At 41.1% G+C, this 72089-nt stretch overlaps 1 protein-coding gene across 1 annotated transcript; it reads left to right on the forward strand.

The window, feature by feature from the left end:
• Positions 1-15477: 15477 nt before the first annotated feature.
• Positions 15478-35082, forward strand: USP38 (ubiquitin specific peptidase 38). The gene is made up of 10 exons (XM_010226345.2): positions 15478-16177; positions 17176-17311; positions 21297-21426; positions 21681-21782; positions 24558-24716; positions 26298-26491; positions 27138-27231; positions 28068-28174; positions 29989-31339; positions 33971-35082. The coding sequence occupies exons 1-10, from the start codon at positions 15493-15495 to the stop codon at positions 34130-34132; spliced, it is 3120 nt and encodes a 1039-aa protein (XP_010224647.2). The 5' UTR covers positions 15478-15492; the 3' UTR covers positions 34133-35082.
• The last annotated feature ends 37007 nt before the right edge of the window (positions 35083-72089 follow it).

Raw genomic sequence — 72089 nt, forward strand, 5'->3', positions numbered from 1 at the left:
TTTACAGAGCTTTGCTAAGTCCTGTATTTCAGACTAATCTCAAGGGAGGAGGAAAAAACTTTAATGACCATGCAGATGATGCTAAGGTCCCCCAGTATTGCCTGGGGAATGATATTGCTGTCAACTGAAGGAAAACTATCTGCCCCTTGTGAAACCCCTTCCTCAGAGGGGCTTTCTCAGAGCTCACGTGGTGGCTGATGTTGGCCGCTGCTATTAAATAGTAATAAAAACAGTTGTATCTGCAAACTTTCTGTGATGAAAGGTTCATCAGAGGAGAGTGGCCACCATTTCTAGCAGCACTCTTGCAGGCAGGCACCCAGGCAGCCAAACAACAAAATGTGTGGCGGAACAAAGATGGCTGACAATGGAAAATTTCCAGGTGGGTTGTTTTCCCCAAGAGGAATTAAGATGACCCCTGTGCCTGGGCATAGGGTCAGAAGAGAAAGCTTTGGCTATGCTAGTTCTGCCAGTTTACCTGAGCAGAAGGCACAACTATATCAAGAAGCCCTGGATGGCCTGGGAAGTGCTCTCCTGCATCCTTACAGAGAACAAATTATTCCTGAACATGGTCAGGGACTTAGGCTGTTTATCCCGCACTGCACTGTGAGTGCTCAACCCCAGCCTGCAAGAGCCTAGTATTACTGTTTCCATCATTCTTTTCTCCTGCTTCCTAACACTTCCATGACAGACCTAGTTCATTTCAAGAAGTCAGCCAAACTGCAATAGTTCTCAGTTACAGTCAGATTTTGTACACCAAAACTCTTCAAAGCCACATCTTTAATATGAAGACAAATTTGATTTTCTGTATGCAATCTTCCCCTGTTTTATTAGGAGCGATAAAGGGCAGTCAATTTATACTGCCAATCTGAATAAGCAGGTTGTTTCATAAGTTTCCTCTGGAAAAAAAGGCATGGGTCTTTTTGTGATGGTTATTTGCTTTTTAAGTGTCCCTGTGACTTTCAAGCCTCAGCTCCCTGGAGTGATTTTGTCATGGCAGCACGGGAGCTGCCAGGTCCCTGGGGCCAGTGTTGGGCAGGGCTCCTGGAGGTGGCAAAGCCAGGATCCGGATAACTGCCCTGTGAGGTGCCAGGGCAGCCTGGGACAACCCCAGCTACTGTGGGACAGGGATGGGCCAAGGCTGAGCCAGGCAGACCATGGTTGTGCTCAGGGACTGACAGCACAGGGCTGGACTGAAGTGAGGAGGCCCTACCGCTGCCCTAAACTGTATTAATGCCCTCAAGGCCCTGAAAGTTTTGAACATAGTACTCACTGAAGTTTGAAATCAATGAATGAAGTTGTGCATCATAAATTTGTCACTGTGTTTCCAATGTTATTTTTTTCCTACAAAGCTATCATGGGGACAAGCTGCTACTGTCCTTCCTGTGAATCAGTCCATCTCTCTGAGTCAGCTACTGCCCAGTTAGTAAAGACTAATTGGGATATAAAATTCCCTCAGAGCTCTTTCGTCACAGTCAACCCATCCAGATTTTCAGTGCCAAGGCATATTTTGTTATATTGTCTTCTTTCTCTACAGAGGAAAAAGAAGAAAAACCCTCTCTTTCTACTTGGGGGAATGAGCTATGGAGAAAACTTATTCCAAATTCAAACCAGCACAGGAAAAAGCTCAGTCTGCTAAATGAAATGTCATTAGTGCTTCAGATGAACACATTCATCAGCAAAGGCATGTTCCTGACAGTTGCTTGCATACTAGAAAAGCAAGGGGAACTGAAGAGACAGATATGAAAAATAGTGTTTTTTCTACAGCTTTGTAATAGCAGCAACAAGAAGACTTCTGATCACAGAGCTTAGGTTAAAATTGGCCTTACCGCAGATCTTTGATAATTACCATAAAAGCCATTAAGTTTACAAATAGTGGCACTGTGGTACCTCTCATTTTGCAACATAAAATTACATGCCTGGGATGATGTTATTTTTCCACTGGAGCCCACCTGCAACCAAAAATCACGGATTCCTTGACCCTCTCTGCGAAGCCTCAGCCACACGTGAGAGCACAGTGCTTAGGAGCGGGTGCCTGCTGCACATCAGTGCTGCGGCGGGGTGAAAGGAGCTTAGGAAGCTGAATTTCTGTGTGTGAGGAGGCAGACAACAGCCAGTGTATCCTCAGGTAAAAGGTTGATATATAATTGGCTTGTGTCTAAAATTATTCTTCTTCAGATAGCTGGACAAGTATGTGTGTTATTAAGAAGCTTTATGAATACATTAAACCCTTGAAAAAAATACATTAATACTATTTACAACACATGTAGTGATGTGGTCTCATTATTTTAAAGCAACAGTGCTAAAAATTCTGCTAAAATTTTATGACTATTAAAATTTCTAATTCCCACACTACATCTGAGTTAAATTATCATGAATCTCAGGAACTCACAAAATTAACTGGAAGAATTCACAGCATCAAAATGTGTTTTACATGTCTAGACACATCTGACTATCATTGTGCCCTTCAGAGATTGATATATATTCCCAGCATGTAAAATTTTACATAGCATTATCATTAAATGTGGTCCAATTTCAGCTAACCAACCGGGGAGTAATGACTAGGATGAATCTGATAATTTATTTGAGTTTTCGAGATTAAGCATGTTAATGACTTTATGCAAGTAAGATAAGGTATTTCAACAACAGCATTAGAGGGCTCTTTGAACAAGAAACATTTGCTTTGTTAAATATATTTCTGAACAGTATTTTCAGTATCATAAATAAATAAGGTAAAATAACAAATAAAAGGGGAGGTTTTAGTTGGATGGAGCTTGTCTAATTCATACTGAGTATTTTAAGATTAAATAGAATTCCTACTTAGCTAAAAGTAATTAGGATTACTAAATTAATAGTAAAGGCGCAATCTTAGAATCTGCAGAATTACAAATTTGTCACATTAATGGGAAAGTCTGTGAACATTCAAGGAAAAAGCCGACCTAAATCTGCTTCCTGTGAAGATGGTATAAATTTTGCCTGGGATCAGTGTGAACAAGACTGGTCCTACTGAATATACTGAAATAGAAAGTCAGGTTATTACTACTGTTTCTCTGTTTTGCACTGGAAGCCAGGATAGTTGGATTCTTAATTGTTTTCCCCCAAAGAAAAAAAAGATGGTTTTGTCATTACTGTTATACTTGTTTGGAATCTGTTGAGGAAGCAGGTTATTTCTGTTGCTCCACATTCAGCAATGAGATTGTCTCATTAAGAATGATATTGATTTAATCCAGCTGAAACTGACTATCTTGTCACCAGATGGGGAGCCAAGGGCACTAAACACAGAGCAGCAACATAGGTTTGTGTGCTCTTGGCAAATGTGTGTGTCCCTTAGCCACACTTGATGGGGTAGCTAGACTCGGGTAGACTTTGGGCCTTGTCATAGGCATAGTCTTTAGCACCTTCTGTCATCAGCACCTCACCAGGGGTGCACTGTCCTTTCAGTAGTGTCTAGTTTGGAAATGGGCTTTACAGAGTGTGGGAGTTAGTGGAAGGCAAAGCACAAGGAGATCTCAATTGCCTTCCTTGCTCTCTGGTTGGACCCACACCAGCTGCCAGGAGCACAAGGCACAGCCTGCAGTAAGCTGAGCGTTTAGCTGCGGACCCTGGGGGGCTCAGCGCAGACGTGCTGCGGGCAGGCTGAACAGGCAGGTACAGAACTGGATCCTGCTCCATCTGCCCAGCCCAGGATCCACCATGTTAGTTACTGTAAGCTCTTGCCAGGAGGGCTTTCTCATTATCTAGATATATATGACTTACAAAGCATGCCAGAAAGACCACCTTACATAATCTTCTGTTTCATATGAAGAACTAAGGCTCTGAGAGCTTGAATATTATGCTAATTGCTTCACAAAATGAGAATTGAATGTACATTTCCCGCCTACAATGAGCTTTTGCCCCACACGTAATGTAATGTTCAGGGAGGACAATGTAAACCAGCAGTTAGGTTATGAATACTTTATCCAGAAAGCCTCCTAGTTACACTACCAGGCACTCTGCTGTTAGTAATGCTTCCAGAGGGTCTGCAACACTGCCCTGCACCACTCGCCTGTGGTAGCCGTTGCCACTTAGAGGATATATTGTTGGCTGAACGGACATGAAAGGAGTTGTGCCCATGCCCTACACACTGTCCTTCCTCAGTTTTAATTAATGCTAATTGCTGCTTTCCAAAGGCGAGAGTAAGTTGGTGAATCTTCTGAATCTCTTCTTTCTTTAAATCTCACCTGTACCACTTAAGATAATCAACATTCCTATATGCTTTTTCATATGCCACTGTCACCATTTCTTAAATATGTAACTAGCTACCCATGCCCATTTTCTACTTCCAGTAACACTTCTTTCTCCCTCATTACTAGTTCAAAACATCCACATGTTTTACAATGCCTCATTAAATTCAATTTCTCATTATTTCTACTATGCTAGCAAGTGTGCCACTGACATTATAATGGCTATTTTTTTCCTACTTTACCTATTCAAATAAAGGAAAAATCAGTCTCATTTCATTCTTTCCAGATGAATCCTAAGTCCTTTTATTTCAACACCCTTATTTACACTTATTTCCAATATTACACTATTTCTTTGTAACAAAACATCTTTTCATAGTGCTTCCTTTGCAATTATACCATAATGACATAAGCCTGCACAGAATGGAAAACTGAGAACAAGACTTGGGTGATCTTCTTTGGCTGATATTAGTCCATTTCCAACCCATCCTGAGGCTCTTCTTAGCACTGCAGAGGCAAAGAACCCCCCTGTGTGGGGTTCCCTATTAAACATGTTGTTCAGATAATATTTACTTATTTTTTTCCTACTGTCAATTGTTGGTGTGTTATTTTGCTCTGTTGGAAATGTTTGCTGAGGAACAAGCCATGTTCTAGTATGTGCTGTGTAGGTACAACATGAAGAGTGTAGTCCAGTTCTTGATCACTTCAAGTGTAAACATAAGCCAAGAAAGAACAGATACTGAACAGAGAAAGCATGGAGGTAAAAATGAGAAAATGAAGGCCAGTGAAAAAAAGGAATAATCACAGAAGACCAACGGCAGTTCTTTGGTAGGTATCACATCAGGGAGCAGATGTCATCATAGAGTGTGATAAAGAGAGAATGAGGTGGTTTTGTAGATATATTTATGAGGAAATATGAGATGAATCAGGAAAAACTTCATAATGTTTATGGGGTGTTTTCAAAAGCACAGAAAACATTGCAGAACCTGCACCCTATTTACTTTTAGCAGGATGGCTATTCAGAAAGCACTCTGAAAGTGCATGATGTAATTTCTTGTTCTCCAAATCCACTTTGAAAATATAGCCCAATTGAATATAAACAAATAAACAAGATCCAATTGCTTTATAACATAACGTCAAACATAATTCTCTGAGGGTCACAGGCGCTATAAAATCATTTTGTGGCCTTTGGTAAATCATTTGGATTCTTTGCAGGAATCTCACTATCACAAGCAAGTTGCAAGCCACAATTAATCTTTTTCAAGGGTTCTGTGGAAATGACCAAGGATTAAAGTTGGCCTTTTACCTTCAAAAGCATTGGCATTTGTAGGCTGTTGGTAGAAAGCTCACAAGCACCAGCCAAAGCCTGTTCACGCAAGGACGTCAGGTCTGGCAGCACTGCTCAGATGCAGGCACGCCAGGTGCCTTTGAATGCCACCTTACCAGGGAAGGCTGCAGGACAAGAGGACACCAATCGACCTTGCTTCAGTTGGGCAGAGGGGAAGCAAAGGAAATTTGCCTAATGCTGACAGGAAGCAAGAATTAGAGGCCTCTTTGAATAAGACTTTGCCTTAGGAGAGAAAGGTGGTTTGGCAATCCCTTCGAATCCACATTGATATACTATGAGAGAAAGATACTTCTGCACTAGCAGAAATACAGAGGCACACCAGGTAAATAGAAGCAACAAGCAGAAGGTGTGAGAAAGAGCGAGGACACTGTTACTGTTACAGCAATAATAAGCAGTGTGTTAGGAACCAAATGGAACAAACAAAAAACTTACATCAGAACTGAAGTTCTTACTGGCCAGGAGCTGAATTACAATGTGACTAGTTTAAGGTTATTAGAATTAAAAAGTGTCTTTGAGTCTTCTAATAGACACCAAAACCCATGAGCTTCCTAAGCATGATAATTGTTGAGAAACTGAAATGGTAATTCTTTCTCTCAGAAAGAACATTCCATGTAATCTTTAGGTGTCTAATTTATATTAAAATAAATGCAGAAATCAAAAACAATTTATAACCACTTAAAAAACCTTCATTTTTCTCTCCACTATCCCGGTTTTCCTACAGTAGTTTCTGAGATGATAAACCTTCTGTAATTCTCTAGTCACCTTTATATCATTCCGGAAGAATAAGATAATCACACATTCATATTAAAACTGTAGGGGGGAAAAAAAAAAAAAAAAAGGTTTCCTCCTCCTTTTTTTCCTTTTTATTTGGCATGTTCTATTTCAAGCTGTGAATGCAGTTTTTTACAAGATGGGGCTAGATGTGACTCCTCTTTTTTAAACGTTTTCGGTCACCAATAATGAGTTTTCCTTTTTTCATATGGTATAAAACATGAAGCAAAGAATTTCATATTTAGCAAAGAAAATTATTTTTCTATATATATTTCTATATGCATTCATGCAAGGTTTGACATGCACTGTTTCGTTCCAAAAGATAACTGTCCCAGAAAAACGAAGGCTTTAAAATCAGGGCGCAAAAGTCAATGTCATGTCAGCCTAAATAAGCTCTACAAGCTTAGTTTATTTGTCTAATCACACGTTATTTATAACATTGAACATTTGTTTCCACACCGCATTGCTCAAAGCGTTTTCTTTCCAACCAATTTCCATACACACAGAGCATCAGAAAAAGACTGTACTTCTGTGATTAAAAGAAATCTCATACTGAAACTGGAACTGATTGAGACTGTGCCCAACTGTTCAAAGAACCAATTATCTTACACATTAACCTAAGTGCCCCTCAGCAGCTACCGTAAGTGAAGTACATGTCAGAACCTAGTTTAAGATGAAGACAAAATACCACCACTGTTGAATTATCACAGGCTCCATCTGCGCTGAAACCTAAAATGGAATCCAAATAAAAATGTGTTTGCACAATTGCATGTTTCAGAGTACATTTCTGACCCTGCCCCATTTTGCATACCCCATAGCTCTTTTTTTCATATATCTTGAGTAAGCTTTAGGTAAATTAAATATTCATGGTGATGAATTTTTCTACCAAAGAATTCAGCTATTCAAACAAACAAACAAACAAAAAGCTACAACTCCTTTTGTTGTTATGTATTTGAATTAATGCACGCAACCCTGCACAAACTGTCAAAATAAGAATCGTCTGGCTTATTTTGGAAGTTTTTCACAGCTTCCAAATCAAAACAATCTGAATTAGACCTATTACTAAGAATTCTTTTAGGGGTTCCAATATTGGAACTGAGTTCAAAAAAAAAAGGGGGGAGAGGGAGGTGGAATTAAAAAATGAAAAGGATCTAGTAGGTAAGTAAAATAGCTGCTGTGCTCTTCCCAAAACTCTTCCCAAAATCACTTAACTGCATTGACATTTCTGGCAGAAGATAGAAACTAACTGCATATTCTGATTACCAGTGTGACTATACTATGTCTTAGGGCTAAATTCCTCCTTGTGATCTGCTCACTTGAGTGTGAAATCCTCAAGGATGTTAGTACAAGATCAACACAATGCACTTGTTATGCTGCCACTGATTTTGGAGAATCTATGCTAGTGGGTCTGCACCTGACTTCTGTTTCATTTGAAATGCTTCTATATTTGCATAAAATACTATCTATTTTCTTTCCTTCATCATTATTCAGAGCTACTCCCTTCCTCATCTCACAGTACTTCATCAGTGAGAGCTATTTTGTATACACATTGTGCACGATCTCCATAGTGCTCTGAGACTTCTTGAGCTCAAAGTCAAATAGCTTTTCCCAGGAAGCAAGGCTTATGTGGTCATGTTCATGTATCCACCCTCCTTTCGCTCTTTATAAGCTTAACAGTAAAAGGGCTGGTTTCAGCCATATTTCATGGGTGGTAGAGATTTCAGAAATACAATGTTTTTACAGTTTTCATGAAAATCAGTGGGTGCACAGAAGAAAGTGACTTTAGTAGCAATTTCACAGTCTATTAAGGAGCAAATATATCCACGAGAGAGGGAATGCGAAACGATGGAAAGGCAGGGTTTGCCTGGAGCCTACAAGACCTCCATCAAAAAACTAACCAAGGCTGAGACAAATGGAGAGAATACCAAGTTTCTTCCATTCCTCTGTCAGCACTTGGTGGTTGACTGCAACAGGGCTTTCTGTCACTTCATGATTTTCTTACTCTGAAAGACAATCTGGCCTGATCAAAAAGACTTTTTTTCAGGTAGCAAAGGATGTTCTTCCCTGACAGCAGAACACAATGCAGAGATACTTAAGTTAGCAGCAGCCAAATCCCAAAGTCAAAAGCAGCAATAGCACAGCTGTGCATGTTTTATTAATAATATAGCATCATTTATTATTTGATTCAAGGAGAACACATTCCTGCTCAGGCTGGACAATTTCCACCATGGGTATCTCCACCATGCAACACAGATTAGATATGGTTCCAATGATGACAGTGAATGAAAGAAACCTCTATCAGACACTTCTGACAGTCTGTTTACTAAATAATTTAGAGTATCATGAGTATAACTAAGAAAATATCAAATCAGGACTCACTAGCACTGACACTCTCTGAAAAATAAATTAAACAGTGTAACACTTCATAACTGTAAGCAACTAGCTGCCAGGAAAGAGTCAAGAGTCAGAAGGTACCTGATAACTAGTCTGAAGGTGTCTGATAACTAGTTTAGAACCACTTGACATTTTAAATGTATCCAGTTAGCAAAGAAGAGGCTAAAGGTGAAACTGTACGATAGACATTTGGCGTTTGCTTTAAGATCCAAGAAATGTACTTTAAACAGCAAATAAAAAAAGACACTGAAAAAAGTGTACAACTGATTTACAACTGAAGACTCTATCTTCAAATATTGATTGTTTAACTGACAAAAAGAAAAAAAAATATTATGACCTGAAATAAATCTTTTAAGACCCTGGGGAGACCTATGACTAATTTTTGGCAAATTAATTAGAACAAAGGACATCATTCAATCCAGGAAATGCAAGCAGAATAAGCAGTAGCAATGACAGTGGTACAGATGTAAGAGAAAATTCGGACTATACAATATACAATACACAAAAAAAAACTAAGATAAGAAAAACACCTAGGCATCAGTTAGAGATAACAAAAATGATGTATAGATCTCACATATATTGTAGCAAACATAAGGCAAAACAAGATACAAAGCAGGATACCAGGCACAGTGGAGTACTTCACTTAGCACGAGTTTTCAAGTGTCAGCAGGAAGGACCCAGGTTAATGATGATCACAGTTAACATGACTATCTTAGGAATTTTTCATTCTTCATAGTAGCTGCTAAAGACTGCCTGAAAGATGTGGATTTGTTCTTAAAGGGAATGTGTATTTGGCCCTCAGTTCAAATGTCACCCATAAAATACATGCCCCTAAGATTTGACAGCATGAACACCTTTGATACTTAGTAAGTGCCAATTCTCGGATAAATTGCATTCCTTTAGGAGTATCCTTTACAATACACATGGATAGTATATGAAGAAGGAGACAGCAGAAACCCATAAGACTGCAAGGTGATTTCACAGCATCATAGCATCACAGAATGGTTAGGGTTGGATTTCCACTGCCAATATGAAGAAACTGCAGCAAAAATGGGAATTTATGGTATAATTTACTCAGACACTGTAAGTGTCAGTTAATGGCACTGACTCTGTCTCCTGTTTCACTAGAAACTGGTGGAAGAAACAACCTTTTTTAACTTAAACTAAACTGGCTACTTTAAAAATGAATGCCATCATACTTTCACAAATTAGAAAATAAATATATTTGGAGGCATGTGCAAGGGATGAGTGTCTCACTAAAACTTTAGAAATACCACATAATGACAAACTTTGCAATTCAATTGTGCATAATGTGCAGTGAAGCACAATGCTTAACATTTTCTTCATCGAGCAAATCCTTTTGCTCTAGAGAAAGGTGTGACATCTGACACATCTCTCAGGGCAAATTCAATGGTGTTCACATTGTTCTCTGCCATGGCCTTATAGCTAACTCTTCCACAGTTCATATTCTGTCTAATTTCTGAATCACAACTGACTTTGCAGCCAATCTGTTTTTATTAGTTTCTGACAGATATTTAGGCTGATGTATAATTCTATTCCTATAAAAAGGCTATTTCCTCTACAGGTATCTGAATTTTATCAAATGTATCATTTATCAAATGATGTTCCTGATAAAGGCATTGCTTTTCTTTTTTTAACAGCAGTCTGCTTGAAAGAGATGATCACTATTACAGTTTTGGTTTTTAATTCCTGAAAATAGTATGTACTGTTCCATATAAATTCATATATAATGCCACATTTTCATATGAACACACTCAAGTTGCATCTGTATTGCAAATGTATTCATGTAAAGCAGGCATTTACACAAGCAAAATAGATAAAGGCCTGCATGTATTTAAGACATTTTGGCATAACTTAGTTCGATTCTCCATATTTAAAAATGTAGCCTTATGTATCCTAAATATAACGCAGTTTATTATGACTTTAAAACCTGGGACATTTGTTGTGAAGGCTTTGTGCAGTACAGGAGGAGAAATAGATATGGAGCCCCAAGAATTCCACTTTGACGATCAGGGTTGTGAAAAGCAGTGCACACGTTATAGGTGAAACATGAGCTGCAGGTAGTTACTCTGTTTCTGGGTAATTGCTGTCAGTATCTGGGTATATCAAGCCTTTCTGACCTCTGTGGCACTTCCCTGAAGTAATTCTAAATTTCACAAAGACATAAGCAAAGAACAGAGAGAGCCTAACACAAAGCTAAGCTTCCAATTGCCCTAATATCAGTCCAATCACTACTGTTTCACTATGACTAGCATATTCACCTTCTTCAGAGCATTCAACAATACAAATATCAGTAAGAATAACATATATAACAGTAAGCAACTTTATTCCTATTCCCTATGCAGTTTCTTGCTGGATCAGCGCTGAGCAACTGCCTGGGTCTCTCCCACCTTTGCTGGACTGCAGCTTCTCATCACAGTCTTTTAAGTCAGTTGCTCCCCTGAAACTAGGGATGTAACTTGTTTTCAAGGCTTCTAAATAACAACCTCAACCTCTTCAAGTATCTTGCTGTTATGACAGAGCAAATCTTACACAGAATTAGCAATAAAGCCATGTTCAATCTGATTTTGCTCCTTGACGTGGTAAAAATATATTATACATATGCAAAACTGAATCATGACAGATTGCATCCACAGCAGAGAAATCAACTCTCACAAATCAGAGCTATTCTCCTCAAAAATAAATAATTGCATTGGAATAACAGGTTTTACCATTAGTAAACCACTGAAACCACATGCTGGGATGTGTTGATTACTGGGTAAATACACCCATCCCTTGTTGCTTATTGGATGAATAAACCTTTGAGACATGTGACAGTATGCAGCTAGAATCTGATGACACAACATTTAGAAATTTTTGATCAACACTCTGAAAATTAAAATAATTAATACTTGGTAATCATTAGCTAATTGAGTCTTATAGTGCTCTCAAGTACCTAAGCATTACTGTTTATACTCCACAGATACTGACCCTGCATTTAGGTATGTATCACACAGCCAGAAGGAGCTGATACCAGAGCCATAGGCCATGTTCAGAAGTTCCTGACTCATAGTGCAGTTTCATGTTACAGTTTAATCCATGTAACAGCTCCCTGACAAGGGAGGCCTATTCCCTATGTCATCCATGCTCATGCAGCTTGTCCTGCCCTAGGTTTGACAATCATGCAACTACACAGCCAAGCCACATTATGCTCAGTATGAAACACCCTGAACCTCGTGCATATATATGAGGATCCTTCTTCTCAGAAAGACTGAATTCACTGCACATGCAGTGTGGGTATCTGTGTACACACCCTTGCTCAGAACACATGCTGCCTAGAAAGCAGTTACCTCACACTTACGTTGTAAAATGCCTGTAAACTGACAGGATTTCTTTAATCCAGCATTATTAGTAAAAAGTTTCTTGTCTGCTTTGCTTTCTTTAAGCTTTTTGAGTTGTTAAAGTGATGCTACCATGGCTAACCTTCAACTGCTGTTTGTACTGTTTCACAGTGAGAGTAATAGAGTTCACATTTGTCAATAACCATTGTTTTTCATGAAACATGATAGCTTTTTCTTGCTCTTTCAGGGAAAACATTTTAAAATATATTTTATTCACTGAAGTATTGACTTTTCTTTCATTTTGACATAATTATATATATATGTATATATATGTTAAATTTCACTAAAAACAGAAGAACAGTCTGCATTCCAAAAGTTAGCTCCTAACTAACTACTGATAAAATTGTATGCCTACTAGTAAGGTTACAGTCAGGCTCATCCCCTCAGCTCTGGTATTCTTAGCTCTGAGGTCACAGTCACAGTCAGTGACTCAGCCAGTCAGCGCAATTCTTAAACATTTTGTTTTCCATGTTCCTTCTATTGCTTGAGATAAGCTTATTAAAGAAGTATAGTTGGTCATCTGGATGCAAGCAGAATACCATCTCCACGATCTTGTGTTAGAGATAACATGCCAACTCTACTACAAATACCAATTCTAGTTTTCCTGTGCCTATAGTTTTTCAGACCTTTCTATGGCTTTCTTTGGAGAAATTGCTTAATCTACAGAGCAATCACTGTCAGTGGGCTGCCAAGTATAACTTTCCTGGGTTATTGGGATGGCTGCAGCTCTTATTCTGCATACTCTGTATTTTCATGTATCTGCAACCCATGCACACGTCTCCAACATTTCAGGAGGCTGTTTTATCTCTAACCCTCTTCCTCTTTTCTCTTTTTCACCTTGTATATCACCCATGAGCTTGTCATGCCATCTGCCTTTCTCTATTTCTCCTTTTGTTGCCCTCTCTCATATACTCTGACGTATCTGAACCTCTTTGGGGTTTCTGACACCTCTGTTCTCCCACCATTATTCATATGATCATCTCCCCTCATAAGGTTTCTTCCTTGTACAATACTCTTACATATATCTCTAGCATTTTAATTTCAGGCCTTCCTCTCTTACCTTCAACTTTCTGTCTGGACTCCGGATTGGACTCCTTCCCATCCTGGTTTCAGAAGATACCATGAGTAGTTCTGAAAGAAAAAAAAAATCCTGGTAGAGATCATGAAAGACAAAGTATTATGCTCCACAGCTATCCAATCCAGCACCTTCTTCAGGAATAATTTTATTGCTATTAATTATAAAGTCCTTTTGAAAAAAAAATTAGATAAAAATATTTTAGATACCATTCCAGTAGAGTAGACTTTACAACGATAATTTAGATAATTGCGGCAACAGTCTCTGAACTTTGTTAATGCCTCATAAAAAGCCCTTGGTCAAAAAAATTTACACTGGACTGGCATGACTTTACAAACCCTTTTTATTTTTCTTTCATAGTGATTTCTAGAACTTAATGCATGTGAGAAGCAAACAAAAAATATGGAGCGAAATTAAGGCAGTCTGAGCACTTCTACTGGTCATTCGAAATCTTTTATAAATGGCATGCTCAGTTTTCAAGTTAATGCTGAAATTCCGAGTTTCAACTTCTGTTTTTTTAACAACTGTATTACCTTATAGATGTCACTGTACAGTATGGAGGTATGTTTTGTAATCTTTATGATAAAAACATCTCTTGCCAACCTAAACTCCAGCTTAGATTCTGTACCTGTTACATAACAAATATTAGGAGGGATTAATTACGCTCATTTTTCATACTCTCCTGATGCCGAATTAAGGGTATTACTCATCCACATAGCATGAAGTTGTTTGCACTGAGTAACAGAGAACCAAAGAGAAAACTTTGCTAGCATGTTCAGCTATGGGAGTACTGAGCTGTCCAAAAGAATTTTCTTATAACACAGAAGTAGACTTTGGTTTCTGGAATGCTTACTGTTGATGGCAGTTTCCACTTCAGGTTTTGTGAATTTTGTTGTCACCTAGTTCTCAAGAGAAAATGTTCACAGTCCTTTGAGATTGTAGACCTCTTTCTTTTGTGGCTAGAAGCTTATCCTGGTATGACAACCCAAGGTGTACTAACAGAATTTAAATGCTGACCTCTGTATGAAAATGAGCAATCAGCAGGCTGAAACTGGAATGGGGACACTTTCATAGGATGCATACATCATGCTGACAAGATAAAACAACAGTCAATTACTAATTTTAACCTGTATAAAAAAGAAAATACATTTCTAAGGAAGTGGTCCTGACTGAAGTACAAAAATGAAGCAATTAGAAGCACGAATGAGTGATGAACACGAACATTTTTGACAGCGTTTTTAAATGCTGCATTAAGTCAAGGTGGACTTGTAGAACCTGCAAATATCTTGATGAAAGTTTAAGTTCCACAGAGAACAGCTTTGATTCTGTAGAAAGTGCATGTTTATGGTGAGAAATCAGTTTAAGGTGCCTCACTTGATGTCCATATTACCATAAAGCTTATGAAAAAAGTGTTTTCAACGTCATGTTTAGAGAAGGCGGAGCGATGGCAGCGCACAGAAAAGCGGTCGCCGTGCTCCTTCTGCAGGCGTTCGGGAACACGGCAGCCGCGCGGGAACCCGAGGCACGAAGGAAGGCCGCGTGGAGAGTGTGTGTCATCACGCAGAGACAGCGAGTGCAAAGCACGTGCAATCGCAAGGCCGCGTAACTAGCGGCGAGCTGAGATCTCAGATACGCGGCAGAGGAAGTAAAACGAGTAAGGGCGAACTCAAAATGGGATACCCCGCCTTTTACCTGGGCGCCCCGCCAAGGGCCAGTAAAGCCGCGACCCAGGCGCCTACGCGGAGAAAACGGAACGCGGCGACACCCAGAGCCACGAGCCGAGGCCGCGGGCCGCCGCGCGCCTCCGCCACAGCGCGCCGCCCGCCACGGCGCGCCCCGCCCCGCCCCGGGGCCACCCGGCACCGCCCCAACGGCCGCCCCAACGGCCGCCCCAACGGCCGCCCCAACGGCCGCCCCAACGGCCGCCCCAACGGCCGCCCCAACGGCCGCCCCAACGGCCGCCCCCTCCCGCTCGCTCCCCATTGGCCGCTGCGGTGGCGGATACGCGGTGGGCGGGCGCATGCGCCTTGCCCGCCCCCTGCTCCCCTCAGCGGCGGCCGTTGACGGCCTGTCCCGGCCGGCGGCGCTTCCGGGCCGGCGCTCCATGGTTGCCGAGGGGGCCGCGGCGCTGCCGTAGCGGCCGCAGCGGGGCGCGGGGCCGGCATAGAGCGCCAGGCCGGGGGGCGACGCGCGGCGAGGCGGCCCCCGCCGCGGCCTGCTCGGCTGCCCGCGCGGGGCCGGGGCCGGGGCCGGGGCCGGCGCGGCGCGGCCCATGCGCCGGGCGCCATGGACAAGATCCTGGAGGGACTGGTGAGCTCGTCGCACCCGCTGCCACTGAAGCGGGTCATCGTGCGGCGGGTGGTGGAGTCGGCCGAGACGCCACTGAGCCAGGCGCAGTGCCATGCCATGTTCGCGCTCAGCACACGCCTCGTGCTGCAGGGCCCTGATGCCTTCCAGCAGCAGGTGGGGCGGCAGGTGCTTGAAGCCTATGGGCGCCACCACCGCACCGAGTTCGAGGCCTTCTTCGACCGCACGCTCGTGCTGGGCCTGCTGCAACACGGCTATGGGCAGCTCAGTGCGCGTGACCCCGCCATCCTGGACTACATCCAGGCCGGGCTGCGCCTCATCATGAGCTGCCCCTCGGTGCTGGAGCTCTTTGAGGTGCTGCAGGTGGAGGCGCTGCGGCTGGTGTGCGAGCGGCCTGCACCAGCGCTCTGCGCCCGTCTCTGCCAGCTGCTGGGTGACTTCCCGCAGTGCCTGCCCCACGGCAGGAAGCTCTCGCTTGCCTTCTGCCAGCAGCTCGTGCGCAGCATGGCCCACTTCCAGAGCCAGGGCAGCCGCGAAGCCGAGCTGCGCCTCTACGTCTCGCAGGTGACCCAGGTGAGCGTGCTGCTGCGCAGCGTCTGGAAGGCCAAGCCCGACACGCTGCTGCCCTCCCTGCAGGAGCTCTTCGCTGTCATCTCTGCTGCCGGTGAGCACTGGACAGGACAAGACCAAACAGGGAGCTGGGTAGTGGTGGCTCACAGAAAGAGCCCTTGCTGTGGGGTACCAAGAACTTGGCTTTGCGCCACCTGTAGCCATTGCTCTCTGTGGCTGTGTGCTGCCGCTTGTTGACAGTTGAGTAAGCAAAGCAGTGGATTATTTTGTAGTAAAAAGGCAGTGTGGGTATAGTGGTTTATTTAGGATTTGTTAAATGTTTCTGGGAGGTCTTCATGTTGTGATCCGGTCAGTGGTATTTGGGAGCCGTGTTTTGGAGTCTCACTAGGAAAGGGAAAACTCTTTCAGTGTCCGTGTTCGTCCCTTCTTGCCCCCCGCAGAAGTATAGTTTAGACCTCAGCACTGCCCAGTCAGTGAAGCTGAGTGTATGTGCATCACTACGTAAGACTCGTGTATTGTAGGAACAATCTACCTTCTGAGTCGTTTAGATGAGATTATGAACTGGTCATTCCTGACCTTAAAAATCCATGAGTTACTGTAGTAGTTCCCAGTTGAGAACTGGCTTTGCAGTTGAAAGGCCTAGGAAACTTAAGGCAAGATACGCCTCGATATGCTTCAGTATTAACTGGTGCGGTTAGTGGACAGGCTTGAGATAAGACGTTGTAAATACCAGCTGCAGTGGATCTCTATTCTTTAGAGTAAAATACAACTAACAGTTGTGTAAAAGTGTATTTTAGTTATCCTTAGAGTGAAAAATGCTTCTCAATCCTTTGGGAGGTAGAGGAGGAAGTTGGCAGCCTGTCACTTCCTCACACGGGTATTAGACCAATAAAAAGAGCTTGTAATTCAGTGGTCCTGGCGCTTAATCCATTTAAACCTTTTTATTTTATGCTAGTAGATGCTGAGAGACTGTTATCTATAGAATAAACCCATTGTTTCAAAACCTCACAATGAAGTTCTAGGATGGGAAACAATGTAGCTGTTACTCTGGCACTTTCTTTTTGTTTTGTAAAGCATATGGTGTTATTACAGATACTTCATTTGAACCTTCCGTTGCACTGGCAAGTCTTGTACAGCATATACCATTACAGATGATTACAGTACTCATCAGGAGCCTTACTACAGATCCAAATGTGAAAGATGCGAGTATGACTCAAGCTCTGTGCAGGTACTGTTTTTGGAAAGTCTTTTTTTTAATTAAATGTTTGATACGTTAGGTTAACATATATTTCTGATGCCACAGCTGTTATTGGCCAGGTTTCAGGTTAGGGTTACTGCCTTCACTGCTGATGTGGCTTCTTTCTGATGCTTTGCTAGGCCAGAATGAAGAAGGGGGTTCAACAGAAATGTAGCGGAAACCAGCTGGGTTCCGTTTAGATGCCACCCTAGGTTTAGATCCCCCACTTTAAGGTATCTTCCACAAACTAGGAAACTTCACTGCGTTTATGATTATGCTGAGACCCAAAGCTGCTTTCAGAAAATCATCTCCTCTGAAGAGAGTTAATTTGCTCTATTTTTGAAGGTTTTTTTTGAACTGCATTCACGTGAGTGTAATTAGGGGAAATGTCCTGTTTTGGTACTGAAAACACCAATTTTATTTACATGAAATTGTAAACCTGAATTTCATTTGAAAATATAATATTAATACTTTTCTTTAATTGTAGCATATTATGTAGAAACTTTAGAAGACTCTGCTTGCCTGAGCATACCTCAGCTAAGTTTGTGTGCCCCGTCTAAAATTGAAAACTGGGAAATCAGAACCATTTTTGTATACTAATAACCTGCTCATAACACGCTTGTGGTTAAAGTCTTGTTGTAGTATAATTTTAATATTTATGTTGTATTACCTGTTTCAGCACAGTATCATGATATTATTGTAGTTTCGGAAGGGTTTCTCTGTATGCCTCTACTTAGAGACGTAAAGCAGAACTGAGCTGTGGGTATAATAGGAGCGGCTATTTTCAAGTGAAAGCTGCTGCTTATTATTAGCTGCGTGGTGGTTTTTCCCTCTTGTTTTGGAAAGAGCTATGCTGTCTATGTGCCTTAGATCATTCAGCCTTTGAAGTGATATGTGATTTCAAGACCTTCTAGTTGTTCTGTGGAACTAATGTTTTAGTTACCCCTTGTTATTTTTGTTTGTAGATATTCTCTTGTCCGTACTGCATTCAGTTTCTTTGCTGTTCTTTCTACCTCTGGCTGCCTTTGCAATAACTTCTCGTTCTATTCTGGCTTTATTGTCATTAAGATGACAATGCCACTGGAAAGTCTGGATTGCCAAATAACAATGTTGTCATCAGGTTTGCATCATCCCCACAAGATGCAGAGTTCCAGGTATCACGAGGCTTCCCATTAGGAGTCATCAGAGCTTTGAAAATTGCAAATTAGAGGCCTAGTTACTCAGTTCCTAAGGATAACTCTCATGATATTGTAGAGCCTGTCTAAAATTGGATACAGATGAGGAAATCACTGTTTAATAAATGGAATCTGTTCAGTAGGGGATTACATTATCCGCAGGGTTGGTGTGAGAAAGGTGCTTGGTTTTGGCAATTTTGAGCTATTGCTGGATGGCTCAGCTGTCTCATAAAACCTTACCTGAAGCATCAGTGAAGAAAAGCAGAAAACTGTTGACTTTCCTGAATCTTATGACTACTTTAGAGGTCTTGGAGGGAGAGGTTTATCTACCTCTTCATATTCTGACCAGTATAGTCATGCTTCTTTGCATCCTTTTCAGTAAGGGAAACAGAAAAGTGTGCTAAGAGAAACTGCAAACTGTGACCAGGCCCTTTCCCCTGCAGATATAGATTTAAAATCATGTAGAAGATGTTACTTTTTTTTTTTTGTGAGTAGGGGATAGAAGAGATAATAGTGCTTTTTTGTGTGAGAGGTTTGTACCTGGGCTGTTAAGGTTGTTGCCTGACATGACTGGGAACTTCTGCAGAAGTTGTCCAAGAAAGCACAGATACAGTTCTGTTCTATACAGAGATATTAGGAATGTTGCCCTAGGTTAGGCACACAGCAGATCTGTTCATCCTAGGGTGAAATGAAATTGCAGGTTCTCTCAAGGTCTTCAAGGTTGTCTGAATCTAGTCAAACACAAAAGTGTCCATTTTTTAACATGGTGCATAATGATGATGTGCCTTACTGAAAATGCATGTTGATGGCAACAGACTAGGAGCTGAGTAAATAACTTGAAATGCAGAAAGTATATACTAACTGAAATGGATCCCAGTCTTCATCTGCCAGTGTTCAGATTTTAGGCTTCTTCGGACAGTCTTGAGCAGGCCTGCAGATTGACTTCTCTTTCCTCTGCTGGCTTTTGTTTCTGATTTTAAGAGAATCAGCTGTGCTTTTAAGAGCAGAAATGGATTCAAGTATCCGAATTACATATGGCTATCAATGGTATAGAGAAGGAAGTGTAAGTTTCTCTTTACCATGTTAAACATACTGAAATTATAGCTGTTATCCTATTAGTGACTATGGTGAGTAGTTCGATAGATAACTAAGCTGAAAACAGGTTACACTGAATAGCATATTATGTGACAAGGACAGTGGGATCCAAGAGTGAACCAGAGGGAACCCTACTGTTTTTGATATTATTATTTTTTCCCTTTTAATAAAGCTTATTGAAAGGGTGCTCATCATAAACACGTTTGACTTGAATATTTTGAGGAAGCAGCAGTTTGTGTAAATTCAGAGCAGTGATTACTTGATGGCATGTTTCCTTCCAATTTCTCTCTGAAACTGATCTTTTCTGGCTGTGTAGATGATGGAAACCATCTTATACTAAACAGTAGGAGTTTTAAGGCCTTATACAATTTGATATTGATTTTCATGTTGGTGGTTTGTTACATGTCTTCGTTTACTATACCTTGGTATTGCAAGGAAGGAAGGAAAGCACTTTGTGCTCCTTCACAATGTAATGCTGATGATACACGATTGCTCTTGTGAGAAAGAAGCCGTGAAGTTGCATGGTGATGTTAGCTTTCTCCTACAGTTGCAAACTGAAGAGCTGTCCACTTCAAGTAGTTTGATTCTATTTCTACTTGTTCCTTTTTGCCTGTGATAGCTGAAAACACAGTACTAAGTGTAAAGGCTGCGTGTGTACAGTGTGTGGCAAGCTGTGTTTGTACAGCGTCTGTGTTTGTCAGGGCACGTCACATTCTACTAAATAGGGTAGAAGCCTGTTAAATGAGCATATTAATACAATAGTGACCATTTTATTAGACTGTTTACTTATGACCTCCTTAGCTATGTGCTATCACTTAGCCTGGTTATGAGCATTTTATGGAAGTAAAGGAATATGCTTCCAACTTCCCCTTTTGATTGAATCATAACAGAACATAGGCTGAAAAGGGCTGCTGGGATTGAACTGGTACCACGTTTGAAGTCAGACACATTGCTCAGGGTGTCCAGTCAAGTTTTTGAGATGCCACAGCTTTACTGATAAACTGTTTTGATGTCTGACAACCCTTGTGATGGGGTGGTGGTGGAATCCTCTCCCTTTATATATGATATTTCACCTGGCTTGAAGGAGGGGATCTTGAGGACAACTAAAGAAAATCCTAGTTATTGTTTAGTAAAATTATTGGAAAAAAAAAATCAAGAAGCCTAAGTTCTTGTTTCCACTGGCACTGCATTGTGATACCGTGTGTTTCTTAGATTTGCTTTACCTGACCTGCCTGTCTGGCTTAATTATCAATTGAAGTTATTTGCTAATTCAGCATAGAAGGGCTTTCTTTACAATCCTTTTTCTTCTGTTGTTCATCTCTTTCTCAGAACTACACTTTGTTTTGTCTTGAGTTGTAAGGTTTTGCTAGAAATCAGAAATGTGTTAACATCTGGAAAATATGGGTTACTGTTCTTGGATGGTAAGAATAACCTGATATTTAATTATGTATGCTTACATACTTTTTTTTTCTATTTATTTTCAATGTATTAAATATATAGTTATTAATTATATAGTCAAGTGAGTGCGATATAATCAGAATTACCTTATTGCTTTTCGAACATCCTTGTATTACTACTTGTGAATGTCTATGTAAGTAGTTTCACTATTTGGATAGTATAGGATGTATGTATAGGATACTTTTTTGTTGAGATCAAGATAAATGGTGTATTTTATATATTTTTTTCTTTTTTTTTTAATCTTTCAGGATGATTGACTGGTTGTCCTGGCCTCTGGCTCAGCATGTGGAAACATGGGTGATTGCACTGCTGAAAGGACTAGCTGCAGTCCAGAAATTTACCATCCTCATTGATGTCACCCTGCTCAAGATTGAATTGGTATGTCCTAAAAGAGTATTTGAGGTGGGAAGAGGGATTTTCAACAATCATGCAATTGCATGGACTCTTGTATTATGATATATTTACCTTAATATCTAGCATAGGAGAGTCCAGTATCATATAGCTTTCAATTTTATGTAATGGTTCTGTCCATTTCAAATGGATCTAGATTGGGAATCTGTTTACATTCTTATAGGAATTTAACTTTCTAGACTTACTGTGTGTTTTTTATTTTTGTTTGTTTTGTTTTTAAGGTCTTTAATCGACTTTGGTTTCCTCTAGTGAGACCTGGTGCCCTTGCTGTCCTTTCCCACATGTTACTTAGTTTCCAGCATTCTCCAGAGGCTTTTCATTTGGTAAGTTACTAATAAATCATTTTCAGTTCTCTGAAGTGTAATTCATATAGAATTTCTAAAGTGGTTGTAAAGAAATAAAATTGATGAACTTAGATTTCGCATTTGTTTCAAGGTTCCAGAATCAGATTTCTTTTGTTCAGACCTTTAGGTTTTCTCACTTTTAGGTCCAGTCATTTAACCTGTAACTTGAAGAGCCTTGTGGTTCTTGGTATGTCTGTACTTGTAGCAGTAGTGCCTGGTCGTCAACCACATACCTCTGGAAAGCCATTTTAGGTGGTGTGAAGTCTATAAATGAATTTGGGCTGTAGCTGGAATTTCAAGCAAAACTAGTCAAGGAAAGCTTAGAGATTACGTGTTACCCAGTCCTCCTGGAGGCAAAGGATTGCTTCGTTTTAAGAATGCTACCCTTTTTGTGTTTTGATGTACAAATTGGCAAACTCAGGGGTGCCATTTTTTATGGCCACTTTAGAAAGTGCAGTTCTGGGTGCTGAATACTTTGAGATTCAAAATGCAGATAGCAGATATACTAGGGTATGATGGTGATAGTGTAAAAGTAGTACAGCAAGATATGTGACGCCTTCTCTGTTCTCAAACTCAATGTCTAGCTTTAGGCTGCCTGTAGGTGGAATACAGGTCTTTAAGACCTTGAAATCTCAAATCATTTACTTTGATTAACGTCAGAATAGTTGCCTTGTATCTGATTTCAGCTTCTCCGATCTTGGCCTAGGATGGAAAACTGAATGACAAAGAAAATAGCCAAGTAGCCTTGAATATGCTCAAAAAGTAAATATTTTACATGTTTTCTGTCTTCTATCCCTGAGAGAGACAAAACATTCATGTGAAAAATTTCAAGTATGAGATCAACAGGGTATTTATTCCAGAGATAGGCATTTGCTTTCACAAGGAAAAAATCCATGATAAGCTACATGCAGTGTTGCCCAAACATCTGTGTTCAAAGCTTCACCATATCAACATGACGATGTTCCCACTGTTTTAAACGAATTACTACTTTACTGTCTGTTTGGGGAACTCCTGCTTTAACTTAGTTGCCAACCTCTCATATTTTTGTGTGCTTAAGCTACTTGTGTATTTTGCTATAATAAATAGTCTAAATGTAAAACTGGTAAATAGATATTTGGTAATGTAACCAAATTTATTTTGCAATTTATCTGAGTCATCTTCATTCCTTATGCTTGGGTATTTACATGAGCGACTCTATTACAAAACCAAGACATTCTCTCTTGTGCTTGTGATGTATAAGTACCCAGTGTGATATGTTAGAGTCCTGTGCAACTCTAAATTCTTTTGAAGTACGGAATTTTGGTTTGACCTCAGCCAAAAGCAGTATTTCTGGAAATAAACGAAGTATAACTTTCTCTTTTATGTAACTTTATGTACTCTGTAAGTAAGAATTTCATTCTTAATTTGAGAGAGCTGACAACCTGTACTTTTTTTACTCTTCCTCTATACTGTCTGTGTGCAAAATTACCATGTTTTACCTCTAATTTATACAGATTTAACTCCTGCAACTCAGTAGGTCAGGTGAAAATGAACTTGTGTACTTACTTTTGTAAAATGAGGAGAATTTTAAATCGCAGTTTTCACTCTTGGCTTTGTAATGCATTGAACATTTGAAAATCTTTTAATTTTTAAACAACAGAGATTGTGCTAACCAAAAGCACAGAGTTTATTCCTCTTGGATAGAAAAATAATCCATAATACCTGCAGAAAAACTGATGCTTGAAAAAGTAGCGTGAGTATATTGCACCTGGCTCCTATACTTGTGTTTCTGAAGTGTAGTGTACAATTCTTGTAGTTGGCATAAGTTTCTATAATTATGATATTTTTATTTCTGTTTTATAGTTCATGTCCATATTGCAGAACAGTTTGTGGGCTAAGATATGATGAGAAATGGTTCCACCCATTTCCTCCAGAGTTCATCCTTCTTAGTCACTTAGAAACTGGAAAAGGTGTCTGAAGTTATTCTGATCCGCACTAAGTCCCTGCTCTTACGGCTTGCATGAAAGTAACTCTCTATTGGTTATTTTTTAAGACTGATACAGCAAGTCTTATACTCAAAACTACAAAATTCTATTCTAAATAAACACTATGTTTAAAGTGGAGCAGTGGAAGAGGTGAGGGTCAATATTACTGTTTTAAATCATGCATCGTGGTTTGGACTAATCCCCAGATGGGAGATGGGTTGGCATTCCCGGTGGTGGGTTTTTTGTTGTTGTGTTTTTGTTGTTGTTGTTTGTTTGTTTGTTTTTTTCCCCTTGGAGAACTACCATGCAGGACAGTAGTTTTCTCACTAGGTGGAGCTGTGAGACAGTGCCCATCTTGTGAACTGGAGTAGGGTGATTATGTTTGTTTTGGATCTGAAGCATTAGATTCTGTTAAAATTGAGAGAACTTATGTTTCAAAGCTGTATCCATGAAGTTAAACTGTACTGTGAGCTGATAGTGGTGATAGCAAGGTGTTTGTTGTATTAACCCTAATAAGATGTGTACCTTGGACACCTGACTGCTTAAAATTTTGACTTTTTTTGTATGTTTCAAAAAGTACCAAAACTTTAGGGTCTGTTTGAAAGTTGTTACAGGTAGAGAATAACATGTGCTTTTTTTGCAGTCATTGTTTCTCAACAATCCTGTATAAGGATAAGGATAATTCCTGTCACTTAGCATATGTAAAAGAAGTTAAGTTGAAGAAGATTGGAGAAATGCAATTGCTCAATAGCTGTGTAACTTTTTTTCTTTTTCTTTCTCCCCTCTTTAGATTGTCCCACATGTGGTCAGTTTGGTGCACTCCTTCAAAAGAGATGGCCTGCCTTCCAGCACAGCTTTTTTGATGCAGTTATCTGAGTTGCTACACTGTATGATGTATCATTATTCAGGATTTCCAGAGCTCTATGAACCAATTCTGGATGCTATTAAGGTACAATAGCAATGCAAAACTAGGGGGGAATTTGTTCTTGTTTTGCTTTCTTAAATGTGAAAACTAGAATCCCATAGACCCGATTTCTTTATAACTTCTACTAGGAGAATTAACCACATAATCTAGTGTCAATTCTGTGCTTGAAATATGCCAGAAGAACTGGTCTGAATGTTTCATGCATCATTATATTTGTTCCATGAGATGATTATAGCAGATTTTAAGAAAAGCCTGAAGTCGGGGCCTTTCTTAAAAATCTAATCTAATTTCTTCTGCCGTGTGTAACTAGCAATATATATTTTGCTAGTTTTTTTTTTTTTTTTCCTAAGCATTTCATTTCAAACACTAGAAACTCTTCCAAGTTGTCTGTCCTGTTTGATGCAGCAAAATGAAGCCATGGTTATCCAGACCTTGAATTTTATTTTTTTTGTCTTTTTCAGCTATTTTGCAGATAATATATCTTCTGTTGAGTGTTTGTTTGTTTTGTCTCATTTCATATCTGAGTTCTAGCAAACTTGTGATGTAAATACACCCAGCAATTCTTTATTCTATGTCACTGTTAGGATCCAGCTTCTTATGTAAGTTTGGAGCATTGGTAGCGGTGAAAAGAGAAAGATTTGCTGATGTTTGAGGAGAACTCTGAAAGATGTTAAAACAGAGTTACAGTGTCGAATATACAGCAACATGCTGAATTCTCAAAAAGGTCTCTGAGAGTATGACAAGTGTTAATGGAAAGGAAATAGGGAATTTGGGGTCAAATAAGGAGGAGGAATTATGAAATCCCTAGAAGGTAAGAATTTTCTTTGTGCCTTTTGGAGTTAGTCGAAGAGCAGGAGGAGAGTACGGTCTAGAGCATAGTTTATTTGTCTAGCTCCCACCTCAAAAAAACACAAAGAAGCACTACATCTTGGTACTGCAGTGGGTATTGCATGCCTTTAAAGCATATCGGCCCATGTAACATTCTGTTGTACTTTTGTTTTCTTTTTAAAGAAATTAATTTAAAATACATAATGCACATATTTTGAAAATATTCAGATAATACTGCCTGTTTACATGACATGTAACTGCAATATTACTGCTCCGAGACTTAAAAACAAAACCCTATTCATTTTATCCTGAGTATTTTGAATTTTAGTCTTTTGACTCCTACGTTTTGATTTGACAGAGAAAGAAGGTCTCTCTAGCAAATGAGAAGATGCTTCAGAGGCTAACGTATGAAATTTGAGGGTCATCTTCTGGTGGCAAAAAGGATTGCATGAATATGCAAACCAAAGATGGCCACCAACCCCTTATTCCTGTGGTCTGAGAACTGATAGAATCCACCTTGAAGGAGAGCTGCTTTGGCCATAGCACATTTCACTAGCCTTTGACTGGCCAGACATTTGTGCTCTGGGTATTTGTCAAAGGCAATTGTAACATGTACAGATGAGCAGGGACAATGGGAGCCTGAAAGAGAATGTCAGATGGCAGAGCAAGGGAAGATATCAAAGACTGCTGGATGGAAGTACTTTTTATTTGCAGGGGGAAGGAGGAAAAAAAAAAAAAAAGTACACCAACCTAAGTGTGTTAATGTTTCTCTCATAGGAACTGCCCAAACCCAGTGAAGAGAAGATTAAGTTGATTCTCAGTCAAAGTGCCTGGACTTCTCAATCCAGTTCTTTGCCATCTTGTTTATCTAGACTTTCTGGAAAATCTGAAACTGGGAAGACTGGCCTAATTAATCTAGGAAATACTTGTTACATGAACAGTGTTATTCAGGCACTCTTCATGGCTACAGAGTAAGTCCTTATCACCAGTTGTTTTCATTGTAAATTAGCTATTGCAGTAGTCTTGTGTTTCACAGAATGTAAACATGTCCCGAGTCAGTTGGGTTCCTAGCAAAATTTCAGAGTTTCTTGGCAGATAGTTACTGATTGCTTTATTAGGATCCAGCTCCGTGGAATTGCAATTTTAGTCATAAAAACTAATGATAGCCTTTTAACACTGATTTACTTCAAGTTTGATTTCTTTAGTGTGTAAAGTTTCAGTAGTATGGCTTAATTCTAGGCCCCAGGCAAGTCTTGTCTTTTCTTTTCTTGTTTCCTGCTCTGCCCCCCACCCCCCCAACTCCCCCTTTCCCTACATGCTCCCTGTGAAGGTTAACAGTGATGCTGCTTTTCTAGCAATCTGGAAACTGATTGAGAGGGAACTTTGTCAGTCTTTAGTCCTTTCTCCTTTAAATGTTTAAAGAAGATGAATGTTTTTGCACTGAGGTGGTTCTTACTGTACTGCAGTTTTGCACTGCTGCATGAGAGCAGAATCCAGGCTTCGAGGGGAAGAGGGTCTTTACCATTTTGCTTTCCACCAAATGGAAGTAATTGTTTTGGAATGATACTGCATTGCTTTTAGAAATCTATTAGGAAACTAATGTCCATCCCTCTTCAGTTTCAGAAGACACGTTTTATCTCTAAATCTGAATGGATGCAATTCACTAATGAGAAAATTACAGCATCTTTTTGCGTTTTTGGCACATACCCAGGTATGTCAGTTCACAGCATCTGTTGTTTTTAAATCTAAATCTATATATCAACACACAGCAGCTATCTTCATGATGCCAAGGAGTAGTTCGAATATTTTAAAATGTTGAAGTGATAGATTTGGAGGGCAGTGAGACGACTTGCAGATGATATTGGTGGACTTAGAGAGTCATTATTTTGCCTGTAGAAATAACATCCTGGTTTTCTGTTGCTCTTGAAAAGGCTGTAGGGGTTTTCTTTGAGAAGCTTAAATGAAAAATCCAAGTCAGACCTTACTCTAGTATGGAAGCTGATGTTATGTAACTTTCTAGGAAAACCTATGACCTTCTGCAGTGATTCCCATTAAATTTTATTGTATTTCTAAAATAAACTTTGTTAAATGAAATGCCAGAATATTTTGCTAAAATTGGAAAGATATTAGGCATGTCTTTTTTGATTAATTCCAGTAAACTCAATGAAAAGGGGATGAGGATGATTCACCTTAAATCAATAATAATGAGATACAGGTGTTTTTCCAAAGCCAGGCAAAAAAATTTAAGCTTGCCTGCAAGAATAGTAACAGCTACTAGGTTTTACATATGCTTTATGTTCATTGCGAATTTAATATTTGCCTGCAGGATCCTTTTATCCTTGTACTTGAAGTGACTACTGCAAAAGTAATAGCTAATACTTGTATTTCTCCTCCTATTTTGAAATAGGAGTTTAAATGTTTGTGTATCTTGTGCCATACAGTTCCTTTAGAAGGTAGTTCAGAGTCCAGCTGACCATATAAAGACAATATAATCATTTTTTAAGTAAAGCTGATGCAGTGTTGCCTGTTTATTCCTCACATGAATAGAGGGAGGCATATGCGCCTAGAATTTTCTTTGAGGCTTCCAGACCACCGTGGTTTACTCCGCGATCTCAGCAGGATTGCTCAGAATATCTCCGGTTCCTGCTAGACAGGTAAAGTTATTGTGATGTTACTGGAAGTGAATTCACCGCCTTAACCACGTGAAATCAAACTTTTAATTAGGAGCAGTCAACTAACAATTCCATTGCATGACTGGGATTCAGGAATTCTAATTATTTTCTGGATGGTCTGTGAATCACTTTTTTTCTTTGTCTGTTTTATGTGTGGTAAAACCTAGATACTTTTCTTCATATAACCCAGAGCGGGTTGTAATGGTAATACTCCATTTCACAAAATTATACTTGGACATTAGTCATGTTAGTCATGGTCTCATTGTGAAATACATGTGGTTCCTGAGAACAATTCAGTCAGGCAGCTGGAATTTCAAGTTGATATAGACACCTATATTTCATATAGGTCAGGTCATGAAGACACACGTATACATTTTTAAGCAGTTAAATATATAAATGAGTTTAAACAGATAAGATACTGAAAAATATTAGTAGACCACTCAGTTTCAGCCTGCTCAGCATTTTGTTGAGACTTGGTTTAAGCAATATTGCCTCATGAGATAAACTTATTCAGAAGCAGACTATCTCAGTAGTGAAGTAGTGTCCTTCTCATCTAACTGCAGCAACACCCCCCCCCCTTTTTTTTTTTCCTCTTGACATAATTTAAATTGCTTGGCTTTAAAATCCTAACCTTTTCCTTTCATAGAATGCTTAGGGTTGGAAGGGACCTCTAGAGATCATCTAGTCCAACCCCCCTGCACACGCAGGGTCACCTAGAGCACGTGGCACAGGACTGCGTCCAAGCGGGTTTTGAAGATCTCCAGAGAAGGAGACTCCACAACCTTTCTGGGCAGCCTGTTCCAGTGCTCTGTCACCCTCACTGTTAAGAAATTTTTCCTTAAGTTCCTGCGGAACTTTTGATGCTTCAGTTTCCAGGTGTTTCCTCTAGTTCTGTCGGTGGCCAGCACCATCCTCCTCACTCCCTCCCTTGAGGTATTTATATACACTGACCAGGTCCCCTCTCAGCCTTTTCCTCTCCAGGCTGAACAGGCCCAGCTCCCTCAGCCTCTCCTCATAGGGCAGATGTTCCAGGCCCCTGATCATCCTTGTGGCCCTGCGCTGGACTCTCTCCAGCAGCTCCACATCCCTCTTGTACTGTGGGGCCCAGAACTGGACACAATACTCCAGATGGGTCCTCACCAGGGCTGAGTAGAGGGGCAGGATCACCTCCCTCGACCTGCTGGAGATGCTCTTCTTAATGCACCCCAGGATCCCATTGGCCTTCTTGGCCACGAGGGCACACTGCTGCCTCATGGTCAACTTGTCCACCATGACACCCAGGTCTTTCTCTGCAGAGCTGCTTTCCAGAAGGTCAGTCCCCAGCCTGTACTGGTGTCTGGGGTTATTCCTCCCCAGGTGCAGGGCCTTGCACTTGGCCTTTGAAATAGTCTGGCACAATACAAGTAGCTGCTTGTTCTCTTAAGAAATCTGACATACAGAACCAGTCATTTGAAGAGCTACTAGTTATTAAGGTAATATATAGGTATATAATGTTTATTGGATGTTTGAAATACTGTTGCTCACAGTATTTTCATTGGGTCCTGTTGCCAATAATGAAGGTTGCACAGAGTGCCTGTGTGCTTTGCCAATGCTCCCTTTTCGCTGGTACTGAGCTACGCGGTTCAAATGGCTTATTCAAACACTAACAGCCCCCCCCTTTTTATGCAAGAGATACTTAGCTGATTAGACATGTCAACTTAAGACTTTTTTTTTCCTAGTTGTACTAAAGTGGTTCAACAGTGTCTGTTTGCAAAATAGTTACAGCTACTCAAGTTTTTTTTTCCCTTCATCTTCAGGTTGCACGAGGAAGAGAGAACCTTGAGAGCTCTGTCGTCAGCAAAGGCTGCTGAAAGTCTGATGAGTGAAGAGTCCCAGGCACAAGAAACTGTCCATAAAGCCCAGCTGTTTGCTGAAGCACCTTATGCTGGAAGTGAAGAGAGAACGTTGATAGAGAGAATGTTTGGGGGAAAACTCAAAACTAGTATATGCTGCTTAAACTGCAAAAGCACTTCTCAAAAGGAAGAAGCTTTCACAGATCTCTCTCTAGCTTTCTGTCCTCCTGCTTCCTTGGAGAATCTTGGCCCCAAATGCATGGAACATTCTGAAGTGAAGGATGATTATGTGGTGCAAAGTAGTAGCTTAGCATCCAGTGGTGTTGAAGAAGCAACTTTCAGTAACTTGGAAGTAAATGGTGGATGTGACAAAATTATGAATGAAGGAACCATAAAAAATTTTTCTACTGAGCCCAACTCTGGGGATACTGCAAATTCTGAGCTCAACGACATTCAAGACAATAAGGATATATCCCAGAGGCTAGTAGGTAAAAATACTCCATCAGTCACAGACTTACTGAATTACTTCCTGGCACCTGAGATCCTCAGCGGAGATAACAAATATTATTGTGAGAAGTGTGCCTCTCTACAGAATGCTGAGAAAACTATGCAAATCATTGAGGAACCAGAATACCTCATTCTCACCCTTTTGAGATTTTCATATGATCCAAAGTGTCATATAAGGCGCAAAATCTTGGACAATGTGTCTCTGCCACTTGTTTTAGAACTGCCAGTCAAAAGGGCAACATCTTCTCTAGCTGTAGTTTCAGGAGGTTGGTCAGTCAATGTTGAGATTTCTGATTTTGGAGAAAATCTTGCTAAAAAACTGAAGCCCTCAGGTGCTGATGAAGTGACCTGCCCACAGCTGGTGCCCTACATGTTAAGCTCTGTGGTAGTGCACTCTGGTGTCTCCTCTGAAAGTGGACATTACTACTCTTATGCTAGAAATGTGACTGGTTCAGGGCCTTCAGGACTGTGCCAGCAGTCCAAAGCTCTGCCTTTAGTTTCTCCCCAGGATACATTGATGGCAGAAGAGAGTCCTTCTACTGTTGTAGAAAACGATCTAGACGCTGAAATGCCAAAAGAATGGTTTCTGTTCAATGACAGCAGAGTGACATTTACCTCATTTCAGTCGGTCCAGAAAATTACGAGTAGATTTCCAAAGGATACTGCTTATGTTCTGTTTTACAAAAAGCAAAATAACACCTGTGGCTTCAGCACCAATTCAATGAATGGACTCTGGGTAAATGGAGACCCTCCCCTACAAAAAGATCTCATGGATGCAATTACAAAAGATAACAAGCTATATTTGCAGGTAAGATGGAAATAGTATGCGAAGAATGTCCAGAGACAATTGAAAGCAAGAAAAATGTCCTTTTTAATTCATCTTGTATATTAGTCTTGCAAATGGCAAATTCTGCTTCCCTCTTGGTGTTGCTAGACAGGTTTCGTAGTTAGGTTAACCACAGTTAGATGATAGATGGAAAGCATAAGACAAATATGGTTGAAACTTTGTTCTGTTTTTAGGAAGACTTTTTTTTCAAGTGGAGATGCTCAGATTGGTCCTTTGACCATTGAAAAGCCTGTCCCACGTAGAACTATGAACTGCTTGTGTTGTCTTTCATTACATTCTTAAATTACACGGAAGTAGCTGGTGTATATTAAATACTTAACAGCATTTTTGGCAGCCTGTTTTAACTTGTGACAATTTATTGTAAAACTATGTTAGAATCACTGAAATGTAAGACCAGATGCTAGTCAACTCTTCCTTCCCTGCCCATGCTGTGTTCCTCCTTGGACCAGTGCTGCCAGACTTGGTGCTTCGTGAAAATACTGCTGCTTACCGAGCTGTAGTCATGTATTGTTGATACTAAGGGTATTGCTCTCTTCCTTAAAACATGGTTTGTTTTGAGCCTTGCTGCTATGTTCAGACGATGAAGTTGTGTTTTACTGAATGTTCTTCTGATGAGCTAAGCTGTTCCTGTAAGAGTTTCACAGAACTTAGGCATACTCAAATTAGAAAAGGTAGAGCTAAAGCCAAATTCAAAAACAGCAATTCTCACTGTGAAAATTCATTATGATAGCTTCAGATATTTTACAAACAGAGCGCTGTGTGTTTAAATTGCAACTTGCTTTCTGCTATTTTCAGATTTTGCAGTTACAGCTTTTACATCCTAACCATTTTTTTTTTTTTTTAAATATATGCCAGCTCTCTCCTCTGTATCTATGTACAGGATAATATAAACCATGGAATCTTTAATAGCAGTCTCAAGTAACTGTAATATTTTCCGGTGAGAAATTGTGTGACTTCCATTAACATGTGAAAACTTTGTCAAATTAAAAACTTAAAGCCAACAATGTGTTACTAAGCAGTTGAATGATAAAAGAAAACTAATTTTAAGTGTGTGGAATGGAGAAAAATGGTACCACAACTTCTGTGCTACTGTGAGGTTTTGTAATATGTAGAGCCATACACTGAACAGAGGAGCAGTGTTACACATTCAGGATACAAAGCTTAGTAACTACTCCTGTTTGTCCATTTTCCTGCTCATTCCAGTTCTTGTATTCACGTACACTAATGTAGTTAGCAGGATAGGTGAGTGCCTACCAGCCAAGTGTTATTAGCTTTATGCTGCGTGCTGCCTTATTGGGATCCTGAGAAAATGATCAGCAGCTCAGTAGAGTTATTCCAAAATATGGTTTGCTAAGCTAACTTTTTCAAGACCATTTGGAGTCAATTCTTGGAATACTCAATCAGTAGAAAGTTAATTCTGTCAGCTTCCCTGAATTTTGCTGTACACCTAAAAAACAAAGTTAATATGAGCTAAAAAAAAAGAGTCTGTACCATAAATATACTTTAAAAAGCAATGACAACTTGATGATCTCCCAAACTAAAACAAAGCCTAATTAGTAGTTCCCTTGAAAGCCTTTCCCTTACAGTTTAAAAACAAAATAAAAAAACATGAGCAAACTTAATCTGCTTAAAGAGGGAAAAAAAAAAAAACTATTCTCTAAGCAGGTTATTCTTACCTACCATAGTTTGTGGTTTTTTTTTTTTTTTTTTTTGGATTCTTCGATGTTGATCTCTTTTGCATTGCCCTACTGCTGTGATTCTGTCATTATCTCAAATGAGACTGTTTAGAAATGTTCGATCAATCCCCTTTCTACCATTATTTCTAATCCTTTGTTTCAGTGAATGTTATTCATACTTTGAAAGCTCATGTATTTATCTAAACTAGTGTTTTCTCACTTAAGATGATATCTTTCTGTCCCGAGAAAGCCTTTGCTTTTTAAAAGCAATGTTTAAAACAAAATCTAGTTAATTGCTTTTCTGGCTATGATTTTAAGACTTGCATTTAATATGGAGTTATCTGCAAACTTATTCCTGACATTGATTTTATTTTCTAATACAGCTTTTTAGGTTAAAAACTCAACTGTTGAGGATGAAAGGGCCTAAGGTTGCCTTTTCCTAAAGAAATGAAGCTTGTGCAGATCTACTATGTCTGTCTGTCTTGCTCTATCTTCTCTCCTTTAACTTCTGAACTGGTTGGCCAATTTGAGACAGGGGTATTAAAGCCAATAAATTACCATGAGGCTTGTAAAATGCCTTAGCTAGAAAAGAAAAATGGTGTGCAATATCCCCATGAGGGGAAACGGTAGTGCTTTTTTCCCTGTTGGACATGTGAGGAGCTCACTGGAAGATAGAAGTTGTCAGGAGGAGGCTCTGCTGCTTCCTTGTTTCTATTACAGGCAGGTAGTTTTTGTAGAACTAATTCTGTTTTTATGGGGGGGTTGTTTGTTTTTGGGGTTTTTTTTTTATATATATTTGAGACTTTCTGAGCCCTCCTAGCATTAAAACACAATTAGCACAGCATTTAGCGAATAGAAGTCAACTGTTTCTAGCCCCTGGGAGACTTTTTTAATTGTCTGTGTCCTTCAATGGCAGGAGCAAGAGCTGAGCGCTCGGACGCAGGCGCTTCAAGCCGCCTCGGCGTCCTGCTCCTTCCGACCCAACGGCTTCGACGACAACGACCCGCCGGGCAGCTGCGGCCCTGCAGGCGGCGGCGGCGGCAGCGGCTTCAGCACCGTCGGCAGGTTGGTCTTTTGACGCTGAAGACGCCCTGGAATACACTGGTTCCCAAGCAGCTTGCTGCTGCAGAGGACAATTAAAATCTTGAACTTTGTCAAATATTGTACCATGTTTTGAGACTTGATCCTTGTTCTATAAGAAATGTTGGGCTTTGGGGATCTTTTGTTTTGTTTTATTTGAAATAAATAAGCGCATCATGGAGAGAAAAAAAAAAAAAAAAACTACCTCTTAAAAATTCACTTGTTTTTACAAGTAAGATATGCTTGCCCAAAAGAGAGAAATGAAGATTTTTAAGTAGTTTCTAATGACACTGCATTAAGCTAAACAAATGCACTTACCATCAGTTTGTATCATCCCTATCCACTGAATGAAGAAAGCTCATTTTTTGCTCTGACAGTGTTTTATGTGGAGATCCTTTCAGGTGGGCTGAAATGACATATATAGTCTCCATTTAAAAATCCGGGACCTTTAAGGGTTTCCAGAGATGATGCAATCTTATAATGAAGGCAATAACTTCAAATGTGACATGAAACTACTTTCCATAATAAAAAAGAAAAATCAAATTCAATATATTTCCAGTATAAATATAAAGAAGAAAAAAATAGTTTGTAAATGTATGCTTTTCCAAAAAAAAAGGCATGTTCTGTAGGAGCAGTGTTTCTAAATATAAATTGTTGACTTTGTAGCATTTTAATTGTTTTGAGGATTTTAAAATGATTTCAGGGAGTACATCTGCTGTGTATTGAAAGGAAGAGATTCTGTATGTGCCTTGCAGTACTGTAATATAAACTTTTTGAGGCTGCAGAGAGGGGGGGAAATTGTTAGTAATCAGTTTTGTGTTGTCAGTATTAGAAATGAATACATTTTTGGGAAGCTAGTATATTGCTGGAAGTCAAATCTGGCAGTTACAAATACAGTAAGCTTGTCCATTATTTTTGATTCAAATAAATATAACCAGTGAGCTACAATCTTCCTGGCTTCCACTGCTGAGAAAAAGCTGGTCATGGGTGCTGAGCCGGATTTGTGTGAGGACAAAGAGGCTCCCTGCATTCCTTCTAGCCGAGGATCTCAGCTTGCTGAGAGTCCTTGGAAGTTCTTGGGTCAAATCCTTCTTCGAGCCCAGCAACCTCAGCCCCACACTGCTCAGAGGCCGTCGGGTTTTGCTCCTGGTGAGAAATCTCTGGCGAGTTCAGCTTTTAACTGTCTCGGGAAGGTCAAGGTCATCTCGTCTATGGAGCAATGTTTGCATGTTCATTGGGCCGACAGAGGTTTTAATCCTGGCAAAAATAGAAACGTGATGTTTTGGATGTGCAATGATGATAACAGAAGTAAAGGAGTTACACTGTTGAATCTGGTGATTAATTTTTAACTTGAATTAACTTCTAATGAAGTGTAAGTTTATTTAAAGTATTCTTACAAAGTTCTCTGCTGTTTTGCTGTGGTTTTTTTACTTTAAATCTGTTAAGTGGCAAAGTGCATCCTTACAAAGCATGCAAACCTTGCAGGTGATAGTTTCCCTGTGCAAAGTAGAGAGATTTCCCAGAAGAATCATGTAAAAGCAAAAACAAGCTGAGAAAATGTGACCTTGTTTCTATGGTATCAAATATGTGACTTGTAGTCTGACAAGTAATTTGGCTTTAGAACCGTTTTAATATTAGTACTGCAACTGTGTTACTTGGTTTTGCTATGTGTTCAGACCTTACTGCTCCAGGAAGTTAGAATGGCTGCTTTTTTTTTTTTGTTTGTTAAATTAGTTTTCATTCTTTTCAATTACTTCCCAAGTTTGTTCTGCCAGTTCATAGTTCCTTGGCCTTGACCTGCTTTCATTACCTTCTCAGTTCTAGGTGTCTAAATCAGATGTTCACCTGTGGAAATGCGGAGTGCTGTGTCACTAACAGGAAAAACAACCTCATTTCATTTGCTTGGGTGAGGTCTGTTTTGAAAGTTCACCTTGCCTTGAGATTCTCTAACTTTCAGAATAATACTTTTTTTATTTGCTCTTGGGTTTCTCAACCAGCTAGCGCTGTTTTTAAAATGTCTTGATGGCAAGTTTTATTTGCCTCTTTCCCCAAGTTATGGGAAGGACCCAGCAAAAAGCTATCTACTTTTTGCATTATAATGGGAGTTTTTCTTTCTCACTTTAGTGTTCATTTTTTTAAACACCAGTAAATAGAAGCAGGAGGAACTGTTTTTACTCCATATGAAATCACATTCTTGTTAAGGTCAGTTTTGTTTTGTTTTTCTGTTTTCACAGTAAAAATACAAATTATGTAGCTTGCCTAAAAATAGCTTGGGGCATGAGCTTGTATACCTCTCCTATTATATCTATTTTGTGAGCTTTTAGAAAGCTTTCTTCACCCTTGTTTGCTTGTTCTAAATTAGGTGTTAAATGTGGAAATTTTATATCAGAGTAACGCCAAATGGTTGGATCTGCTTGAGTGTAAAATTAAGGTATGTCTCAGCTTGAAAATAGCTTGTTTTTTTTTCCCCTGGGTGACTTCTATTGACCCAGTTATTTTTGAGTCTTGCAAATAGATTTTAGAAGTCAAAATAAATATTTGCAAGTCTGCCAGCCAACTTAAACCATCCCGAAGGGATTAACGCCTGAGGGGGAAGTGTTTGCTGAAGCCAGGGCAAGCGGAGGAGCAGCAGCCACCCGCGGGATGCGCGAGGCACCTCCCTGGATCCTGCAGCCGCCGCGCTGGCTGCTCCAGCACTGCCGCCCGGTAGCGAAGGAGGGCCGTGCACGAGGGCTGCTGGAGTTCGGGGCACCCGGGACAGGGTGAGGAAAGCTTTGCTGGACCTTTCTCGCTCTATTCTCATCCAGCTTCAATTAGCAGAAAGATACAAAATACCCAATGCTGTTTTTGAAGCTTCTGGGTTTTTTTTTTCTGTATTATTTCATGAAGATAAGCCATTGTACCAAACTTAAGGGTGATATGTTCCTTAAAATCACATTTCCTTTTAACAAGACATGCCCTGTTTTGATCTTTGTTTCAGTTGTCTGTGGGGTTCTATTAACTTTTTTCCATGTAATTGATTTTATACTTTTTTTTTTTTTTTTTAAATATGGAGCATTGAAGGAAACTGGTCTGACTGCCACCCACTTAACAAGGATAACGGTAGCTACAAGCCCATTTATTGGGCTTAGTGAAAGAAAGGGCTTATGTGGATAATGAAAATAATCCCCAGTATAATTATAACTTCTGGCCAGCTCTTATTTATTCCTTTTTCTTCCCTACCATGTAAAGTTCATGTTTATCTTCTGTATTCTCTGAAAGTTTAATTTTATGATTAAGCCTTTTTCACTCCCTAGTAGTGAGATTATTTATAGAACAAGAATGTTATTTTGGTTCACAAATGATCAGTGAAGAGCAGAAGCATACTGTGAGCTAAGAGTAATGTTAACACAGAAGTGTTAGATTTCTATCAGAAATTAAGTTTCTAATTGCTAGAATTGTCTAACCTCGTGTCAGCCTTCTAGGTAGAGACCTGCTTTGAAGGAAGAGCCGAGGGCATCTGCAAAAGAAATTAGATGGAAAGTGGTGCCTGAGTAGGCACCAACTAGGTAAACCAGAGGTCCCTTCCAGTCCCCTCCTAGACTTGTGCTCCACTGTTGGACTTCCCATCCTGACACATAAGCAGTTTTTGTTTTTAAGGCTTCGGGATTTGTGTTCCCTTCACGGGTGCTTTTCTAAACCATGGCATAACGCCGGCGAAGGTTGACTGCTAAATGGTAGGAGTTCTTGGTCTGGTTTAGTGGAGTGAGGCAGAGAAAAGATCAAGCTATGGAGAGTGGAAACCAGGCAGAGCTGTGATCAGAAATACTGTGTCGTGTTCCTAACATGGTGGTGCTTAGCCTGGTAACAAGCTGCAGAGGGATGCAAGGGATTGTGGCACTTGATAGCCTGCACAGGCTGCAATCACACCTGAATTACTGGGCTTTTCTCTGGGTGAAACACAATCTATCATAAATGAAGCCAGTGAAAAATATTTTGAAAACTTTCATGTTCTTTACAGCCAAACATCATAGGTTCACCTAAACCTCAATTCATAGCTTGAGTGATACAAACTTAAATTACACAAGTCGCAGGTCAAGGACCTAAAAACATCTAAACTGTTTGTGGATTTTATACCAAATTCTATGTGAATTTCAAAACCAGCAAGTACCCCGGTTTCTGCAGGCAGTTTTTAGAGACTTGAGCCTGGAGCTTGAGCTCTGCTTGTGATCAGAATGCCATCTGCACTGCGCAGTGTAGTTCTAATTTCTTGCATATGGCTTTTGTTTACTTTTTTTTAATGCACACACAGAGACACACCTCTGTTCACGGTGAGTCTTGCTTTTGCTTGAATGGCAGTTTCAAGATCAAAGGGGAAACCAGCCAAGTTAGAGGTAGCGCGCGGGGCCCTGCGTGGCACGGGCTGGGGGGCTGCAGCAGGTCTCACGTGGGGCAGCACCTGCTGCCGGGGCCCCCCTCCTGCTGGGCTCGGCCGTGGGCCAGCGCCAGCCCCAGGGCTGAGCCGCTCTTGGGGCCGCTGCCGCACAGCAGCGCAGCCGCCCTGCAGAAGGCCAAGAGTGCCAGGTGTGGGGGCTTCCGAGGGTGATTTCACCTATATCCACCCCAAAACTGTGCCTTCGGTGTGACTGCACTCGCCGTGTTTTGCCACCAGTGCTTCGCTTTCAAACTCCTGTCCTTTGGACACTTGGATTGTATACGGGCTGGCTTAGGAACTAGGGCCACAATGGGCATGCTGGAAATAACGCTGCTGAGGAGGGTACTCCAGATTTCAAGTTTAAAAAATGAGTTCAGCCAAGGGGATACATGCCTGGGCTAGCAGCTGTAGTATCACAGGGCGTCCTCGAGGCAGCAGACGTGCAAGCTATTTTCATTTGATATAAAAAGCCTCTTAATTGGTCCGTTCATAGTGGTTGTTTTTCTATTTCATGAACATAGCCTATTGCATTTAAGAGACCGTACTGCTTGACCGTGTTTTCAATCTGTTTTTATTCTGGAGTCTTACAAAATTTAATGACAGAAGTGCTGTTAACTTTGCTACACCGTGTTTTCCTACAACATGCATTAAATGATGTAAAAAGAGCTGTCAGAAGTGTGGTTTGCAGAGCTCCAGAGCGGTTCCAGCTGTGAGGGGAGGATGTAGCCCTCGCCGGGCACAGCGCTCTGCTAGTGCTTGGCTTGAAGGGCTGGTATCACTTTGCAGCTGACCTGTCCCTTCTCAAGTGTTTGCTGAAGAATTAAAACCTTCAGTGCTTGACTCCTTAAAACAATGTATTGAACTTTCTTGATGTGTTTTTTCGTGATTTTTTTTCCTATGGAATTGCAGACTATAAAATCTTGAATTCAGTATGCCTGTTGTAAGACCTTCATCAAACTGCAACTGAAACAAGTTCAGTCATAGCTGAATCCTAGACGAGCGCAGGGCCCTCATGCTGTAGAGCATCCTGGTTTGTAGCCTTAGAGGAGGTGAGTCTGTTAAGTTCAGGGGGTGGTAGGGTTATGTCTGGTTGATATGTGGGGGGTTTTTTTGGTTTGTTGGCTTTGTTAAGTGTCAGCCAGAGTTGTTCACTGCTTCAAGAATGTTACTTAAATCTGCAAAAAAAGAGCAAGTGATCTTCAACTTACAAGTTAATAAAGAATGTCATTGCTGGATAAAATGAGGCAGTCCCCAATCAAAATGGGAGCGAATAAGCATTCATCATCATCATCATCATATTATGGTACACAAACGTTCGGGTCTCCTGTAGGTAGAGCAAGGTTCCTGGAGACTGTTTTCAATTTTTTTTTTTTTTTCAAGCTTCCTCAGACTGCAAGATGAGAAAAGCCTTTCTTTGAGGGAAGAGAGGGGTGGAAAGTGCAAGAATATTTAGGAAGCTCAAAGCAATGAACAGGGCAGCTAATAAACTCTAAATTACTCCTGGGTGGTGAATTGTGTGGGAGGGGAGGGGAAGGCTTGGGCTGCCCTCAGAAGGTGCATTCTGAGGCTGAGTCTCTGCTGCTGGCTGCTCCCTCCTCCCTGGGCCTTGGCAGCCGCCAGGAGGGCTCTGGCCGTGTGGGGCCGGGGCCTGGACAAGGACAAGGACGAGCCCACGTGCGGGGCCTCCTCCGGAGAGCCCAGGGGTGGCTCCTGACCCGAGCGCTCCCGCTGCACTTGAACCCCACCTGCTAACTGCCCGGGGAGAGCACAGAGTGAGCTTTAGTGTAACTGAGGGCCTAGTCATTCATATTTATTTATTTATTTATTTATTTTATTTTTCTAAATAAATGCTTTGGCCTCAGAAGCGGCTGAATGGTGGTTGTGCCGACAAATCCCAGGGCTGCCAGAGGCGCTTCCTCCTGAGGAGACCGTGAAGGAAGCGGCCGCACAGGATTCCTCAGGGAGAGGAATGGGCTGCAGTGTGAGCAGCAGCCGCGAGGACGGCCTCGTGGGACAGGGTTTGTCTGCTGTGTCCTGCAGCTGGGCACTGAGGGGAATAACGACGTGTGCGAGGATCATCATGGGAGTGAGAGGAAGTAATAGGAGCAGTGCAGGCCACAAATTCCAGATGAACATGAAGCGAGGAAGTTTGTAGCTGTTCGTGAGAGGAGGCCGCTCTGAAACCTGCGATGAGCTCATGTGCACCTTAGCTGGTCCCCGTTGGGTGCCAGGGATGTGCTGAGCTGAGAGACCAGCGTGAGTCACAGAGTAGAAATAGCTGCTATTTCCCACCCCTAGCTCCTATCCTGGATGTAAATGCTCGGGTATGGAAAGGAGCTAGCTGGAAAAAGAGAACAACCAGAGGACTTGAGAGAAGGGACAGGAGAAGCTGGAAATAAATGTGAGCAGGCGCTTCCGAGCATACAGGTATGCAAAACTGCCTTTGGAAAGTGAGAATGTTTAAGCAAAGCTTCACCAACTACAGATGTTATGTCTACACAAAGGAAAAAACATATGGAGAAATAAGTTTCAAGGTACCTGTGACCTATTCGTGTTTTCATTATTACTTGGGCTAAACTAATGCCCACCTTTCTGTTTATGAGCACCCTATTGAAGCAAATTTATGTTTGGACAGAAGTAAATATTTTGGGGTTTGTCTTTTTTACTTGGAATAATTACTGTTGGAAATAGCCTTATTTAATTTTCTAAATAATTGTCTTCCAAATTGTCTAACCAAATTTTACATTCCTCCCCACCTCCCTCACCTTTTTTGGCGAAATGCAGACTGTTTGTTGCACTCTCAGTATGTTTGTGTATGTACATAAAACAAAAGTTACTGCCCTCTGATGCAGTAGGTATCCTGAAGACAGAGAAGAAAGGTTGACATGTGGTGAATGAAAGAATGGAGGGAGGCAATTAAAATGAGGCCAGGTGCCATCTCCCTTGAAACTTCCTGGCCCCAGGTATCTTCAGGGAAGATGATGTTCTCCTTTAGCTCACCAGGGCCCAGCATGATGATTCACTTTGCTCCTGCTTTAAACAGCCTTCATGAGGAATTGGAGGCCGGGTGCAGCCAGACACTTGCTGCGTAGGCAAAGTTGCAGTATCACCAAGCAGGGAAAACAGTGAGTGACAGTGTTCTCAGCAATCCCGTGTTTAGGAGTGTTTTTCACCAACTCTCCCCTTTCCATTGCCTCTTCTGCTCTGTCCATCTGCCAGCTCTTTATGCTACTCCCGCCTAAACCAATCCAGTGGCATAGATAACCTTCATACTCAAGAAATGTTTTCTGCTACATCTTTGCTGTTCTGTAGTATCTTTGCACCAAGTGCCTTGCAGCTGCCTTGTTTGCTCTGTCACGAAGCTCTTCAGGATACAGACTCTGAGTCTCCTACTCTGCGTGCCTGTTAGGACAGGGCTGTACATAATGGTTTTCCATTCTTGGTTAGCTTTTGAATACTACTGTAATAGGCTTGATTAGTTCATGAATGCAGCTAAAACATGGGATAACAAAAACAAAATTAAAAACTAAATGTGAGCTATTGCACCTATGTAATTTTGGTGTGGCTTCGCCTCTTGGCAGGGAACTGCACTCTGAACAAGTTCTCACACAGGCCAATCACTCCTCATTTTCATGCAGCGGCTCGTGGTTGCGGGCGCCCAGGTAAGTGTTCTGCACTGGGCTCCAGGTGATGCTGAAGCGTGGGCAGTGCTGCCACCCCGCGCGTGCTGGGGCGCTGGTGGCTCCGGGCTTGCTGGAGGGTGGCGAGTTGTGGCCCTCCTCAGGTAGAGGGTGCGGGGGTAACAACGGGGTCAATCCCCTCTTGTTCTAGAGGAAAGTCCTAATGAGCTAAGCGACACTCCTCAGCATCCTGCTCTGACTGCCAAGTAGGAGCTTGCTCCCTATTAGCAGGGTATAAAAAGGGAGGCAGAAGATTATTATGACTTCTAAATGCACCAGTACTTTTCAGGACCAGATTTATGTCAAATGCAAAATCTCTGAAATTGAATTTAACAGTTATTAGCTGCAAATTAGTTTGTGAAAGTAGCACATAGCAGTGCGTGTGTGTGTGTGTGCGTGAAGAACAGGAAGAAATACTTCAAACTACCCTGCTTGAAATGTTTTGGTAGTCTTGACTGTTTTTTCTCTTCATTGGCCTAGTTTGGATCTCAGAGTTACAACTTCAGCTATTTCATTTTCAAGGAGTTCTGTACTTATCTCAAACTAAGGTTTACGTTGCATTGAGTAGCACAAACTCTCATAAAAGGAGTCCAAGTCATATAATATAGATGCATATATTTTTACATTGCCAAGTCCCTGATGTGTTTACATGCGTTTTGCTGTAATTATGACTTTATCCAGTAGAGAGCACTAATGACACTGCTATCTTGCAGATAATTTTCCCATCAAAGTTTCCAGTATTGTCTTATAATTCTGTGCTGTGCAACATTTAGGTTGCGTTTTGGACTTTATTTTTTGTAAGTCAGTGCATGGCTGAAACTCCACTAAGTAGAGTGGCGAACAGGAGAACGCAAGAGCCTACAGGAACTGCTGAGCGAGTATTTGCCCACAGTTTGGAGGGGCAGCAATAATTGTTTTCTTTACCTCCATGAAAGAGCTAATTAATTTAATTTCTGATGTTAATTTCCAAGTTGATCAGCATTCCTCTGAGTGGCTCAATGTAGAGGAATGGTTAGAGAGCCGCGGACATGGCTGCCTAGCAGGCCTGCTCAATTCCAGCCTTCAGGTTTCAGTGAAAGAACAAAGGGAGTGCTAACTAGGAGATAAGAAAGTAGACCAAGGTCAGAGGGAATAAAAGAGCTGTTGAACTAAAAGGATGAGCTAAACAAGTAAGGGGGGCTGTAAGGGTCTAAGTTAGATCATTGTCTACCAATTAGGAGCCTGTGTAATTACATCACTAATTGTTAAGAATCATATAAATGTACTGCATGAAAAGCTAATGAACGAAGTCAGTTCCAGCTTCTATGAAGTTGATGTCTGGCATTCCTGACCCGCTCCAAGCTGCAACAAGTGGCGCCCGAACAGGGACAAGATTCCGAACAGGGACCTGGCACAACGGTGCGGGATTCCGAAGGACGACGTACGGGTGCAGCCGAGTGATCCGACCAAGAAGGGGACCAGAGCGGGTAAGCCGGCCGTGATTGCGCACACGGAAAAGACGGCGTTGGGGGGCAAGAAGCTGGGGCCCGGGACGGAAAGACGTCGTCAGGGAAGGGCTAGAAGCAGAGACCCCGGTGTACGTACAAAATGGAGCAAGAAGCTGCTGTACAATTGCTGCTGGACTTATTAGCAAAGAGGGAGGCAGCAGTGAGCATGAAGAAGCTGTATGAGCTGTATAAATGGGCTAGAGACAAGGGACACTTGCAAAGACCCAAGCTGAAGCGAGGGGGTTCTGAGCCCCACCGTCGCCCAAAGGACATCACAGGGCCACCGCTGGATCGTGAGCCTCCCGAAGCTGCGAGCAGTGTACCTGTAAGGGCCTTTGCGAGCACTTCAGGACCAGGACCGCCACGCCACCGAAAACCACTGGTGTCTGGAGATCCATTGCCAACCCCCCCCCCACATGCGTCCTCATCTGTGCCTGTGGTGCCTGCACTGTCTGTGCCCCCACTCCCAGACTGCCCCCCCGTCGTGCCTAAGAACGGCCCAGCTGGGTCCAGGACTTGTTAGATCACCTTTAAAAAAGGAGAAGGGGGGCCAGGGAAGAAAAGGCGAATGAGATCAAGGAGACTTATGTTGCTGAGGGCTTGACAACAGCCAGGAGGGAGGTGCAGGGGGATTTGATCCGTCTTTTAAAGTGGGGGTTGAAGAACTGTAATGCTTTAAGTGAGGACAGAAACCATTAGTAGGGCTATTATTTCTGTTTGCTATGTTCATCTCTATTATGTGTTGTATCCTTTGTATATTGATGCCGAAATGAGGTATGGTTGAAAGGTGGAAATTTGTACGATCCGTAGAGTCATAAAACTATTGTACAAAATAGAACCCAAGACCTTGAGAAAGAAGATGTTTGCCTGCCCGGTCTGAGTGATAAGGAGCGCGGAGGCGGCTGCCCAGCCAGGCTCACAGCCGACCTCCTCCGAAAGCAGCTGAAGGCGGCTGCTCGACCGGGCTTGTAGCCAACTTAATGGCAAACATCCTCTAAACTAATTTGAAGGTCAAACACCCGAGAGGGAGGGAGATGAGAAAGGCAGGACCCTCGGACTGGCGGCTGGGACCACTTACTGGTACGCGCACCTGCGTGACCAGGAGGGAAGGTTATGTGACTGAAGGCGGGTTTGTCCGCCCCCCGGTCTGCCTGCTGGCACGTACTGGCCCTACGTGGCAGGATGCACCGGGCATAAACAGACAGTGCAGAAAGAGGGGGGGGTGAGACTCCTAACACTGAGACCCAGGTTGTCTCTGCGGGGACGCCCGCTGAGTTAGGAGCCTGTCGGCAACCCTCTAATCTGCCAACTCGAGAGAATGTTCAGTCTCAGTGTCCTGCCGACAAGTATTACGTCATGAGTAATTAGGCATACTTTGCTTCTTTAACGTGCTTTCACCTGAATAGCCGTAGCCACCTTGTTCTGTGTGATTATTGCCGAATCCCAAGCCCATTCGCAACCTAATTGGCAGCGAGGATGGGATTAGGTAATTGAGACAGTGGAACTCACTAGTGGAGTGCACAGCTACGTGAGGTCGTGCCACTGGATAGAAACTGTGTTTGTGCTGTTTGTGTGTGTGGTCTTTAGATCTTTATTGTGTAATATATATATCAGCAGAGAGGGCTGAATAAGCACAACAGGAAAGTGCAGAATTTGAAAGCGGGAAAGCCAGGAATAACTCAGACTATGGCGTCCCACCCCCCCAACCAGTGGAGGACTGGGAGCCGTACTCTGACTTGTATCCTTGGAAAGAGACTAGGGAAGTACTTCAGCATGGGAAACAAGAATGAAGCGACGGCCAAGCTCCAGTGCAACTGGCACGGAAGGACCTGCAACAGTCCTTACAAATTGTAAAAGCCTCAATGCTACTGGAGCGGGGGCCTTCTTAATATATAGAAATCCCAAGCAATTTCTGGGGAGGAAACCAAATTGAAGCTATGCAAACATAAATAGAAATGGAAATCGTGAACCTTTCAAAATGATTAGGACATCTTAATAATCGATTTGAAAGATTGTTTTTTCACCATACTATTGCATCCTGAGGACCATGACATAGTGGAACATATGAACCAAACGCTGAAATGCCAGTTATAAGAAAAAAAAAAAAAAAGAAAAAAGAAAAAAAAAAAAAGAAAAAAAAAAAGAAAAAAAAAAGAAAAAAAAGGAAAAAAAAAAAAAGGGAAAAAAAAAGAAAAAAAAAGAAAGAGGAGAATTGGGAATTATGCCTGCAGAAAAATTGGCAAGAGCAGAATATGTTTTGAAATTTTTGAGATTACCCCAGGGCAGCCTAGTCCCTCTGATGGTCAAACACAGGGCTGGGCTAAAGGGAGCCCTGACAGAAGTAAAGTCGGGTCCGTGTAAGGTGATACTGAGAGACTGGAACACGGGAAAAGGGACGGGACCTTTGGACTTGATAACCTGGGAAAAAGGGTATGCTTGTATCGTTACAGATGCTGGAACCAGATGGGTGCCAGCAAAATGGGTAAAACCTTGGCTGGAAGCAAACTTGCATACATCAGATGTAGCAGGCAAGCAGCCGGTACCCTAGCTGTGGAAAGTGTGAGCCTGCAGAAGAACAACATGGGAGGAAGAAGTGTTACTGTTCTTATTAGCTGTATATTGTGGCTGTTAGGAGGTAACGTTACTTTTAATGCTATTATATAGAAGCTGATGCTACTTTTAACACTAATGGATATGTTATGCTTCTTAGGCATATTGTTAATTATACTCAAGTTAAGAGTTGTTGGTTTTGTTGGGACAGCAGACCAATTTGATGTACTGGTGTTAGGTATTCCTTTAAACAACTGAACAGTGTTGTAGAGTGACAAGAAAAGGATCTTAATAAGCTCCAGGCAGAGGTGGAAGATCTTGAAGAAAGGAACAGAAGTGTCCAGGCAGCACTTGACAGTGCTTACAAGGAACTTGCAGATCTTCATAAAGCTAATGCCACAAAGGACAGTGAGGCACAAGAGGCAGCCCTAAGTCGGGAAATGAAGGCAAAGGAAGAACTTGGTTTAACTTTGGAGAAGGCCCAGGGTGAGGCACGGCAGCAACAAGAAGCTTTGGCGATTCAGGTGGCAGACCTGCGGCTAGCGCTGCAACGTGCAGAACAACAGGCAGCAAGAAGAGAGGACTGCTTACGGCAGGAAATCAGTGAACTACAACAGAGACTGCAAGAAGAGGAGAGTCAGAACCAAGAACCGAGTCAAAGTGTTACATCTGCTACACGGCCACTGCTTCGGCAGATAGAAAATTTGCAAGCCATGCTGGGAGCGCAAACCTCCTTGTGGGAAAAATTGGAAAAGAATCTTTCTAACAGACTTGGTGAATCTCAAGCCCTTTTGGCAGCAGCTGCCGAAAGAGAACGGGCTGCAACAGAAGAACTTCTTTCTACTAAAGTTCAGATGTCTTCTACTGAATCGCAGAATAGTCTTTTAAGGCAAGAAAATGCTCGTCTCCAGGCTCAACTAGAAGGTGAGAGAAACAGACTGAAGAAAATGGAAAATGAGAACAGTAGATACGAGGTTGAACTGGAAGGTCTCAAAGTTGAGTATGCAAAAACCCTTGAGGAGGCAAGAGGGGAAAAGGAATGGTGTAACGGAAATGTTACCCACAATACGGGAACTATCCGGCTTAGGAAGCTTCCCACCGGGTGGTTTTTGATATGTGGGAACCGAGCTTGGGCTGGCATTCCGCCCCAGCCTATGGGTGGGCCTTACACATTTGGTTGCCTTAGTATGATTTGGCCACACGGCCCTCCGGGGAACAGCAAGACCCTGTTAAGGTGATCAAAAAGAGCAGCGAACTCTTTTAGCTCAGAATGTGAGGATAGCGTTGATCTCTGGAGCACTTGGGGGTCTTCGTCCCTGGGGTATCAGCCATGCGGGCACACTGAAATATTGAGCTCCTTGCCTGCTAGGCCTTGAAACAAGCGAATGCAACCAGTACTGTGCTTAGTGAGTTGTCAGATGATTTAACCCAGGTACAACACGCTGTACTGCAAAACTGTGCCACTGTTGATTTCCTGCTTCTTGCTCACGGACATGGGTGTCAGAACTTCGACGGAATGTGCTGCATGGACTTGCAAGATCACTCGACAACTCGGCGATACATGGACAACTCCACGACTTGACCAAGCATACGGAGAAAGTAACAAAGGATGTGGGATTTTTTGGTCTAGATGGAATAACAGACTGGTTAGGAATTGGGGGATGGATAAAATCGTTGATGAAATCGCTGTTAATGTTACAATGGGGACTGTTGCTTGTAATTGGCTTAATGATTGGTTGTACCTGTTTGCGCGCTTTAATGTCACGTTTGTTAACTGCTTTTTCATGCAATCCGAATCTGACACCTCAAGGCTGGCTTGCTTCCCGGGGTCACCTAATCTAAAGAAAAAGGGGGAATTGTAGAGGAATGGTTAGAGAGCCGCGGACATGGCTGCCTAGCAGGCCTGCTCAATTCCAGCCTTCAGGTTTCAGTGAAAGAACAAAGGGAGTGCTAACTAGGAGATAAGAAAGTAGACCAAGGTCAGAGGGAATAAAAGAGCTGTTGAACTAAAAGGATGAGCTAAACAAGTAAGGGGGGCTGTAAGGGTCTAAGTTAGATCATTGTCTACCAATTAGGAGCCTGTGTAATTACATCACTAATTGTTAAGAATCATATAAATGTACTGCATGAAAAGCTAATGAACGAAGTCAGTTCCAGCTTCTATGAAGTTGATGTCTGGCATTCCTGACCCGCTCCAAGCTGCAACAGCTCAAGACATACTGGGTCAGGATAAAAGATTGCTTGCTGATAAAACAAGTGTCTTGATGATACTAGTGACCTCCTCAGGAATTTTAAGATTATTCTTGCCTCTTGGTAGGTGAGCAGGATCTCATCTGTTGATGTTTCAGCAAGACTTCTGTAGGGCAATTTTTTGGTGTCTGCCTTTGCTTCAGAGGAAGGACAGCTCTTCTGGACATGAGATGATTTACTGAAGTTGAAATTTAGAGGCTTCATGGCCTTTTCTTTACTCAGTCTCTGAGAAAATTAAATGGAACGAGACCCATAATAACAGTTTCAAAATAACTTTAGAAGAATATTGTAAATTCACATAATAAGTGTAACAGTTCTTACCGAGCTGTCCAGTGTCCAACCGAGCTGGCTTGTAATACCTCAGTGACGTGTTAGCTATTTCTGGAGGATGGGGGTGGTCCTGTAGGAGGAAGAAGGTATTTTAACCCCCTGCTTAGGGTGACAGAGAAATTGTAATAATGTGACTAATTTGAATGTTCCTAAACTTATGGGTAATCTGAAAAAAAAAAAAAAAAAAAAGAAGCATAAATTACAGCAATTCATCCCAGTCTTGCATGACTGTAAGACTAATAACAGTCTAGGGGCAGTATCTTTAACTGTTACATTTTTTGTAAGGATTTAAAGGCAAAAGCAACAGTCACACTGAGAAGCTCAGCATGAGCACAGTGTTACTGCTAGGCTTGTCATATTAGATAATGTTTGGTTTGAATTTGGTTTATGGGATCACAGTGTTATCTCTGACATCCTCACAGCTCCCAGTTTTTATCCTTGCTGGTTAACTTGTAATGGAAATGATTCCGTTCAGCACATAGAGGGAAAAAGATCCAAGTGCAGGTGAAATACTCTGACAGTCAGAGCTAACATGCATTTTATTACTCAGCTGGGAAAAATACTTGGTTAAAAAGATCTCAATTCATTTGAAGTCCTTAATTAATAACGAGCCATTTCTAACTAAAAGTAGTATAGTGCTCTCTGGAAGTGATCAGCCAGGATGTTTCATTCCACTACACTGTTCAAAATAGATAATGATGTGACCTACATCATAAAACCTCTCATCTTTCCATGTTTAAAATGGAATCTGGTCAATCTCGTATGGAAAATGCTTGCACAGGCAAATATTTGTTTATGGGTTAGAAGGATTTTTTTTAAGTGACTAATCTTATTTTAAGAGTAGTGATAGATATTGCTAAGAGACACATTCATTCTAGGCATTTGTTTTTGATAATATGAATGCAGTTAATTCATGCAGCTATCACACCAGTTAATTCTTTTTTGCTTTTAACTGCATTTATCAGTTGGGGTCTAAAACCTTCCATCTGGTAACAATCCGCATTAAAATACTGGTCTGCCTGAAATGAATGGGAGCCTTGCCATTTACTGGGTAAGTTGAGGATTTTCGCCGTCTTCATCCTGCGCGCCCCGTGCCACGCAGGCTGCGGCAGATGCATAAATCAGACCGCAGGAGGTAGGGTGAGCATTTGCACAGCACATGTGAGGGAGCTCAACTTGCCATTTCCAGCCATCCCTCCTAGAGCAAGTGGAAAAAAGGGAGGCCAAATTTTGGCTGTGATTCTGTTCACTTGGGCTGTCTGGCTTGAGGCGGATCTGGGGCGGATTAATGAGTTGTGAGTGAGGTGGCCGAGGCCGTGCCTTGCTCCTTGCGATGCTGGCGTGGGCTCTGCCCTCACAGGGTCACCCCGCGACAAGGACACACGGCCCCGCGCACAGCCGCTATCAGGCACTTGGCTGCTTTCATTTCTCAAGAGAAGTGTTCACCTAAAGACACAAACCAAGCCTAGTGTTTGCTGAGTAGCTTAAAAGAACAGTAACAGGCAGCCCCCAACCCCCTGTCACTTACCAGCGTTTCACCCTACCACTTGCAAAATACCTTTTGCACTTCACTAGGTCAATAACCTTGTGTGTGTGTTTGTGGTGGTGGTGGGGGGAAATCAAGGCCCCGATTTACAGTGAAGATAAAACAAGAACAAATAACTAGCATATCTGAGCCAGAACCCACTGTGGGAGGAAGCCTCTCAGTTATGTCTAGCGCTAGCCAACTCCAGCTGAGCCTGGTATTTTCCCACTGCCTTGTTTTTACAGATAGCTTCCATTAAACAGCAACAGAAATCTTTGCAAGGGTGATAGAGATTAGCACTCTTTCTAATTGAGTTAAGAAGTGTTAAGTGATTTCTACAGCCACTGAAGAATGTGTAGGCTACAGGATAAAGAAACCAGGCTCTATGATAAAGGAACCTCATGATCTTATCTTTATGGTTTTCTAAAGCAGTTGACGAGCAAGCATATTTTATCTCATGTTCAGATATAAAATAATCTCTTTCCTATTTTAAATCTCTTTTGGAAAGAAGCAGCAAAGGTGGGAGGAGAACTCCCTCCTCATTAGTGCTAATTACTAAAATGCCCAGTTTGCATATGTAGTCCCAGTTCACATATGTAATCAAAGACTAAACTGTACAGGGTTTTCTGTCCCAAAGCATGGAATAAATTGTTATTAGCCATAACAGTAATGAAACAGAATGGTCACAGGTGAATGGGAGAGTGTCTTTTCTTCCTCCTGTTTCACACAAGAAGGCTAGTGCATGGTGAAAACGACTTACAGGTGCTGCTTATCTGGGAATTCCTGAAATAACAGCAGCGGGCAAAGGCTGAGCTGGGTTTCTGGCTGGAAGAGTGTGCTGGGGAGGACGTGTCTCCTATGTAATGTCCCCCACTGTCCAGAGATGCCATCAGCGTTCAGACCCTGTGGACCCCCACAGCTCTTTGAGTGCCGAAGAGCCCCAGTAATAAATGTTACCATCTGCTTCTGCTTAGCAGTTTGTCTCATCCTGTTCGCCACTTGAGAGAGCCAGGACTGAACCAAGATCCCATCTCGAAAAGCCTCATCTGGACCAAAGCTGCTGCAGCCTGTCTGGTAGCAACCCCGGCAGCTGTAAGATCCTAGCACTGAGGTCCCACATGCTGACTAGGTTCCCTCTGCATCTAGGGACTATGTCCCTCTCTTTTGTGCCCTCTGCAGGGTTAGTCCCAGCAGGCTGAAGCGGGGTTTGTTCTTCTATGGCTTTCTGCAGTGACTGCCTTTCACTGTGGCCCCAGAGCTACACAATAAACACAGAAAACTTGCCTATAGGAGCCAGAAAACATATAGGAGTTGTGTGTTCAACTTTGTATCAGAAGAGGTAAAAATGCCCATTGGTCTCTGAACACTTGGCACTAAGTGCTAAACTCTTCCAGTGAGCATTCGTCAGTTGCCCTGCTCCTGTTTCCTCCAGCCTAATCATACAAGTAATTCTTGCCTACCCGCTGTAAGAAGGGAAGGTGAATGATGGTGTCATTTTTAGCTCTTGCAAGGCGCTCAGAGACTGTGGTGGTTGCCAAATAGGAACCTAAGCAAAGAAACACCTGCAAAACTTGGTCATGTCTCATTTGTGAATTCTCTAGGAAGATTAAACATGTGGGAATAAAACCTATACTGTATCATCTCTTTCCTTAGCCTGGTTCATATTTGATTAATGCAGAGATGGGAGGGTGGTAAGATGAGCCGGTTGGTTCAGCTTAATAAGTAGTTTTCAGTTTGGGGCTAAAATATGTAATTTATGTAGAAGGTTTAGGTTTATTTGAGCGTCTCATGATCTCTTTGTTTCCTCTCTTTGTAAACTGCAGAGCAGAGGCCACGTGTACTGCAGTGCCCCTCCAACATAGCTTTATGCATACTTTCTAGTACATTTTAATTATCCATATATAGAATCATGTAATGACATAATCAGCACCAAAAGACAGTTCACAACTGTGTAGAAACTTCTAAAGCTGAAACTCGTATGCATTTTTCCAAACAAAAACGGCCCCTCGAGTTAGCATGCCAGTACTTGTATTAAGTTTTCTAAATTCCACAGTGTATCTTTCAGTCTGTTTCTCACCCCCCTCTCTCCTTGAAACTATGTCCAATAGTCTGTAGAAACCATTTGTTCTTGGGGTTTATCTTTGTTCTGTCTCTATCTCAGTCACATTCTCAGAAATAAATGCCAAGGAGTGGGGTCTGCACGCTGAGCGAGACCCAGTTCTGCTTCACAGACAAGACATAGGCTTGTCATCATGTCAGAAACATATTTAATTCTTGTGATAAAAAGCATCTTGAAGGTGGCACAAGTAGCACATAATTGTTTTTAAAATGTCTAATGGGCACCAGACGTAATGCAACATCTCTTTCTGCAGATCGGTGTTGATCAGCTCGGAGAAGACGTGGAGAGTAACTTGTGTGTTGGAACGAGACTAACTGAAATTAAAAATCAGACTAATTGATAGTGATAATGGTTCCTAAGACCACAAATGTGCTCTAGTTTTAAGATAATGTTTCTGATACAGCACGAGCCAAAATTGCATCTACCAGAAGGGAGAGATACCATCCTCTCTGCTTACCTTGAACTGGCTTTGGCATTCATCTCACTGCATTTAGAGTCAATTTAAAGCACTAAAAGAATAGTGCCTTTATAGTCTGGCTGGATATTCCCACAGATATTTTGGCTTTCTTTCAAAACAAGTGTTTTTTTTTTTTATTCTAAGTTCTGCTGGGATAGTAAATGGAATCAACCTATTTTGCAAGTGGAGGGGGTGACCTGCACAGCTGGTGCAGGGAACAGGGCTGGATAAGAGGCTGTTGCAGAAGGCGAGAGGGAAAGCTTCCCTTTCTAGAAGGGCTGGCATTTTAATTTGCCTCAGTTTTATCGTGATGCTGGGCATTACACTTGCTTTTCCATGTATTATAGCCATTCCTTTCAGAAGGCCAAAGGAGTGGGTGAAAGAGCGGAGAGGTGTCCTGCCTGCTAGATGAAGGATATAAAACTCTGCTAATTAATTCACTCAGGAGATAGATTTATCTCCATCTTATACTAATGTGTGAGGAGATGTTACAACTTGCATTAGCAGACAGAAGGCACCATAATAATAACATTAAAAAAGGAACTGGCCTGCTCCTGATTTATTAATGTCACTAGTGGAATCTGAACTGATTTATCATGATGAAACTTTATCATGCTTAGTACTTCTACACAAATAGCCCATAAATCATTCATCAATTACATCTTATTGGAAGTTGTATTTTGCTTTGCTTTGTTTCATTTTTCTCAACCCCCCTACAGGCCTAGAAAATTGTTTTGATCTCTGTTGACATGTAATAAAGCTTTTTCTCGCGCCTCCGCTTGCCATGTTTTGATTTTTATTTATTTTTTTAAGGCGTAAGGCTATAGCAGGCTGTGTATAGTAAGTATAGTAAGGCTGTGCAGGCAGCAGTGCTCGTCTGAAAGGCGAAACGCCCGCGATGCTCCAGCGAGCAGGAGGAGAGCGCGGGCCGGCCCTGCGCGGCGCCCGGGAGAGCCTGGCGCCCTGCAGCGCTCACTGCTTTGAAGGAGGCTTGCTAAGGGTTTCACTGGGTGCCTCCGGAGGAAGGGGGCAGTGCATTTTAAAGATGAAAGCTGGTCTCTCTCCAGGTAGAACGGTTTTGCGCTGTTTTCAGCTTGCTGTCCCAGCTGTTCTATGTACCCCAGCGTCGCTCAGCTCTCCTCTTTCCGCTCCCGCCGCCGGAGCTGCGGGCGATGTTAGCGCGGCTGCGGCTGGCGCGTGCCCGCCGCTCGCTCCGGGCCCACCTTCCAGCAGGTCTCTCCAGAGCTGCGGCCTTTGGCGGCGTCTCTGACTTGAGGAAGCGGGACCCACACATCCAGCTCTAACGTAAAGGATGTTTCTCAGGACTTGCTCTAATGAAAGGGTAAATGGTAGGCCTGATGGTGGGTAATCTCTTCTGTTAGCAGATGCAGGGAAAGTCGCAGATCTGTTTGGCCAAGAGAGGCTGGGGGTTGTTGCCGTCCGAAAAGGGGAAGCGGCATTTCTTCTCCGCACAGCACTTCAGGGAAACAAACAAAAGAGGAAGCGCCCGCTTAGAAATGATTGACATGGGAAGGGACTTTTTTGCCCAAATTAATTTTTCAGGGGCGGGAGAATGACTAGAAATAGAATAGCCTCTTACAAAGGGCTGCAAGAGGAAAGCTGCGGATTTAGAGAAAGCTCAAGTAAACTGATCAAAAGCAAAACTCAACTGCGTGATAAGTGGCACAGGGCATCACAGCAGCCTAAAATTAGTAAAAATATGAGCAAACACCACCAGGACAGAAAGATTCCCCAGATGACTTCAATATCCTAACTTTTCATACCCCAAAGTAAGCCAGTGAGAAAACCGTTCACATGAAGGCTGGATTGGCAGTGCGCTCTCCAAAATATTATTTTTGGGTTGCTCTTCTCCAGTGCCTGGTGACGTGGCTTCAGGGAAGGCGGCTCTGCACATTTGTATGGCGTGCAAGTTGCTGAAACCAGACCAAGCCCCAGAGGATTCTTTATACAGTAACTAAAAATGAGCTAAGGCTGCTAATAAGGGCAGTGTCGTCCTGGCAGTACTTGTTATTCAGCAAAAATCCTTGAACATTTCAGTCTATTAAAGATGTTTCCTTTCTGGGCCACTGCGATCTGCGTGGCTGCCAGCTATGTAGGTGTTAGAAATGCTTAGCTTGCTTCTAAGGTGGGGGGAAGGACACTGCTCTGTTACACTTGCATGGCAGCAGACTTTTATTGCACGTGTGTGTGCATACGCTCTGCCCCTTCCAAGAACCCTATGGAGATGTGAGCTGTATCTGACGGAGATGAGTGTGTGCTCCAGGGTGCACCTTCCCCGGGCAGCCACGGCCTTTCCTTTGGGCATGGGGGGAGAGGGTGAGAACAAAAACCTCCGTACGAAAACTGGAGCAAGACAGCAACATCTGGGAGAGGTATGAAGCTAACGTGGAGATGGCTCCCAATGTCACCAGCTAGGTGCAGGGACTGAGTTAACATGTGCTCTCAAGGAGAGGAAAATGAGGGCTCGGCATGGATTAGATTAAGGAACGAAGAAGTTGCAGCTCCCGGAATAGGAGCCAAAATGACCTTGCATAACACTTTGGGAAAGTTACCCATGCTAATTGTACAGCCATAGCTATACACCCCGAAAGCACAAAGACTTATAAAGTAAATACACATCAAAGCCACAGTATCTTAGGAAAATGAGGTAAATTAATAAAACTTATAAAGTATGCATATTTTATAACATACGTTATAGATAATAATTTGGAAGACTGGTTGATGCAGCAAAAAAAAATGTTTTCATTAATGAAACATAATGGGCTCTATTTTACATTGGGTGCTTACAGCAACAGGTTGGCTTAATGTAAGTGTTTCTCACTACTGTAACCATAAAACAGAAATTGGGACTCTGAAAGGAAGAAGAGGTCTCACTTTGCCTAATTTAGATGACTGATACAGCAGGTCAGACTCCCTAAGCTTCCTCTGCCAGTGCAAGGACTACAGGAGGGAAGGACACACTGATTCCTTTCTGGGAAAATGTAAAGCTCATAGAACTGAAATGGCTACAGCAAGTTCCTGGGCTTGGCCTAGAGAAGAATCTAGGTGAGCTATTTTTAGTGCCCATACTAATGTAGCTGCATGTCAGTTAGTAATTTTGACCCAGTGTGTTGATCGGAAACTACTGACCTGTTAGCGAATAATTTCAATGCAGTGTTTTTGTGGGCCTGGGTTGTATATAGCCAAGCTAAAATACGTTGCAGAGTAAATTTTGTTGAAATGAAAAGCAGGCCACTGATCTGACATCCTACTTGATAATTCATGAAAAGGTGACCCCTGATCCGTAAAAGATTCTCATCATGTAAGAAAATTCTATTGGATTATCTCAACTAAGGAGTTATCTACTGCAAGGGCCAGTGAACATTTTTCATAATCTTGTTATCATAATCCTTCTCTTATTGTCTTTTAGATAAATAACTTAAAAGAAGTAGCCAAAGGTTTTCCTGGGCTCTACAATAGGATTTTTTTATTATTATTTCTTTCTTAGTGAGTTCAGTAGAAGGGACTGAAAAACCATTTCGAAGTACCAGAAATACAAAACCAGCATTACCTTTCAGAAATCTCTTACTTGTCTGGATCCACTTATATGCAAAGATGTGACACCCCTAATGTTTAATTCAAGATCCCTTTGCAAGTGCAAGTAGGTGGAGGAAGGTTAGGGCTGTGCAGAGCCCTCCCTTGGCAGCTGCTCTGGAAACAGACGTGCTGCGAAGGACAAGACGAGCAGGGACTCCAGCAGGGTACAAACACAACTACAAAAAACTGACTTGGGGTTTAAGGCACTCCTGCAAACAAACATACAGGCACTTGTGTCTACAGTTCTGACTGGGGAACAAGAAGATTGCATAAGTAAACATTCAAGCCGAGCTGCAGCATGTTTTGCTAATGGTCATAGAGTTTCAATACAAAATCTCTGCTTTCTGGAGTTACAGCCTTGCTAAAAACATCAATAAGCTACCTGTGATCAACATTCCCATGAAGTACTTACTTGGCAAGAGCTGCTGATTAGACCCTGCACTGAACCTCTGCTGGGCCTGGAAGCAAGAGAGAAGCTACTAAACTATACTAAACTCTACTATACAATACTGTACTATACAATACTGTGCTATACTACACTAACATGCCTGGGAGGTTGAAATGAAGTGACCTGCCCAAAATCGTGTAGCTGTTGGTCAGAGCTGCAGAGGTTCCTTCAGCAAGAACCAACTCTCCCATGGGAATAAAGGAGAACGTGCAAATTGGTGCTGATACGATGCTGAGCAGGCAATCAGGTATTTGGAAAACAATTGCAACTAAAAAAAAAAGCCTGATGTGGATGTAAAGGATAAATCGCTGAGGTCTGACTGTGATTATAAACTATGCGTACTTGGGCTCAACGGAATCTTTCCATATGAAAGGTTTCACAAGATTCAATTTTTAGTAAAATAGATGTATTTAATTTTAGAAGGAAGCTATTTTGAATGCCTAAACACGTGTATCTCTCCTCCTTCCAAACTGGATATTAAAAAAGATTCAGTGTAGGTGAGTCAAGCTGGACTGCTGAAGTTTTGGGGGCAGCTTTTGTGAACAGTAAAGAAGGGGAAGCAGGCTCGAGCAGTAGGATTCCAACTGCATTTCTGCGGGAGGCAGCTACCTACATGTGAGCTCCCTTCCTTCTCTTCTATCTAGAAAAATGAATTTGAATTTGTTCCTACATGACTTTTAAGCACAGACAGATATGCAGAAAAAACTCTGTATCTAGCCTGTTACATGTCCCTTCTGTTGAGGTTAACATAAGGTGACAGTAAAACATGCACATTCTATAGGCACACTTTAGAACCGTATTTCTCCTGTTTTCCAAATCCATAAATAGGAAGGAAATTCAAGAAATGAACATTTCTTATTAACACTGAATTTAAAGACAGCATGTTCTCTTATATAAAGCAACGTGTTTTCAATAAATTGTTTCAAGCTGTACAAATGTGTTAGCCAATCCTCAAAGCAATCATTTGCAGCTAGTTTTTTGGATGATAATAAGATTAATGATAAAATAACACTGAAAACAATTTTAAAATAACCTTAGGGATTTAACATAAATCCATAAAAATAAGGAAATTCTGAGCTAAAGCAGCCAGAGTGTATTTAACTTAGCCTTGTTTTGCTTCTCAACTACAACACATCCAATAGCGCATTAGAAGAAAACAGACTAAGAACACTCGATAAAAGTACAAACCATGTGTGCAATTTGAAAGAGCTGTAAGCTATAAAAGGATGTTGTGTTTATGTTAATTACAAGTGGCTTTGTGTGGTTTTTAGAACAGCTAAATAGTTTTAAAGAAAATATTATGTATTTTATTTCCTCTGCTTATTTTTTAAAACTGTGTGACTAACATTACATCTAGTTGTAATTATTTTTTTCCAGTGTAATTATTTTTTTCCTCAGTTCACAGTGTAACAGTAATTGTTGTAGTCTTCAGTTCTCATGAAACAAAAACTATTTATTGTTGTATAGTACATCATAATGACAAGCTTAATCTTTATTTTGAAAGATTAATCTCTGTATCTATCTATCTATCTTACCATTTTTGCTATAAAAACATAATATTTATTGTGTAAACAGGGGTTATACTTTTTCAATACAAAATATACTAATAATTTCACACAATTTTTGATTATACCAAGAGAGAAAACCCACAGAAAGACTGCACTGATACTGAAATAATTCACTCACTAGCCAAATACTTTTCTGGAATATGTCTGTTTACCTCACATAAAATTTAATCTTGGTGGATAACTTTATGGGAACATTGCGCTGAAAGGGTATTACTGTAAGTCAGTTCTCAGTCACTAAGTCCCTTTGCTATCTTAGCCTTACTCCCCCATATATATATATATGTGTGTGTATATATACATATATATATATATATATACACACACACAAGTGAAGAGCGGACTGCTAAAGATCACTTTTTCCACTCTTCTTGCAGGTTGTCTTTATTTCGTATATTCCCCATTTTCTGAGTGCCTCACATGAGAACACACAGCTAGAGCTGCCTTATGGCACGTGCTCAGAAAAATGTGAAGTTTACCTGCTTCCACAAGATATCCCAAATCAAGAGATACATATGGATTTAAACTTTCTGTGCCTCAAATGCGAATCCATAAAAGAGAAATAATAACCATCCACCTTGCATGGGTTTACAGACCTGTAACTTGATCTGAAGATCAGTTATTAACAGTATTAGGCTGTAACTCTCCTGCTACGGAAAAGCCTTATGTGTGGCTGGTGTGCTCACTGTGTGTGTGCCTGAAGACATTATCAGGTTCTGGCTTCACACTGGCTTCTTTACTGAACATGTGCGAACTACGGCTTTTCAGACGCTTCTTCAAGAGCTGAATTTGGGTTGATTTTCAAAGGTCAGGGATGAGATGTATACCTTGAACAAGAAAGCCTTCCTCTGAATTTCTAGTCTCTGCTCAGAAGCACATCTAGGCACGAGTTTTCATGTGGAAGATCTAGCACAAAGAAAATAACAACTTTCTTTTGAGATATGTTCTTGGAAATTAGTGTTTTTTTGCAGAAATTTTTATTTAAAAAAGGGCTGAGGAAGCCTTATGGGGTGAAAGAAATCAGGTCAAAGAGTTAAAACTGCAAAATTACAGTTAACGCAAAAAAAGAGGTCTTATAATGAGAAGTTTTGGGCAGCTCTCATAATAATGATCCTACCATATTAATCTGAAATTAGATCATTTCTTTTGGAGATGGCCAAGAAATAAATCCCTATAAATATGAATTTATGTTATACTAATGACATGATAATGTAAGTCTTGTATAAAGACACTGCCTGAAATCCTCAGCTGTAAATGTATAACATATGACATGAAATGGGTGTGCATGAATAAAGCTTTGCAACACCACCTTTTGAAGCAGGCAGGCAGATAAAGGAGGCAAGGTTAGGTGAAACAACACGCCCAACCTCACTGTAGTACAAGTATCAAGAGCGAATCCAAAAATGCTTTATGCCAGGACCCATCACTAGTTACCCATCAGGAACTGGATGTTTAAACACCTGAGTCATAGAAATGAAAGATATATTCATCCTTGGCACACTCAGAGTTGGGGATAAAGAAATCTGGAAAGTGTGAGCTGGAACACGCTCTTTGAGAAGACAGCACTTCCTGAAGTGATATCACACACCGATGTCTCAGGCAGTGTTGACTGAATGTGTGATACCACTTTGCCAATACAGTGTCATCAGTTTAGCTAGGTGCCATAAACCCTGTGGAAACTCAAGGCTTTGCAGAGCTTTGTGTGGTGCTGAAAGAGGCTAAACATAACACAGTCTATGCAAAATATTACAGGAACAGTAACCCTGTATTTAGATTGCTCTGCACTGTAAAAGTGTCCTTTGATCTTTCTGGAGACAGCTGCAGTTCTTCTGCTTATGAGAAGCCTCAGAAGTTCAGGCAGAGAGCGCAACGTGGCGCTAAGAAGTGCCTAAGAAGAGATCTGCTCAGGTGGGGTTCAGGCATACGTTGTTTAAGCCCACCATCTCCCATCTATCACTTGCATTCCTGGAATAAAGGTAGAATCAAAGACTCCAGCTCATCCAGAAGTGACAGACTGGCCAAACAGCTCATGACTGACAAAGAAATCCGCAGTGACAACTTTGACAATGAACAAACTGATTCAATTCAAGGAAAGATTCAGCGAGAGGGACAGCAAGACAAGGCAAAAAAAAAGTAGCACCATGCAGCCAGAACGATGGTGGAAGAGGGATGAGGATGGAGGGGAGAGCAAACCCTCCTTTCAGCAGCAGGGAATCTTTGGTTCAGCTTAGCCATTTGTAAAGCTGTGCTCTACAGCTAGGCCAAAACAGCTTTTATTCCGTTAGGAGCTGGGGGGAAAGAAATCTGGGGGAGACAGGTAAGGAGGTTTAGACTGAGTATCCTAGAGAATTTCTTCTATTCTCTCTTTGACCCAGGATATATGTTTGGGGACAGAATAACCCCTATCATGAATCTCCTGCTATTATTTTAGCCGCTTTGTTCAATTATAGCGTGGTAGTGGCACAGCAGAATTCAGTCCTGTTCCTGATGGTGGCTTATCTTCAAAGATTAAACAAAAACAAGAAATATTCAGAAGTCAGATCATCAGATGAAATATATTTAAAAAGTGACAAAATGCTTGAAGATGAAACTCTTGATGTTGTTGTGATCATCCCCAATTTAGTCCTCTTGTGTTGAGTGCATCACAGCACCTTATTCAATGGCATGACTATCTTTGCTGCAGCTTCATCTTTCAAAAAATGGCAATGACAGAAACTCTTATAACGAAAGCCATGAAGAAATTAAAAATTCTATGAAGACTTCATATCTTGGGCAATAAGCAGGTCAGTAGTTCAATGATGAAGACTAAATATTCCCCAGCTACCTCATTCTCTGAACACAGTAAATTCCATACTTAAACGTAGATTCAGGGGAAAAAAGTTTTTTTTTTAACTGGAACTAAAGACATTATCACAATGCTTGCATGGGGCTGAATGACAACTGTATAGGCAGATTCAATTTTGGCAATACCTGGCGCTAGGAATGCTTGGGTGGGACCTTTACGGAAGTGAATAACCCTTCAAATATCTTCCCTCTGTGTATTGTGTTCTTCAGTCCATGAAGATTAACTGCTCACTAAGTAAAGCTTCAAAAGGGAGATCATGTACTATTAAAACAACTTGTCTTAGAGATTCATATGTTCACTGACATCTCAATCAAGCTATTATTGTTATTAAAATATTCTGAAGTGAATTCAGATTTCATAAATATTTTTTGAGCTGGATTTGCATGCAAAGCAAGTCAGAAATGTACATACAGCCTAATGGGACATACTAGCTTCCACAGGATTTGCTTACAATTTATCCTCATAACTGTTTGCCCCATTTATTCCCCTCATACTTCATGAAATCCCCCTTGCAAGGGAACCTCCTGTTAAGTCTTCTGTGTACAAATTTTAAAGACTGTGAAAAAGACACATTACAATCTCAGTTGAATTGTCAAAAAATGCAGTAGCTTAGGACAAAGCTGTAGCATGTAGAAGTCCTGCTTTTGCAGCTAGGTATTGTAATGTTCTCACAACAAGGATGTGAGATTTTTGGTACCCTTATTTTTCACTCTGTTATTTAAAAACCCATCTTTCATAGCTACCTAAGAAAGCTAGCTTTTTTTTTTAATTGAACTTTGTAATAACTGTCACCTGTATCCTTATAAAAAGAATTATACAATTTCTATACTCTGCTTTGCTTTTGTAACATATCAGTATATTTAACAGCAAGTTTTGTATACATAAACATACAGCAATCTTTAGCTTAAGCTAAAATAGAAATGATCCTCTCCCCTCTTCTGCATCCACTTCTGCTCAAACCTTCCAGTATTAATTCTACTCCTGACCTGCCACTAAAGTGCATTTGTGATGAGTTAGCTTATAACATATAATACATTCAGGACATTATACAGTAGGCAATAAGCCAAAGGAAGAAGCTGATAATCTATAGATTCCTCTCCTCAGAGTGTTGCTTTCATCCACACAACAGTCTTCACTGCTGTGTGGGACAGCAGATATTCTACCTGTGAGTCTGTAAGGTTGTAATGGCTTTATAAAGATGAAGATGATGCAGCTTCAGGATATCTGATTGCTCCTGCCAGCCCACCATGCAACGCCTGGTATCTTTACATTATAGGAATGCCTAAAGCCAGACTCAGTTCTCACTTATACGCTTTAAATCTAGAGTCACTGACTGCTGCTTTATAGGGACATGAACCAGAGTGGAAATTAGCCAATAGTTAATAGTTCCTCATGATTATATTATTTTAAAAATTACACAATTAGCTTTTTGGTATTGCTGTTTAAACAAAGTCTTGCTTAAAAAGGACAGTGATAAGAATTACAACGTCTATAAAATATTGTTTTTATGACAGAATGCTAAATGACCACTTGAGATAGTTGCAAAACAAAGCACTATACAAATAGAAGGAACAAAGCCTACAGGAAACAAACTCCTGAATGGATGCAATCCTAAAATACTCTCAGGAAATGATGTTCTCCAAATACTGTTTAAAACAGGGAAAGATCCAGCTGCAAACTCACAGAATGGTTGAGGCTGGAAGGCAGCTCTGGAGTTCACATGGTCCAACCCCTGCCTGTTCAAAGCAGGGGCAGCCAGAGCAGGGTGCTCAGCGCCAGCTCAGATTGAGTTTTCAGTGACTCCAAGGATGGAGACTTTACAACTTTTTCGGTTCCCGCTACTACAGTTTTGTTTTGGAATAGCTCATAACAACAGCTAAATAGCAAACACTCAAAAATACTGCTTTGCCAAGAATTTTAAGAGACATTCATTGATATTTTTCTAAACAAAATTCCAACCTTCGATTGCCTCAAGTAAGCTAAACCTTGTAGACCAATTACAGCTGGCACTGTACGGGCATATAACACGGGGAATGTCAAGTTGCTTCCTTTTTTGCTTGCTCTAGCACAGCTGCTCTAGAATACTTGTTTCTGTTTTCTCTATTTGCTGACTCTAGTGACCTTGAAAGTACGATGGGCCAAACTCCATGCTGTCATATGTGGGATTGCTGCCACTAATTTTAATGAGTCTTTTTTCCAGTGCTCTTTACAAAGACCTTGGTCCAGTATTTCCCAGCAGAACTCCAGAAGTCATGCACCTGCTTCCATCTTCACTCAGTGCATCACAAATTCAGGCTTAACTGTTCCATGCGATACAGAAATACTACTTTTTGGAAAAACTAAAACGACTAAAGCTTTTCGTCTCTTTGACCGATAAATGGCCAAACAGATTAAAATGGAGCTGAAAAAGTTTAGCTTGTAAAACTGGTTATAAGATTGTAGAGAATTTTCCTATGACTAATCGATTGGAATCCATAACTATTGGCCAGAAAGTTGTTTTGCTTAATCTGCATCACTGCAGCACTTCAGCCCTCTCCCGCCATCAGGTTGAGGGTCCTGCTATGCCATCACTGGGGAAGACACCTATTCCTTCATCTGTAAAAAGCCCTTACAGTCTATTATCAAGAAACGCCTCTGGAAATAAAAAATAAAGATTTTTAGAAGGAGATAGGGCCTGCCAGGGCCCAAACGATTTCATTCCAGATTTGTCAAAATTCAGATTTGTTTTAGCATAACTTAGTGCACTTACTTCAGAGCCACAGCAATTTAAAAAATAATTTCCTGTTTTTCTCAAGGTCTTGCTAAGTATCTTCAACAAATTTAAACTAAGTATTGCCAGCTCTACCAACAACTTTACCTCTAGTGATACTCCATGAATAACATTTACTAAACAAAGTAAAGTTAAAAGTAATAAATTCAACTTTTCTTCTTTCTCCCAGTGTGCAGTCCACTCCCTTGCATGGAGTTCAGCTCTCAGTCCAGACCACCCACATTATGAATGAGTGCTCTGATGTTGCCCTCCAACCACCTGGAACTGGAGAGCTGCCTTTTAAAATAGACTACACCCTCTTCTACTTCCTAACGTCCCAGGTATATATTTCAGTATTTAAGCGCTTTACAGACAGGACTAATACTCAGTCTACTGCTTTAATTATTGCTACAGAGTTTACCTTCGGAGGAAAAGGAAAAATACAGAAAACAGTATCAGCACAACAATTTCTCAGTAAACTAAGATCCTACCTCATTACTCATTTCAGTCCAGCTGGAAAGTCAAGCTAAATACTGAACCTGAGGAATGAGACTTGCGCACCTCTTGTTCCTGTGATTCTGCAGAATTTGGGGGTGCAGAACCTCTTGGTTCAAAGAACTGGGTGCTCTTTGCCTGGTGGCTTGAGTCTCTACAGTGCCCCAGTGATCGAGGCCTCTCTCACATATCTGCCCACAAATCTGAAAATAAGTGTTCTTAAGCATTTATGTATTTTTGGTCACACCACTGTTAGACTTGGAATCAGAAACTTAAGTGGCAGCAGGGGGACCCTCTGGCAGGAGGCCAGAGAGAAATGGCCTGCTAAAGGAATCATGGAGACAACTAGTAAAAATAGACATTATCACTGCAAGTACCCTGCGACCATATGAGATTCTACCCAGGAGTCTCCATAGTTTCTAGATAGTGCCCCAGCATCAGCAACCAGGTAATAAGTTCACCACTTCTCTATACCCAGCCTTTTCTACAACTGGAAAAAAAGTAAGAATTTTTGAAGGAGTATTTCTTCTAGTGATGTGCAGTCAAGAGGGAGCGAATTAAGGAAAGCAAGAAATTGTTGATCAAGACCTCATCAAAAGTGAAATACTGATCAACATCTAAATACACAAATAAAGGACCATTTACTGTAAATGATGCACTTTGATCTTTGAGTCAAGTTCAGCCTTGGCATAACATTATTAATAGACCCTAAGGATTTATTTGGCCTTTATTTTTTAAATGTTCTCATCTTGTTTCTGGAAAAAAATACGTGATAACAGATTTGCAATGTGCTTGATTTACATTCTTAATGTTTATTATGGCCCAACCTAGCCCACATTCACATTCCAGTGTCTCCTCCTGAATGCACTGAAGCACCTTCCAGATGTGCTTGATATAATGATCACATTCCTGCACTGCAGAAGTAATATCAAAAACTGTTAATCACAAGCATGAGTTTTTAATTTGATTTAGGTTTTTGCCTTCCAGTAGGTTCAAGTTTTTTCACAGTGACAAAGCCAGTTTCACAAGGTTTCAGCTGGGAGCTCTGAGGTCAATCTCCTGCCAGGATGGCAGGATCCACTCCACACAGTGTTAGAATCAGGAGGAGATGGCCTGACAGAACTGCAGACCACCATCAGGCTAATTTCATGTGCAGTATCAAGTACAGTGTCATCAAAAGAACTATAAATCGTTGGTGATGAAACAATGTCAGCTATGAAGGATTTATCTAGAGACGCAAAGAAAAATATTTTAAAAAGTATCAGCACTTTTTCTTATGTGTTTTTAGGTAAAACCTAGTTGCCTTTCCAGACAGTGCTTTAGCAAATGTTAGCTATTCATTGGCCTAATATATATATTTTTTCCTTTCACTGTTCATTCCGGAAGCCTAAAAATATTTTAAATGAGTAAATTAATAAAGTGTTCTCGGATATGTCTCAAAGCATAACCTGTTTCCCTGGACTAGATAAAACCTTATTGCAACACTGGATTTTAAGCAGCATTCCACTGCGTTCCATTTAATTTTCTGGAAAAGATCCCTAAGTGAGAAGTTCAAAAATGCTAGCCTCATCAATGTTTAGAGCCAGTCAGTTTCTCTCTACTTTATGGTTGCCAAGACTTTTTAGCCACTAGGTACATACACACTTATATATACTCAGTTCACTTGCTCAAATACAAACATTTTGAGATGGGCAGTAGTTATCAGACACTAGTGTAACTATTATACGAAGTATCAATAAGGTGGTCTCTCAGAGCCTAGAAGATCACCCATATAAGTAGATTAATTATACATCTTAGTTAACGTGTTGTAAGGCAAATTTTATTAGATTAATTGCCTTCTGAAGAAGATTTTTAAAAATCTTTCTAAAAATAAAAAACATCAATTTAACATACAATGTAAATTTGATTGACCTTATGCCTATGCACTTCTCTTTATGGAATGATACTTGCTCCCAGGCCAACCTGAGATAAGTCTGCTGATACAATAGTGTGATAACATATGTTTATTTACAGTACCTGGAAATTCACTGTATTCTTTGTGCTCACTTTCAAATATATTTTTCATAATGGATTATTTTTCCCTTTGCAACACTCAGACTTTCTGTTTGCTCTTTCTGTAGTAGGTTGCTTTGTGAGCTGCACAAACATTTCCAATAATTACCTTTATCAAATAGATTATTTTCACTCCTATACTGGTTGTCTTCTTGCACCTTGCTCCAATAAGCTTTTCATAGTTCTTTCAATTGCTATGTTTGATATAATCAAATTATGTGTCTGTACCTGCTCACTTCTGGAAATAGTCTGCCTTTTTCTAGTAGTGTTGCTAACAAGAGCGTGCTGCTTCTTTTCTATCCAGAAGTCATAGAAGGATATTGGAAGGATATAGGGTATTTGCTAGCATCACATTTCAGCTTATTCAATTTTCTTCTTGTCAGGGACACTAACTTGTCACAGTTCACACTCTCAAGGTCCTGTGGGAAAAACTCAAATACTTTTTGGCCACATGTTTTGAGTTGCCTTTTTTTTTTTTTCCTGAATTCTGATTTTTGTAGCAAAACTAGTTGAACATGCTGTTCTGAGCTTTTCCCAGTTTCTTTGGAATGTCCTCTTTGGCATATGTGATTCCAGACTAGCTGAATCTGCCATGAATAGTGACTTGTTACTTGCCTTTTATTTTTATTTAGAATAATTCACTTGAACCTTGTTTTTGTTACACTCAGTGATGGTTCCTTGATATCTATTTTTATTTACTCCAGTATTTGTTGCATTGTACCAGAGACTGATCAAAAGAATACTGTGCCACTGTAAAACTTAGGTTAGGACAGTGAAGTCATAAAACAGCAAGTTCCTCAACTTTGTCAAATTCTTCCATGGTTTGTTCCAAATTAAATTCTGAGCTTATGTTGGAAAGGCCTAGAGGAAACATAAATCTTAATTTCATAACTTACCCCCTAGCTATCACCAGCTGTTGCACAAACTATGGTCAGCTGTTGATAGTGAAGGCTTGCCATGAGTTCAGTGAGATACGTGCTTTGAAATTGTGTCTGCCAGTGTTCTCCACACACAATACTGAGCACAGATTGCTTCTGAGCTCTTAGTGAAACTTCTCATCAAAAGAACTTCCTGCACTTTTCAATGGCACAGCGAGCATTTGTGATTTCATAGCCTCCTTGATCATCTGTGGTGATGACAGACTGGGTTCCGTCGTACCTCACTGCATCCTGCATGCAGTTAATTCTCTTGAATAGGAATTATTTACATGCAGAATCAGGGAAATCAAAGAGTTATTACAGCTCTTCTGCTCTTCTGTCGTATATTCTCTCAGAGAGCAATTCCTTTCATCCAGCCAATTTATAGATACCTACAAAGCTAGCTATAGAGGATGGCAGAAATCAGCATTTTGTCGGCCAACAGCTTTTGACCACAATCCTTCGGGTGTGTTCTCTGTGCCTGGTGCCTTCTCAGGTTTTCTTTCCAGGACAGAACATAGCACTTCCTCCCGTCCTGCTGCTGGCTCACAAGGCTGGATCCAGCTGTGCGCTTGATGGGGACCGCACAGCCACAAGCAGCCCACGTGGCCAGGAGCGCGCGTTCTGCATCAGGCAGTGCTAACAGCAGGGTTGCAACCCCATACTTCCTTCCTCCTCCAAGCAATACGTGTCTGGCCTTCAGATCCGCACTTTCTTCTTTGACCTCCTATATCATGAATAGTTCTGTTGAGACAGTCAAAACAACATCTCTGCAGTATCTCCAAATCTCCTGTGGAAATCTCCAAAATACTCATCAAGTTTTTTGAAAATGTTCACTTATAGACAGATCACTGCATAAGAAATCACATCTGTAGCTTCTGTGTAATCACTTGCTTTCGGACTCTGAAGATCTATGCCCTCTCCCTTAATGTGTTTCCCGTTCTCTTGTCTCAACTGTCTTTATACTTGTGTTCTCTGTTCTTTGAAACTCTTCTGTTCTCTTTAGCTCCCAAACTCTTCCCTTTTTGTTTCCTTGCTGTTGTCTGCCAGCACCAGCACATTCTCATTTAACCAGGGCTTGGTCCAACACTGACTTAATGGAATGTGTGTGTTGGCAGTTTTGAACATGGTATCTTTTACTCTGTTCCAAACTTTGTCAAGGTTGTTCTCTATGTTTCACCTGCGACATTGCCTCATGCCCATTTTGTGTGGTAGTCACATCTTCTCAACTTTTAAGTTGACCCAAAGTCAACCGTGTGTTGAACACTTGATCTCTGGAGTTTCTATATCATTACATACTTAATTTATGTCTTTGCTTCACTTTCTTGCAAATTATATAGGCTGTGTGTAGTCTGACAGACTCAGATACTGAATGAAAAGGTAGCACCTGGGTAAATACAGCTGCAGGATTCAACTGCACACACCTTTCTCTAATTTTGCAAACATTATTTTTGATTACTTTGTTATCACAATGTATATTTCTAACCTTTGCACTCAAGACTTTAATATTTCTCCATATTTTAATTAATGTCTTGAAGGAACTTATGATACCCATTGAGTAAGCTCCAAGTAAACTTCCCTCACAGACCCTTCAAATTGCATATTCTTACATTCATTATTTGTTTGTACAACCTCAGAACACTGCAGATGTTGGTGCAGATGTCACTATATTTTCCTTCCCCATGTGTTTGGTTCAGCACTGTCTTAACACAGCCAGTAGCCTTACTTTGTACCTTCAACAGTATAATTTTTAATGCCTTTTCTCATGTGAGGGAAAGGTCTTATTGTCCAATGAATTATTTTATTCTTGAGAGCTTGTTACTTTTTTTCTGTCCTAGTGGGAAAAAAAGCAGTCTGAGGATGCCACTGTGTGCATTATCTTTCAGCAACAGCAACATCATTAACTCCATCAGGAGAGAGAAGGAATGATTCTTTTAGGCACAGTTCTGCTGGATGCTGTATGAGGCATGCCCATACTCTCTCTGGGTGGTAGTAGGCTGATGCCACCATTCTCTTGGGAAGTTTTAACAGTACAAAAGCATATTTGTCTGTTCATTCTTTCTGGAAATAGTCACAGATAAACACTGCCACATACCCATGCAGAACATACAAATACAAGCCTCCATAAGCTTTAGCACATATGCATTATATTAAGGTTTTCTATTTAAACATATTCCTCACTTAGAATGCTGTATACATTAAATCACGCATTTCTCTAATGTTGACTACTACCTGAAGTCATCAGAAGTTTGTCTTTTTGGTTAATTTCAGAGTATTTCAGTAGAAGGTGCTGAGGCTTATGGTGAGTTACAGAGAGTCTGTGATTCCCAGCATCTTCAACCTGGAAGCTTCCACAAGCATCACAGGATTTATGCCCATCTTTTTCAAATTCTTCTCCCATTCAGAATTAAATGTTATGTACAGCTGCTATTGGGCATATGACACCACTGTACAACTTCTTGTCTGGCTCTATCCAGTCATATTTACACAAGCTTGGCTTGTGTAAATTGTTTTGTTAGTCTTGTGGAAGAAACATGAAGGGTTTTTGAAACTAAAAAAAAAGCATGGGAGTCTCATAGTCCACTATGTAAGAATATTAGTAGTGAAATAAAGACATACTGTGTACTAGCAATGCCACACTATCATTCAGTGATATCACGCACATTCCTAGCTTCTTAATCCAAAATAAGGGCATTTATTTTTTTTCATGAAAAGGATAGCTTAAAATGTTTTAGAGAACAGGTGCTGAAATATGAAGTTGTGGTTCCAAAGTTCTTGTATTAAAAACCCACTAAAGAGGATGAGGAATGTGGTATTTTTCTTCATTAGAACTGGTACTTGTACTATTTGGATTGATGCAACTATAAAAAATTTCTTTCCTTTAGAGGAAACATTCTTGGTAATAAAATGTTTATGTATGTAGATTTGTTAGCATATTTTCAGGTCTAAAAACTACAGATCTGTGGCTGAAATTCAGATGCATTAAGACAATAACAATAAAATCTTTTAAGAATCTACATTTACACCAGGAATATGTTTTCCTGCTTGCAGGAAAACATTAGATTCTAGCTCCTTCGAAAGGGAAACCAGCATAAGGTGAAACATCCATTAAGAGATGTCACGTTACGTTTTGAGTAACTCCAAGGATGGAGTCTCCGCAGCCCCTCCAAGCAGCCTGTTCCAGTGTTCAACTTAAAGAAGTGTTTTCTTATGTTCAGGCAGAATTTCCTGTGTCCTGCCTCTCATGCTGTCACTAGGCATATTGAGAAAAGTCTGACTCTGTGTATTTTACATCCTCCCATCAGACAAATATATAAGCATTAATAAAAGATCGGGGGAGCTATTTTTTTTTTTTCCCCAGGCTAAAAAGAGCCAAGCTAGCAGCGCTGTCTGCCTAATGCAGCCCAGGATACTGTTGGCCTTCTTTGCCTCGAGGGTGCTTTGCTGGCCCATATTCAGCTTCTTGTCCACCAAGAACCCAAGGCCATTGGCTGCAAAGCTGTTCTCCATCTGGTCGGCCCCAGCCTCTACTGGGGCTCGAACACCCGTTGAAAGATGCCATTGAATACTCACTGAAAAAATAGGAAGTGATTTTTTTTTTGTATGGTACAAATCCTAGATGGTGGTAATTAAAACATTTCCCACATTCCTAAGTCTATAGGGGAAGATTTGACTTTCCCTTACCATTTGCTCCAAGAAGAAATAGGATCTTGATCTGATCAGATCTTCAACCATTTCTTAGCACAATCTTTCTAGGCAGAAGGACTAGAGAACAGAGAAAGATAAGGTGACTTTAGTGCTATATCACACTGCTCTGGAAAAGATTCTCCCCTCAATCCCAGCTGTCCTGGGTGTGTTTCAGAAGAGCCAGCCCTCTCTGGCATGCAGACCAAGCGTCGGTGCTCCGCACTCAGCATAACAGCAAACAGAGTTCTCTAAGCAGATGAAGAGGCACAGCCAAAATAGAGTGCAGAGGCAGAGAGCTGCGCACCAGCTGATCAAGTGGGTATACAGGATACAGGGAAGATAATAAGATATGCAATAGGGCAGATTAACAAGTGAGTAGTTAGCAAGTACTAGTTCTGAAGTCTCTGAAAAGCTGATAATGACAGATGATACACTAGGTGATAACCATTGCAAACACACAGGCAGATTTTTCTCTTTTAGATGACAGTCCTCATATTGATGCTCATTCCTTAGAAAACATAAGAGAGCAGAAAGACTTTTCTAGCAAGAGTTTCTTAGAACTCATAGATATGTCTTCATTTAAGAATGAACTTGTATTTTGTAAAGTAATCTTGTTTTAAGATGAGCTTTAAGTTTTGAATGGACGGGTGTTTTTGAAATGAGTAAAAGACACTAGAGAAAGCAGTTTGACCTAATTATCATATAGCCACCCCTGAACCCCAAAGTGAGAGGAAAAACATGCTTATTTTTTGGGTTGTTTCGCCTCTTCTATAAGAGGCTGAAGGCAG

The sequence above is a fragment of the Tinamus guttatus genome, unplaced genomic scaffold (assembly GCF_059628265.1).
Source record: "Tinamus guttatus ecotype Peru unplaced genomic scaffold, ASM5962826v1 Tinamus_guttatus_pri_ptg000247l, whole genome shotgun sequence".
Lineage (NCBI taxonomy): Eukaryota > Metazoa > Chordata > Aves > Tinamiformes > Tinamidae > Tinamus > Tinamus guttatus.

What these genes read in the sequence shown, in the direction of transcription:
- USP38 (XM_010226345.2), top strand. Translation starts at nt 15,493, where the DNA reads ATGGACAAGATCCTGGAGGGACTGGTGAGCTCGTCGCACCCGCTGCCA. An exon ending in CCCTGCTCAAGATTGAATTG is followed by an intron (nt 21,427 to 21,680) that starts GTATGTCCTAAA and finishes TTTGTTTTTAAG; the next exon opens with GTCTTTAATCGACTTTGGTT. An exon ending in CTCCAGAGGCTTTTCATTTG is followed by an intron (nt 21,783 to 24,557) that starts GTAAGTTACTAA and finishes TCCCCTCTTTAG; the next exon opens with ATTGTCCCACATGTGGTCAG.